Genomic DNA, 72,089 nt, shown 5'->3' on the forward strand with positions numbered 1-72,089 from the left:
CTTGTCTCTTGCTGCTTTAAGGATCTTCTCTTTATCTTTGGAATTTGCAAGCTTCACTATTAGATGTCGAGGTGTTGAACGGTTTTTATTGATTTTAGGGGGGGATCTCTCTATTTCCTGGATCTGAATGCCTGTTTCCCTTCCCAGATTGGGAAAGTTTTCAGCTAGGATTTGTTCAAATACATATTCTGGCCCTCTGTCCCTTTCGGCGCCCTCGGGAACCCCAATTAAACGTAGATTTTTCTTCCTTAGAGTGTCATTTATTTCCCTTAATCTGTCTTCATGGTTCTTTAATTGTTTATCTCTTTTTTCCTCAGTTTCCCTCTTTGCCATTAACTTGTCTTCTATGTCACTCACTCGTTCTTCCACCTCGTTAACCCTCGTCGTTAGGACTTCTAGTTTGGATTGCATCTCATTCAGTTGATTTTTAATTTCTGCCTGATTGGATCTAAATTCTGCAGTCATGAAGTCTCGTGAGTCCTTAATGCTTTTTTCTAGAGCCACCAGTAGCTGTATAATAGTGCTTCTGAATTGGCTTTCTGACATTGAATTGTAATCCAGATTTTGTAGCTCTGTGGGAGAGAGGGCTGTTTCTGATTCTTTCTTTTGAGGTGAGGTTTTCCTTCTAGTCATTTTGCTCAGTGCGGAGTGGCCAAAAACAAGTTGTATTGGGAAAATGAGAGAAAGAGAGAGAAGGAAAGAAAAGAGAAAAAGAAAAAAGAAAAAGAAAAGAAAAAGGAAAGAAGAGAAGAAAAAGGGAAAGAAAAAGAAAGAAAGGTGAAAAAAAAAAGGGGGTGGGGGAAGCAATCAGAAATCAAAAAGAAAAGAAAAAAGAAAAGAAAAAAAAAAAACACGGGGGAGTATTTCTGTAGAGTTTAAGTCCCTTGACTTCCCCTGGAACTGGTCCGTCCAGCTGGTCTTCTGGGGGAGGGGCCTGTTGCGCTGATTTTCAGGTGTTAGCACTTGGGGGAGCTGCTCTGCCCCTGCCTGCTGCAGGGCTCAGCGGGGGTTGTTTACCCCGTGAGGTCTCAGGAGGATCAGTGGCAGTTGCTATGGCAACTCTGGAAGCCTGGATTCAGCCTCCGCAGGAACTACGGGGCTCGGGGCTCTCGGCTCTCCGTCCGCAGGGCCTGGAGGCTCCGGGGCGGGGCCGCTGATCTGCTCAGCTCGGGGCAGGAGCGTCCTTGCTGTCCTGGGCCCTCCCGGCCTCTGCCTGTCCCGGGGGGAGGCCGGATCCTGGGCTGTGTCCCGGCGCCCTGTGCTCCCGGGCCTGTGTTGTTGGATTTGCGCTCCCGCCCCGCAGCTCCCTCCCTGGAGCCGCTCCCGAGCCCCTCCGAGCTGCTCCGGTGCGTGCTGCAGCCCTTAGGGAGCTCGGTGCACTCTCCTGCGCTTGCAGGTGCCTGTTAGTGTCCCCGGGAGCCCGAGGGCATCCCCGCCCTCCTGGGTCCTGCTCCAACTCCCTGCGAGCCCCTTTCCGCCCGCCCGGGAAGGTTGGTGCAGCTCCTGCTCCTCCGGGACGGGGCTCTCCTGTCCTGGGGACACTCGCCCCGGCCTCAGCCCGGCTCCTCGCGGGGCCCCTCCCCCTCGGAGGCCTTTTGTTCCTTTATTTCTTTTTCCCCGTCTTCCTACCTTGATAGAAGCGTGAACTCCTCTCACTGTAGCATTCCAGCTGGTCTCTCTTTAAATCTCAGGCCGAATTCGTAGATTTTCAGGATGGTTTGAAGGTTATCTAGGTAATTTGGTGGGGACAGGTGATTTGGGGACCCTACTCCTCCGCCATCTTGCCCCTCCTCCGACTCAACTCCAGACTTAATCAGAGATAGGAGGATACAAAGCCAGGCTCTCTTTTGGAATCAAGATAGGTCATTATTAATTTGTTTAAATATTTTTTAAATATTACAACAACTATTGGGATCTCACCTTGTCCATCATTTTGCTGTTTGAAGTCAGTAGAAAGAAAAGAAACAATCCCTTTTCCTGAAGAATATCTTCAGGAAATATAAAACATATGAGTAAATCAAAGTGTAGTAAGGGTGCAAAATGCCAGCAGAGGGGGGCAAGGCAAGAATGAACTGTACTTGTATTACAGGCACTTAAAGGCAGAGAAGAGTATATCACTCAAATCTCGTTTGTTAAGAAGTATCAATAATCATATAAGGGCTTGACATTAAACAAAGTTAGAGAAAATCCAGTGAAGGCAGAAAATGTTACACTTGCTTCTAAAATCAGAAAGACTTTGAGTGATATTGTAATTGACTTTCCTGTTGCTCCTTTTGCTCTTTCTGATGCCCCAACTAATTTATTTAAAAGGCATCTGCTGTTGCCCTTATTCTTTTAATAGGAACAAAATAATGCTAGTACACGGACTTTAGTTCAATTGACAACCTCAGATCACCATGACGGTTTGTTCACTATGGAAAATTCTGAGGGCAAGAGGCTCAGAACAGGCCAGCATCAGGGATATGTCTCTCTTGTTCTCCATGTCCAGTGTTAGTGGAATGATAGGTTTGGGAGGGGATCTACACAAGGTTGTCAGGCTGTGGCCTGAGGCTAGTGAATTACACATCATTACCACATTTTTAAAAAGATTTTGTATTTATTTTGAGAAAGCATAAGAGAGAGACTGAGAGAGAGAGAGAGAGAGAGAGAGAGAGAGAGAGAGAACAAGCAGGGGAGGGACCAAGACAGAAAAACAGGTTCTCCGCTGATCAGGGACCCCGATGCAGGGCTCCATCCCAGGACCCTGGGATCATGACCTGAGCTGAAGGCAGTTGCTTAACCAACTGAGCCACCCAGGAGTTCTTGGTGATCACATTTTAAGTGTATTTTGATCAAGCAGGTCTTTTTCTTGCTCTGAATTATCCAGGAATACCAAGAAGCCATAGCTACCAAGAAAATGAGTAGTGGGTATAATTCTAATCTATGCTAATTGTTCACTCATGAATCCACCTTATTTCCAGTGTGAGAAAATTAATAGACATTCATATAACTGTATTAAAGATGTACGGCTAAGTAAAACACCCAGTTCATTTGATTTGAGATAAAGTGTTCTCAATTCATTGTGGTAATAGTCACAATGAGAAGAAACCTGATTGACTATATGGAATATCTTACTCTCCATCCCCTTAAAATAACATTCCCATTCCTTTGTAAAAGTTTCCCCCGTGATTCTGACTCTGGTTTATGCGAGGCTGGGCTGGTGGGTGGCTATGGGGAGTAAGGTCGCCAGGCTGGCATTTCTCAGGTAACTGGAGTTGGAAGAACTACCTGGGAACATACAGGATACCTCTTTCCATTTAGGTCTATTGTCTGAATCCACTGAAAGATTTTCTTTATTCTTTCTTTCTTTCTTTTTACAATTCTGTATAATCTGAACTGATCTGGAGTGAAGTGCCAGTGAAGTGCCCTGGGATCAAGACATATTTTTATGGTGAAATATCCTGTGCCAGTTATCCATGGCAGAAAGAAATGTGCACTGGTAAAACTTTGACATGAACATACAAATGTCTGCACACGCACACACACACACGCACACGCACAGACACACCTACATGCACACACACCCCTTCCAGGGAACATTCCTTACAAATGTACATTCACTTGTTGGCCCTTATTGATCACATGCACAATGTTTACTCAACACTATCAGTGACAGACAAGGTATTGATGGTGTCACCAAGGAACAGAGGTAAGTTCACATCACTTAATAATTCCTTCCAGAGAATCAGGCCACAGTAACCGTGAAGCAGTTTATTAACACAGCAAATTTGAGAATACATTTTAAATTCCAATCGTAGTGATATTTTTCCTAGAGGACATTGATTTTGTTTCGCCATGCTGCTTCTGTAAATGGAAAGAAAACAAAATTATGATTCAAATTACTAACATTAATGAAAAATCATTTCATTTCTTTTTATTACTTGTGCTGGCACCTGGTGAGGAGCTCTGCAGAGAGAGGAAGGCAAATCCGCATTAGCCATCTGTCAAATGCTTAAAATTACCAAGTCATGGGGGGTAAAATTTAATATCACTCACCATGCAGGACCTACTTAGGCAAGATAAACAACAGATTTTTAAACATGGAGAAGGACTGTGAGTGTCTTATTGAAAGGGCTTTTGAAAGGGTTATAGTTACAGGTAGTTCAAAATTGTTGACAAGTGAGGTTGGCACATCTGAACATTTGAGACTTGTCAGAGTTAACAGATTCAGAGCATGACATACCAGGTTGAAGAGAGGTGAAGTGTATTCCATGATGCACTGTCTTTTTTCTCCATATCGGTTGGCTGGGCTTTGCACAGGATGAAAATAAGTATTCTGTGTGCTGTCACAGTCTGGTGCCCTCACATTGGATATGATCTGGGTATTACATTTCAAACTTTCCCACCGACTCCTTTTGTTTTCTATCACAAGTGTGCTGGATATAGATATAAGACCTTAGAGATCTAACGTGAGTTTCTCAGTCCAAATTTGCCACTCCAGGGAAGACCTGTTGGATTTATCAATCAGAATTCTGACAAGAGGTCTAGGACCCATGGACATCAGATTCTGAAGATAATGTCATGAGGGTACGATTTACAAAGGTATGTTCAGGGTTTAGGAAATCCATAGGGGGATGCTGAGGCATTCAGTGTCTAGTGACTGGGGAAACTAAGACTTCTCCATCCATTAAGAGGTAAAAGCTGGGACCATGGAGAAGAGCTCTCTAGGAAGTCCTTTAGTCCCACAGATGCAGCCACCTCCAGAACCAGATTCCAGAATAGGGAGAGAGCTGGGAACCAGACACCCTGACCTTGGTCTCCTGCCACCACTTAGTCTCCTTCTGGTGCATCCCATTGGCAGAACTTAATAGGAAGTAAGACAGCAAGGTAGCATGGGGGATGAAGTCATAACTGTGTCCCCAAGAACACAATGCAGAGAATGCAAAGGGGTGAGGTACAAAATGAGGCTAACAAGTGCCTGTGTGGCTCAGTTGGTTAAGTGTCTGACTCTTGATTTCTGCTCAGGTCTTGATCTCAGGGTTTTAAGATTGAGCCCTGAGTCAGGCTCCAACCTCTGTTGGGAGCCTGCTTGAGATTCTCTCTCTCTTTCAAATAAATAAATGAATCTTAGGGGAAAAAAGAGCATCATGAATAATTCAGCCCCCTTTTGAACATTGTTCTGAAGAGATAAGCTTACCTGGTTAGGACACAATACATGTCAGTTGAAGCCATTCTCTTTGGCTTTACATGAAGGTATTATTTTCATTTTGAAGTTTATGGAGTCATAAACAGAAGGGTCCATTGAGAAAAATGAAATTACCATGACTGAAAGGAATATACAAACTAGTGAGAGCAGTCTGTATACCTTTCCATCCACCTATTTCTTTTCAATCACAAGCAAAAAAAGTTTAATCTAGGAAATTGGGGCAAGTATCCAGTCATCGTGGGCCACAGAAATGCTTTTAAGGAAACTGAGTGGTTGGCAGGGATAGGGGAATGTGGGGTCCCTTGACTGTGCATGGACTCCCAGGGCTCATCCTTAGTGATTCAAGTACAAGGCTGATGGCAGATTAATTCAGACTCTTCCACATGGTGAACTAATGTTGCTTGAACAGCCTCTCGCTCTGGTCAGGATTGATTTAGCACCAGGACAAGATTAAGTCTGGATGCAAAAGTTGCCAGTTATCACAGCTGGAAGTGGTGGAGGTGCACAACCATCAACACTCTTTATAGAAGCTTAAGCAGCTATGATGGTTCTTCTTATGCAAGGTAAGTGTTGCTGCTGGCTTTAGAGTAAATTAGTCCTGTGACATTCTCAACTCAATACATTCCAATTTCTTAGACATATTGAGTAAATTTACTGTAACCTCTGAAGATAAAATAAAACATAATTTTTAAAACACCTCAATGACAATGGCATATAATTGTTGATCTAGACATTACATTTCTAGGGTTTTAATTTATTTTTGGAGAGCTGAGATACCATTGTTTTAATTTTTAAATTATATTCCATATTAGAATGTTTTAAAGTCAGAAGGTGCACATTAAAAAAAAAGTCCATGATAATATCATTTAATTAAAACATCCTGGTTCCTTATTTAACAAAGTATGACAGATGTAGCAAAAATTAATTCTGCCAACAATGAGATACTACTGAATGGGAGTTTTGTCCTCCTGTGCTCTGAATTAGTTTGGAAGGAAAAAAAAAAAAGAAACACCTCATTTTGTAAAGAAAAAGCCGTAAATTGACCTAATTGAAAAAAAATGTATGGAATGTTTAACACTGTACATTTTTTAGTTTGTTAAAACTAGTTCCAGATATATTATAAAAATAAATAAAGTCTTATGGCTTTCAATAAGATCTTTCTCAAAATATACATCCAATAATCATATTTTGTCAATGTTTATTTGTTAAGAATCTTTTCATATGTTTACGATATTTTACATGTCATTCATACATTATATAGTTTACTAGATCTATAGTTTATCTAGATTTATATCTACTTTAGCCCCTTAAGATTCCTGTAGATAGGGATCCCTGGGTGGCGCAGAGGTTTGGCGCCTGCCTTTGGCCCAGGGCGCGATCCTGGAGACCCGGGATCGAAGCCCATGTCGGGCTCCCGGTGCATGGAGCCTGCTTCTCCCTCTGCCTGTGTCTCTGCCTCTCTCTCTCTCTCTCTCTCTGTGTGACTATCATAAATAAATAAAAATTAAAAAAAAGATTCCTGTAGATATCTCCATATTATTACCAGTACCCATGAACTATAAAAATTTTAACATTTTCAGAGGTGTATTTGCTACTTATCCTCTTTGAGAACAGGAAGTTAGAATAAATGACCTATTTCCCTGGTTCTAAGAAGGTCGTAAATTGCACAACAAAGCAAATGCTTTGGCTGTAGAATGAATGTACCAATTAGAAAAAATCTATTTTTGCTTTCATTTGTAAAATGATGTAGCAACTGTGGAAAACAGCTGGGCAATCCTCAAATAGTCAAACACAGAGCTACTATGTTGACCTGGTGATAAACTGTGAGTTATATACCCCCAAAACATTGAAAGCAGGGACTTGAACAAATACCTGTACGGCCATGTTCACTGCAGCAATATCCACAACAGACACAAGATGAAAAGATCCCCAATCTCCAGCAACTGTTGAATAGATAAACAGAATGTGGTATACACACAATATATAACACTATTGGGTCATGAAAAACAATGACATTTTGCTATGTGCTACAACATGGATGAACCTTGAAAACATTGTGGTAAGTGAACCAAACACAGAAAGATAAATGTTACATGATTTCATTTACTTGAGGTTTGTAGAATAGGAAAATTCATAGATGCAGAAAGCAGAATGAGGTTACTAAAAACTGTGAGGAAGAAAGAGTAGTGATCATTTAATGAGTACAGAGTTCATGATGTTGAGGATGATGGAGTTTTGGAAATAGTGATGATGGGAGCACAGCATTGAGAATGTAACTAATGCTACTGAACTGTGCACTTTTAAATGGTTGCAGTGATAAATATTATATGCATATTATATATAATATGTATATATATAACCACAATAAAATAAGTTTTAAACATTCCATTTAGCTTACTGTAACAAATATTTGTTCATGAAAACTATGCATGGCCCTGTCATTTCCCTTTAGGCATTTACATTCTAATATGATAGATGACAGATAGTTATGAGAAACTTAAAGAAGAATTGGTATTGGTTTGGGGAGAACAGGGTAATGGAGAAAAGGACCTGGTGGATGATTAGATGGGGTTTGAAGGATATCTTAAATGCTGAAGGCAGACATGGCCATGCTAGCAGAAGGAACATGATGAAAAGGAACACTGAAGCAGGAAATAGTTCATCTTTAAAGAAGCATGGGGTACTCAGAAAGATGTGAGAAAGAAGGCTGTAAGTGGAGAGGCATTTTGAGAAACTGAAAAATTATGGAGCTCACTGCTGATAGTCTAGAGCTTTTTGACATTGGACCAATTTCACTTATTATCTTCCACTTAATTTTTGGGAGATCAGGCATGGTATTGCTACTATTAAGAACAAAATTGAAATAGAAATTTCCTAGCTTAGTGCCATGAATATCCAGAGGCTTCTATTATATTCTGTGATTTGCTCCTTTTGAGCTTGGGTTTCTTACAAATTAGTAACTGCAGTCAGCAGCAGAATGACCCCACCCTCAAAGATGCCCATGCCACAATCTGCAGAATATGAATATGGATACGTTAAATTACTGGACAAGAGGGAATTAATTTAACATACAGAGTTGAAAATCAGCTGACTTTAAAATAAGATTATACTGGATTTTCTTAGTGGGCCTAGTGTAATCACAAGGGTGCTCAAAGGTGGAAGAGGGAGATGGAAGAGTCAGAACATCATGAGAACATTAGAGAACATCAGAGAACAACATGAGAACAATCTGACCAGTTGTTGCTGGCCTCAAAGATGAAAAGGGCCCTGGTCTAGGATTGTGGTCGGCTTCTAGAGTAAGGACATGGATTTTCCCCAGAAGTCTCCAGAAGGAATGCCACCCTTGAATGTAGCCCAATCATACTCATTTTGGACTTCTGATCTCCCAAACTGTAAGAAAATAAGCATGGGTTGTTTTAAACCACTAAATTGTGGGCATTTGCTATGGTAGCAATAGGAAACTAATACAGTAACTCATACAGAATAAAAGGACAGAGACCTTCATTCTCTCTCTTCCTTCACTCCTTAAGGCTCTTTTCTTAGTAGAGATTTAGAAGTGGCCCAAAGATGAATTATACCAGAATTTTTCAACCTCCACATTATCAATGCTTTTGGCATTTTGGCTCATTCTTTGCTGTGGGGAGGCTGTCCTGTGCATTGTGTGTTGTTTAGCAGCATTCTTGGCTTCTACACACTAGATGCCAGTGGTTTCCTCCCCAAACTGTGACAACCAAAAAAGTCCCCAGATATTGTCAGAACAGCAAAGAGAAGAGTGTGTGTAAATCAGATCCTCTCCATCTTCATGTGCTACAAAGATCCTGGAGAGGCAGAAGAAAGATGGATCTCTGTGACAAAAGAGGAGATTCTCTTCAATCATGACAGGATTTGGCGAATTCAAGGAATGGATTTTGTGCAAGGATGTGGCATGAAATACTCCAGATAAGACTATTTCAGATGAGCACTGGGTGTTATTCTGTATGTTGGTAAATTGAACACCAATAAAAATTAATTTATAAAAAAAAAAAAAAAGACTATTTCAGTCAGGGGCCACATTTACTTCAGGGAAGTGATGTCATCAAGATGGTGCCATTGGTATTCCCAACTTCAGCCTCTCTCTAGAAGACAAACTTCTCTCTCTGTAGACGAGACACTGTTGTAAAAATCCTAGAACCTGAAGTGCATAGTTCCTCCTCAGGCCAGCATAGGCCCACACTAAGAGGGCCTCCCTAAGCCTATAGTTTTTCCAAAGGGAAAAAGAACACTCAAGGTCAACATAGAGCTTCCCCAGGATTGTGAGATGCTTTCTGGGAGGCTTACTCAAGTCTCACCTCCTGGGGATCATGGGGGGACACTTTGGAGCTGACCATTGGGCTTCTGATAGTGATGAAGAATATATCATTAGGAAAATATGACCTCTTCAATAAACGGTGTGGAAAAACTGGACAGCCACGTGCAAAAGAATGGAACGGACTTCTACATTACACCAGTTACAAAAATTAACCTGAATCAGATTAAAGGTTTACATGTAAAACCTGAAGCCATAATACCCCTAGAAGAAAACATAGGGGAAAAAAGTTCCTTCACATGAGTCTTGGCAATGATTTTCTGGCTCTGACACTAAAAGCATAACCAACAAAAGCAATAATCAGCAACTGGGATTACAGCAACTAAAATCTTCTTGCACAGCAAAAGAAATGATTGACAAAATGAAAAGACAATTTACAGAATAGGAAGATATGTTCACAAATCAAATATAAGGAGTCAATATCCACTATATAAGCAACTGATTTCACTCATATGTGGAATTTAAGAAAGAAAACAAAGGAGCAAAGGGGGAAGAAAAAGAGAGAGAGACAAACCAAGAAACAGACTCTTAATTACAGAGAACAAACAGATGGTTCCCAGAGGGATGAGAGGAAGAAGGGGGAAATAGTTTATAGGGATTAAGGAGTGCACCTGTTGTGCTAAGCACTGGGCATTATATGCAAGTGCTGAATCACTGAACTGTATACCAGAAACTAATATTACACTGTATGTTAACTAACTAGAATTTAGATACAAACTTTTGAAAAACACTGAGTATAAGAAATTCATACAACTCAGTAGCAAAAAAAAAAAACATGTATCATTAATCATGAGGGAAATCCACATCAAAACCACAATGGGATATCACTGCACACTTGTTAGAATGGTTATTGTCAAAAAGAGAAGAGATAACAAATGCCAGTGAGGATGTGGAGAAAAGGGAACATTTGTGTATTAGTAGTGAGAATGTGAGTTGATGCAGCCACTGTAGAAAGCAGTATGGAGGGTCCTCAAAATCGTTAAAGCAGAACTGTGATACAATCCAGCCATCTCACTTCTGGAGTGTCTGAAGGAATTGAAATCACTATCTCGAAGAGATACCCATATTCCCATTTTATTACATTATTTACAGTAGCCAAGATACAGAAATGACACAAGTGTCTGTCAACAGATGAACAGATTATATGTATCTGTATATGCACACACACACACACACACACACAATGGAATATTGGTTTGCCATAAAAAAGGAAGGAAATCCTGCCATTTATACAGCATGGATAGACTTTGAGGGAATTATGCTAAGTGAAATAACTCAGAAAAAGACAAATATTGAATGATCTCATTTTATGTAGAATCTAAAAAAGAAACCCAAACTCAACTGTTGATCTGTTTTGTTATCTACTGATTTCTCCAAAGCTTAGGACAGTTCCTGGAATGTTGCAGGTATTAAGTAGATTTTTGTTGAAAGACTAAAATGAAATTGTATTAAACACAGTATTGATATTTTATCCTTCAAGAAGTCATTATGTTGGAGGTGTTTTGTTGGAGTTTTGGGAAACAGTGTGATATAGATTGGCTGTTTAGTAGTTGGCATTAGTAATTAATATTAGTATTGTATTGTGGGTTGAATTGTGCCCTATGCCCAAATTCATTTATTGAAGTCCTACCTAGTACTTCTGAATGTGACCTTATTTGGAAATAGGGACATCACAGCTAGAGTTAGTTAAGATGAGGTCAAATGGATACAATACAACTGGTGTCTTTGTAAAGAGAAATTTAGATAACAGACATCACATACCAAGAAAGGCATGTGCAGATGAAGGAGAGGTCAGCTGATGCAGCCAAAACCAAAGAACACTGAAGATTGCCAGCAAACCAGCCAAAGAAGCACAGAATAGATACTTCCCTAGAAAATTCAGAAACAAATATTCCAGCCAACACCTTGATCTCAGGCTTGTGAGACAATACATTTCTGTTGTTATGTCACCCATTCTGTGGTATTTTTTTAGGGCAGCCCTAGCAAACTAATATAGATGGTCCCTTAGGGTTGTTTCAACTGAGGCAACAAGGTCAGGAACTTATACCCCATATTGACCATCGGATCCATGACTATTGGATGCAGTTTTTCAGTTGAAAGGGGTAATAAAACCTTGAGTCAGGCACCTTTCTGTGGCAGAGGGTAAGTGGTAGAGAAATTGTGAGTACCTGGCAAGCAGTACTCCCAACAGCTGAGAAAGTACACCTCTCAGTCCTGATAGGGATTCTGGGTCACATACACAGATCTGCATGGTGCTGGGCCACGTGAATCTATTTGCTCTATATAATAAGTTGGTAGGTCTTGCAGATGGCTGGCTGGTTTCTTTGGGGGGAACTTATCAAAGAGAAAAATACGCTGTAGCCTTCATGACTACAGCTGCTCTTGAGAACACTGCTCTTCGTCTTCTACTACCCACTTGAGATTCTCCTGCCTGTCAACACTGCTGCCCCAGGGCCTACGGAGAAAGTTCCCAGGGCATCCCTCAGGTACCATACTAACTCTTTCCCATTCCTACAGCAGCCCTATCTCCTTCTGCAGTTCAGTGTCAGTACTCAGCCAGTTGGGTTCCACCTTCCATTGCCTGAGGAACCTGGAGTGATCACAGAAAAGCCACACCATAAAGTCCAATGGGATTCTTACTGTATTCCCTGGTAAAATCATTCCTTCTGTAGAAACCACTGGAACTTGGGTGGTCATGGAAATGTGCTTTAAGTCTACACTGTCCATATGTTACCAAGCACTTAAATGTGGCTAGTGTACCCAAACAACTGAACTTTTAATTGATTTTATTTTAATCATTTACATAGATGGGTAGTGTGCTGTTCTGGCCATGCAATGGCCTGTCACTGTTCTCACTGTGTCCAGGGCTTGATCAGCTTTTCCTGCTCTCCAGCTACAGGAGATGAGATTCTCTACATATGGTGCCAAAAAGGTTTGCAGGTCTCACTTCACCACGTTTTGCAGATCAATTACCCTCAGGCTTTCATGGTCTTTTCCCAACAACTTGACCTTCGTAGCGCTGATCTGGTTCTCCTGTCCTCACGATGACTTTCAAATGTCCGAGATAAGGTACCTGCTGATGTTGCCCCCTCCACCGGTCTTCCACCTCAGTTCCTACTGTGAGAGTGGCAACCCCGCACAGCTACAGCATGCACAGAGCTTCCGTGCCTCTGCTCATTGCAGACCTCAGGGCCAGGGGGCTTGCGGGAGGTGCTCAGCCAACCTGCTTTGGAACTGGGCTCCTGGGACCGCTCTTGCACTGACTTTCTGTTAGGTTGATTTCTCTAGGAAACAGATCCCAAAGGAAGTTTTGCATGCTGAAGGCTCACTGGGGAGCATTATCAGGAACAACACCTGTAAGGAAATGAGGCAAAAGGAGCCAGGGAACTGTGATCTAGCTCTATGTAAGGCCTCAGGGGATCCCATGGAGGTAGGATGACCATTCAGAGTTGTAAACTGAGGTGCTGGAGTCTTTGGAGCCCCATATTGACCACATTAAATGAAAGACAGCTCCTTTTGTCTGAGCACACTTCTGAGACAGCCATTAGCTGTCTGTCTGCAGTCCATACTGCCAGCTGGGGAATCCTGACTCAGTCCTGGAAAGAATGATTTGGATGGCTCATCTCAATGCGCCCTACATGTTTATTATAACCAAGCTACTTTAAAATGGAGGAGATATGGTATATAAAGAAAGATTCTGGAACTGTAGCAATCAACCCCTGCCCATGATGCCAGTGTTCATGAAGAGCTGATGGGGCCTCTCAGTTGTGAACTGTGTCACCTGTATCAGGAAGTAATGGTTCAGAAGACCCCCTCCAGACCAGCCTTCCTGCATTCGCATCTGGGTTTGGCACCTTGCATAGAGGTGACCTGGTGCAAGTTGTGCCTCTTAATAATTCTTGGGGTTGTTGTGGGCATTAAACAAGTTAATATGCAAAAAGGGCTGAAGAAAGTGCCCTTTGTATAGTCAATACAAATTAGTGTATAAACTAGTGCTTTCACTATTGATATTTTCCTCAATAGACTGATTTTTTTTAGTCCCATGAATTCTGTGTAGGTTTGTGGTTGTTGTTGTTTTAGTTTTCTCACATATCCAGTGTAAGAAATAGCACACTATTTGCTTTATTTTTATTTAAATTCATTTATTGTACTGTGAAATATTGTAAACCTACAGACCTATCTAACTATCAGGTCATGTTTTTTTTTCTTATCTTTGCTTTTAGAAGAAAATACCACAAACTCAAATGAGACCTTTGGGATACCCTTCTCTGTTTCCATTTCATTTCCCCTTCTCATGTCCAGAGAAAACTAATTTCACGAAATCAATGTCACTATTTCCTTGTAGAATATATACCATATTTAACAATTTATATAAAGGGTATCAAATGCTATGCACTCATTTGTGATTTACTTTTGGAAATTCAGCATTATGTTTTGAGATAGTTGTTTGAATAATATAATATTTCAATGCATTTCTCTGTTCCATATTTGATGAACAATTTATTTACAATATTTCAATGAACAGTCTTATCAATATCTCCTTGACTATATACACACCTATATATTGAATATATAGATTCCTCTAGTCTAGAGTATGAGATGAGAAATGGAATCACTTCTTCAATGCAAGATAAGCTTACAAGATTTGGCAGATTTATTGAACCTGATGGGCAGGCTCACAATCAAGTCAGCTGGGTGAGAAATAATGTTTCCAATCTTTATCTACAATTAATATTATCAGACTTCAATATTTTTTCTATTCCAACAGGTTAAATGCATCAATTATTTTGATTTATTCTTCTCTGATTTTTAGTGATGTTGAATGCTTTCCATTTGAATATTAGGCACATGTTAAATTGCCTATTCATATGCTTTGTGCATTTCCCTATTTTTGTCTTTATTAATTTAAGCAGTTATTTTTTATGTATGGAATACCAAACTTCTGTAATTTACATGGATAGTGAATATATTTTCCTATTCTCCAGTTGTTTATTCACTTTACTAATTGTGCCCTTTTTTTTACACCATTGTAAAATAGTCACATTTATCACTGCACCATTATTATTATTATTATCATGGGGTTTGTACTTTTGGTGTCCTGCTGAACAAATTATTTCTTTCTTCAGAGTCATAAAAATACCCACATATCATCTCTCTTGAGCATTTAAAGTGAAGGTTGTAAATTTTGTTAGTTCGTGGCTTAATTGCTTCATTTACTTTTATGTACACTTAAATAAAAAGGATTAGATCTATAACCTACCTGAAATTGTTTTTGTTGTCTAGAGAATGTAGTAGGGCTCAGATTTCCCTGTGGATAGTTATCCAAACATCATCTATTTCATTGCTTTCTTTTTCCACACAACTGCAATTCTCTCCCTACCATAGATTTCATTTCTATGGAAGCATGGATCTGGACTCTGTGCTATTCCAATATGTATTTTTTTCTAAACTTGTAGCAAAATCACATATCAAGTACTGTAGTTTTCAGATGTCTTGAATTCTTAATAGGCATGTCCCACAACCTCATTGTCTCTTTCATGAAAATTATATTTACTTTTCTTGGGCATTTAGTTGGAGGGGGTATGGAGCAGAAAGGTTCTTCTCATTTCTTTAAACTAGGAAACATTAGGATGCACTCATATGTTGTCAATTTCATGTATAACTATTAAACCTTCCACTTAGGGTACATGTTGTGGTGCAAAAATTTGACTAGAAATAGAATGTTTGCAGAGAGCATAACAGCCTCTGAAGATTTCTCCTGCACTTACCCACCGATTTACCACATTTCCCTCTTTAAAACTATCTTCTCTTATCCCATTGCCCCTCAAATACAGTGCATTTATAAAAGATTTCAAGAGAGTGGATGATTTTCTTTTAGTGCAGCACAGGATAGGAAGAAATCTTATTTGTATAGAAATGGAATTTTTAAATATTATGTCTAAATTAATCAAGAATATGTAAATAATAATGAAAATCTACAATACAGACATCTATGAAATCTAAATATGTGTTTATCAAATAAATTCATATAATATAATAAATAGCCTGACATTAATACAGTCTTCAAATCTTGCTTAAAAATTTTTATTTGTTTTTTAAAGTATAGTTGACATACAATGTTAATGTTAATTTCAGCTGTGCAACATAGTGATTGATAATCTCTACATATCTGTCATAATACACTATTACAGCACCATCAGCTGTATTCCCTATGTTGTGTTTTTTTATTCCTGTGACTTATTCATTCCATAATTGGAAGACTGTATCTCCCAGTATGCTTCACCCATTTTGCCCATTCCCCTTACCCCCTTCTCTCTAGCAATCGTCAGTTTTTTCTCTGTATTTGTAGGTCTGATTCTGCTTTTTGTTTGCTTACTCATCTGTTTTGCTTTTTGGATTACATATAAGTTAAATCACATTTGTCTTTCTCTATCTGACTTATTTCACTTAGCATAACATTCTCTAGATCCAACTGTGTTGTTAACAAATGGCAAGATCTCGTTCTTCTTTATGGCTGCATATACATACCACATTTTCTTTATCCGTTCATCCATCGATGAACACTTGGGTTGCTTTCGTATTGGCTATTGTAAATATGCTGCAACAACCACTGGAATGCATATATATTTTCGAATTAGTGTTTTCATATTCTTTGAGTAAATACCCAGGAGTGGAATTGCTGGATCTTATGGGAGTTCTATTTCTTAAAAAATTTTTGAGAAACCTCCATACTGTTTTCCACAGTGTCTATACGAATTACATTCCCATGCACAGTACATGAGGATTCCTTTTTCTCGACATCCTTGCCAGCACTTGTTGTTTCTTTGTCTTTTTTATTATGGCTGTTCTGAACAGGTGTGAGATGGTATCTTATTGTGGTTTTGACTTGCAATTTCCTGATAATTAGTGATGTTGAGCAACTTTTCATGTGTTTATTGGCCATGTGTATGTCTTCTTTGGAAAAATGCCTATTCAGGTCCCCTACCCACTTTAATCAGATTATTTGGGGGTTTTTTTGGTGTTGAGTTGTTGAAGTTATTTATATATATTGGATATTAATACTTCATAGATACATCACTTAAAAATATCTTCTTCATTTAGTAAATTGCTTTTTTATTATATTGATTAAAATGTACCTTATGAGTAATCAAACAAAGTAGGGTAATTGATGGATGCAGTATAGTTCACTTAAAGTTCAACTATATTAAGGATTCAAAGCACTGTTAATTATTGGTTGTTTTATAAAAAAGTGACATAGCATCAGGAAAAACCAGTGTCTGTCTCAGTCCAAAATGTCGCTTCAGCATATCTAAATCAGTTTTCAAAATCATTCACATTTATTATTTTTATTTAATAGGTTCCCAACTATGTGATTTTAGGAAAAGATCCTAATATTATTTCCTATTTTACAAATGGAAAAATGGAGATGCCAAAATACTTACGATTTGGAGAAGACTACAAAGGTGTGGCTTAGTAGAAGTCAGCATTTAATTTTTTCCTTTTTCTCTTTCTTCTTTTAGAACTTATGTTTTGTCATTTTGCCTCTGGTATTAATCATATTTTCCTTACATATAAAAAGTGAATGAATATCTACTGCTTGACTGAACAATAAAATTATACCTTTTAATAGCTAAGAAAATAAGGTACTTTCACAGTAATTCTTCAATATTTCTACCAGAATAAATGTTCCATTTATCCATTTTCATTTAAAAAATCAAATAAACTAAAACAAATAAATGGCTAATTTCTCTCAAACTGACTTTGATGTGTTCATATACCCCTGACCTTTTGCTTATTTCTTCTATTTCTCCATTTGGTCAACATGTTGCCCTTTTGCACTTATAATAAGTGAGGAAGGAAATGTAGTAACTATTTGATTCTTGTTGCCAAGGCTAATAAAAGTCACTCTAGTAGAATGTTGATGCATTTATCTAAAACAGGCTTTTTTTTGGATTACCAGTGAATTTCATTTATCATAGTATCTCTATCCTCCATTACCACAAATAATAGAGTTGACATTCATTTAATTATCTCTTTCAAATATGCAGGTCATTCCAGAGCTAAACTCCTGTAAGAGAAATGGATATTGCTCTAATTGAATAGCTAAATTGGCAGAGAGCATAGTATACAAGATAAACTAGGAAGCAATTGACAGTAAGTACTATTTTTTTTTCCCCTGACACCAGAAACACAGCATGAAGAAAGACAATTAAGTCGAACATCTCATCAACCTATTAACAAGTATACAATTACACTTCAGGGTTTATTTTTCCAACAGCTGATTTAAAGCACAGTGTTAGGAAAGTGATATATATATATATATATATATATATATATATATATATATATCCATATTTTGACTTGATGCTGGTATCTAAGTAGCCTGTTACTACTTAGCCCGGGGATTTAAAACAAATTAAGTCAGTCTATAGAAATATATCTGATACATTAGGTAAGATGTGCACCTACGGCCCTTTAGATATAACGTGGTCTTCAGATCATTCCAGAGTTAAAACCAATTTGGAGGGTCACCTGAGTAGCTCAGTTAGTTAGGCCACTGAATCTTGACTTCCACTCAGGTCATGATTTCAGGGTTCTGGGATCAAGCCCTGCATTGGGTTCTGTGTTCAGCGAGGAGTCTGCTTAAGATTCTCTCTCTCTCTCTCTCTCTAACTAATAAATAAAATATTAAAGAAAAAATACTTTGGAATCAATGATTTTATGCTTGGATATGTGCTTTATGGAACTCCACAGCCCTAACTCTTCCATGGTGTGTTATACTCACACACTTCATTTATTGGCCTTCCTGTTCTGACTCTTGAAGTCCTAAGTATATTATTGACTGTTCTAGGTAATTCAGATATTCATTAAAGACTTTAAAGCCCCAACTGCTATTTCTTTGGGGTGAGTTGCTGCAATCATAGCTCATCACAGGATCTACCTCAGGTGTCATTTTCATAACCAGAAGACCAGAGCAAAGAATTACATATTAGAATGTGCCTTAAATATATAAAAGATCTGAGGAAGAGGAAAAAGTAAAAATAGAGAAAGTTGCTTTTCTCTCTTTCAATTCTTCCAAACTAAAAACATTTTTTTTCCAAAGAAAAAATTCTTCCAAACTAGACAAAACAAATCTACCTTTTCCACTGAAGAAAAAATAAATAGTAAAATTAAACACTTATCTGTCCCCCCTAAAAAGTCTGAGAGATGTTTCCTATTACTTTAGCCATGTCTCAGTTGTAGGTATCACCCTTAACCCTGAGGCTATGAGACAAGCAAGACACTCATTCAGTCAGTCATCATTCCATCGTGCAACACATTCTATTTGACATGAATAGGTTTGTGGGTATTCCATCATGAGTAAAACCTGAAGGGACCCTGCCTTCATGAAATGTACAGTCTATTTAGAAGACCATATATAAGTGAAATAATAACACACATACATACACACACAATGACAGCTGTGCCAAATGCTCAAGAAGTGCATGGCAGTTCTGAGGGCCTAGAGTAGGGACATTTAACTCAGTGAAGTTGGCAAAAAACTTCCTTAGAAGGTAGTACTTGAGCTGAGATTTTAAGGATGAATAGATATTAAGTAGCTAAAGTTAGATGTTTAGATGAATAGGCATTGATGGGCTAAGCTAAGAATTTGGATCTTTATCTTAAAGTAATAGGGAATAATGATGGGATTTTAACAGGGGAACAGTAGAGTTTATAATTTTATTTTCCAAAAGAACACTATGACCAAAAGATAGAGAATAAGCCAGAATATCTGTAACTTGGCTGACTAGGATGCTATCGCTTTAGTTCAGGTCAGAGAGGGCTGCTGCATGGATGCTGGTGAGTAAGATAGGAATGAGGATTTAGAGGATACAATTTACAAGATTTTGTGCTGGGGTGAAAAATGAAAGGAAGGGTGATAGGAAAGGGTCAAGAGTGATATCTGGTCTCTGACTTTTTCAACTGAAGCTTTTGCTTTCATTCTTTGAGATGGAGAGTGCTGGAATAGGACCAGGGTTTTCCTGGAGGGAGGTTGAGCTCATAAATACATTCTTTGGAACATGTTTCAACATATTCTGAAAGATCTCAGCCTGATGAGAAACACAAATATACGTTTACAATAATGACATAGATGCTACAATGGATGTGTGCCACTGTTGTGGATAACAGATCAAGGATGACAATTTTATCCTTAAGGCTTGGAGATGTCCTCATAGTGAAGGTAGCACCTGACCCAGAATTCGAAAGGTAAGTTGCAGTTTGCTGAATGGTTAAATAAAAAGGCAGTTAAGTGTGGGAAAGAAGTATTGGGACACTAGAAACAATGGAATAGAGGCATGGAAGTATCTAGTGTGTGGAGAAATTACTAAGTACTCCATGTGTCTGAAGGGCTTTTGAAGGAATAGCAGAATAAGAGGCTGTAAAGGTAGGTTGGGTAAAGTGTCAAAATCTTTAAATATGTGGAGACCTTGTGTTTTATTTTCTAAACTGCATACTTTTCCGAGCGAGGGGGAAACTATCAGTAATTATGACAAGTCGGTATAAATGGGACTGGGGCTATAAATCGCTCTGTACTCTCTCAGGAAGCTAACTCTTATATACCACAGGCAGTTGTCAGAGGTCTTTTAAAGGGAGCAGGGAAAAAATCAGATGAAGATTTTTGGAAATGTTGGTATGGCATCTCTGTGGAGGTGGATTTAGAATCTGCCCAGCCTTTTTGAGATCTATAGTACTATTTTGTATATGAATCTTATTTATCATTTGGCTATTAAAAGGTTTTCTAGGTTCCATTTATTTTGAACAAAATTTATTTTCATTTAAAGTGGCAGGATTATTTATTAAAGTTTTAACTATATAAAAAAATATGTGCATGGAAATTTGCATGAATCTTCAGATATCTGGAGAAGACATTATTTTAAACCTGCTTTGAGTTTTTATATTCTTTTTTATTAAGACTTGTTGATTTATTGTAGAGAGAAAAAGAGAGGGAGGGAGAGTCTGTGACTGGGGTGGGGGCCTAGAGGCAGAGGGAGAGAAAGAATCTCAAGAAGATTCCCCACTGAGCTTGGAGCCCAACTCAGGGCTCAATCCCATGACCCTGAGATCATGACCTGAGCGGAAATCAAGAGTTGGAACCTTAACCAGCAGAGCCACCCAAGTTCCCCAAGGTTTCTATATTCTTTTACTGTTCCCCATGTAGGTCTACACTAATCTATTTCTCCTTCTTCTTCTTCTTCTTTTCTTCTTCTTCTTCTTCTTCTTCTTCTTCTTCTTCTTCTTCTTCTTCTTCTTTTTCTTCTTCTTCTTCTTCTTTCTTCTTCTTCTTCTTCTTCTTCTTCTTCTTCTTCTTCTTCTTCTTCTTCTTCTTCCTTTCTTCTTCTTCTTCTTCTTCTTCTTCTTTTCTTCTTCTTCTTCCACACCCAATAAGGAGCTTGAACTCATGCCGTGAGATCAAGAGTTGCATGGTCTACTTACAGAGCCCAGCATGGTGCATCTCCACTCACTCTTTATAACCACTGTTTTGGCCATTTTAGACCAAGGCTCCATATTTCCTTGAATACCCATGTTCTGTGTGCACTGTTTGCCTCTATAATCTATCCTCAGTCCTCACTCCAGGATATTGTAGTATCACACAGATGCTCTTTTGCTCTGTGTGTCAGGCAGAGGCTGGAAGGGATAGAGAGGACCACTGAGCAGAGGGAGAAACCAGAATCAGGACCAGATAATCCAGGGTGAGTGAGTAGATGCGTTGCATTTTGAACATACAGAAGTGTGGATAAACAGCAAATGAAGTTAAGATGTATTAACGAATAAACTTTTGAAGAAAGTATATACCTTGAGTCCACAGAAGGAGCTGAGATCAGAAGCTGGGGACCTCATGTGGTTTTGAAGGCACATGAGTTGTATTGGCATGTGCACTTTAGCTAGAATATTTGTGGAAAATTGATAGTTCCTCAAATTCTTCAATTTCAGTAACTTTCATCTTTATTGCCTCAGTGTCCTTCACTCATGGGGAGTGAAGTCCCCACAAGGGACCTCATCCTTCCGCATGAAAGCTTCCTTCCTCTTACCTTTCTTTCCTTTTATTCCCCTACCAACTCTGCTCTGTGTGCCTGTCTCTCCCCTTATTCCTCCCTGTTCCTCCAGTCTATCAGCTACCATGTGTGTACCTAACCTCTGGTAGACACCTCTCCTTATAGTCATTTTGTAAATCATTCTGCAGCACGTCTATGCAATGCCTGAGTCATGGCTACGTGATTTGTTTTTCATTTTCCTCAAAGGTCAGATCCTGCTTTCCAAGATAGCCTCCCTTCCTACTCCCAGGAGAAGAGAAAGAAGCAATTTGATTTCAATATTTAAAAAATTTTCCCCTTCCACCTCAAAATCCCCCAGTGTCATTACTCTACCTTCCTAGTTAAAACTGTCTACTTTCTTACAATATGATTTCTCTCTTTACCTCTTATACTTTTCAGCACATCAAACAATATTTCCACCTTTTAGCATTTTACTGCTTTGAGCTGCACTTTGTTATTATTTCAGCAAATAAGGCTGTTCACATCTTTGCCATACTTCCAGAGAAGCTTTGGCTTCTCTCCTGACCGAAGTGAGAATTGTCATGATAAAATATATGGCAACAGGTTCTGTTCAAGTTCAAGAGAAGGGAAACATATGGGTGGTTGACAACATGCATATTTTATATACACCAGGACCACCCTGGAGGATCCAATTCTCCTAACTACGGACATTGGTTTTATAAAAGATAAATTCAATCTTTTCCAAGTCAGTTTAGGAAAGTGTATAATTTGAGCAAATATATTTCTTCTCTGCGCAAAGGTATTTTCAACAGACAATTTTGTTCCCCGAATAATTTTTAATTACTCTTTAGACAAAGCAGCATCTCTAAGAGGTGTGTTAAAATCTGATCTGCCCAGGGAACAAACATATAACTGGAGCACAGTTTGATAGTTTGCCAAATGAGACAAAGGTCCAGGCAAGTGTCCATGGCAGAATCTGAACCTATGGGAGATCTGGACAGAGTAAAGGAAGCAGAGTAGAGCAGAAACAACACGAAAGTGGTTGGGATGAGTCCCAGGTCCCCTGACTTATTCCCTGAGATTCTTAGTCTTATACTCTTTACTCTAGCTGTCTGTCTCTTCTCTTTACTGCCTTTCCCACTAAGGAAGACCTCCTATTATTTGCGATAAAGGATTTTGAGGCTATCATAGAGAAAATTCATTGTTGCCTCAAAAGGTTTATGATATCAAGATAGTGAGACTTCTAGAGATATGTTGATTTCTAACTCTATTCACTAAAGGTAGTTACCCTAAGAGTTGGAAATATTTCCTTGGTGAAAAAAATATAGTTCATTTCTCTCATGCAGGTAATGGTCTTAGCATTCTATTAAAGTTTTACAGAGTTCATTTAATACATTTCAAATGCTTTTGTTTTATTATGGAAGGATATAATAACACTCGCCTTTGTGTTTAGTATGGGAAACCCCTTCAACGATCCCCTCTGTGTCCTGGTTTTATGGAGAGTAGACTTCAGTAAACAATTTCCTGTGGACAGGCACGCTTTCTGCTCCTTCTTCTACCGTCTCACACTTGGAGAACTCACTCACTCTTCTAGGTTCATATTCCATGACTGCACACAGAGAGATCCCAGCCTTCACATCGCAGGAAAAGTCCACTCATGCTGATGGTACACGTTGGACCTTTACACTTTTATGTAATCCTTTCTTCATAAATCAGGATACATAAAATTAGTCTCTATGCTCTATTAGTGTATACTACAAAATGACATTCTGTGATGAATTGTATTTCATGATGAAAATGCTGACACACAGGTATTTATTTAAAAACAGTTACTCAGGTAATAAATGGTAGCATTTGTTTAATCTGGACAGTTGGAAGATCCGAGGCAAGTTACTGCTGACGATTGGCTGTGTAGCTCCCCACAGCCTCCCAGAACCTGAAGCCAAATTTGTTCTACATCCTGCTGAGAGCAGTCTGTATGAAGTGAGTTTGTCAGGTGTGAGGGGTAGCCTTATGTTACCAAGCCAACTTTTGTGATCAAATGCTCTTGATAGAGAGGCTACTTAGAAGCTTAGTGCTTCTTCCTTCCAAAGTTACTTCTCTATTAACTTAAAAAAGAGAGAGAGAGAGAGAGAGAGAGAGAGAGAAAGCCTCTTGCACATTTGCACCAGATTGAAAGTTAATGGAAAGTTCTTCCTCCAGATATCTCTGCCTTATATGCTCTGAATCAGATTCTCTCCTCAATTTCCTTGTCTTTTCTGAGAACATTACCATTTTTCCAATTACTTTCACTCAAAACCTTGGAGTTCTCTCTTGACAGATCTTTCCTCAGGATGTCAAAAATTTAGAGAATTCTTGCTGTTCCCCATGACACCTTCTGAATCGAGGCCTATGGTGATTCATTTTCATTCTGGTTAGCAAACCATTTGACTGGATTTCAAGAATATTGTCCTCACACCAAAACTTATCTCTAATTATGACAACAAAAACTATTTTCTCAAGCAACATGTCACTCCTCTGCTGAAAAATCTAAATTGTGCTTCCGTAACATATAAAATCAAGACTCTCCTTGCAAAGTTCTCTATGCTTTATTTGCCCTATTTTTCCATCTTGTTTTCCAGCCTTATCCAGTGTGAAGCCTCCACTCATAGGGTCAGTATCTTTATTCTCCTTGAATCTAGTCTTTTTCTTTTATTTAATTTTTTTTAATTTTGCAGTGTATTGGTTCTATCCTATCTCAAATTTGAAGCTGGATGAAAAGCCTGGTTTTCAACAGGCTCTCAACATCTCTCATTTCCTACATTAACCCCAGCCTTACTCTGAGTAGACACTAATTACATCCTAAATATATTGTGTTATTGTTACATAGTGAAAAGTTGCCTGAGCACATCAAGTTTACCCTGGAGTCTGCTGGGTTCTGGAGGCCTCAGGCCCTGATACTGTACTGCCTGGTCACCTGCCTCTCCAGCCTTATCCTTGGTTTCTGAGCCACAGGTTCTTCTCTCCTTTTACAAAATCTGACCACATATAAAAATGAAATTCCTTATGGTTCTTCCTTTTGGTCTCTGTTTCTGATTCTAATCTAGAAACATAGACCTACCCTAAAACTGCACCTAATGTGGATTCTCTTGGGCATAACAACTCAGTAGAAATGTATGAATGTTTTCTTGTGACAAAAATGGGCTGAAATATCTAGAACAAACACAGATTCATTGAAACAGCCAAACAAACCAACAAATCCTAATAAGTTAGTTAATATCTGAAGCAACGTACCAAAATGAGATGAAGCCAGATTAAGTCTGTTTCTTAATTCAATCTGGGTATTGAGAATCTCAGACTACAATTATAAGCTTAAATTTTGGTAGAATTCCTTTAACATGAATATTGTACATTGGTAAAAAAAAATTTTTTAATCTACAATAGTCACACAGAGAGAGAGAGAGAGAGAGGCAGAGACACAGGCAGAGGGAGAAGCAGGCTCCATGTACGGGGAGCCCGATGTGGGATTCGATCCTGGGTCTCCAGGATCGCACCCTGGGCCAAAGGCAGGCGTCAAATCACTGCGCCACCCAGGGACCCCTACATTGGTAAAATTTTTGAAGGCAAGTACCAGTCTTCTTCTTTTTTTTTTTTTTCCAGTGTCTTCATAAGCCCTGGTACAAAGCACAATGCCCTTTTATTATTTTATATTTTTATCTTAATTATATGAGACAGGGTTTGGTGATGATATGCAGCCAATACACAAAATCTGAATTGCTACCTATTTTGTAAATAAAGTTTTATTGGCACACAGCCTGACCAATAACTTCTATACTATTGTTTGCATATTGTCTGTGACTGCCTTTTCCCAAGAATTGCAGAGTTGAGTAGCTGTGACAGAGACCATGTGACTGCAAAGTCTGAATTGTTGACTATCTGCCTTTTTAGAGAAAAGTTTGCCTCGCCCAGTTATAAGAAGACACTGACAAAAATGCCTGCATACTGATAGCCTTCTAATATTGAAATGATATATATCACAAGACAAAATTTTGAGTTGGCAAGTGCCAAATGAATAACAGTGCAAAAAATCACTCAGGAATCAAAGCAAATTTATCCTCTTCTGTAAGACCTTCCCTACTCTTTCAGCAGAGTTAATTGTTCCCATACTTTATGCTAGAAAATATCATTGTAACAAGGAACATTCATGATTGTTTCAGTGTTCAGCTTCCTAATTATGCTCTTTACCAGGAGAATGAGTATATTTAATCATCTCTACTCATTCTGATACTTACAAATGGAACTAAGTAAATGCTAGGTGCTTAATGATTGTTGGTTTGGGGAAAGGATGACTGGATAAGTAAGAAACTGCATCTAGTGAAGGATTGTCTTCAACATTTCTCTTTCATTTTATACTTTCAGAATTTTGGGAAATATTCTCAGCAAATGGGCTAACCTGGCAAAGTTAGAAATGATGACACAATCGGATTTGTAAACATTACCTGAAGATATGACAAAGGTTGAAATTACAAATGTTTCATTATAAAATAGATACCAAAAGGTAAATAGATAAACACAATTAATCAAATATATCAGTGGGATAATTCCTATACTATTTAAAAAATATCAGTGTTGTCTTTGTCAAGCAGGTAGGCATGGATTAGGATAAAATATTATTTTGTCTTGTTATAAGAAGCCTAATGTTCCTATTAAGAGGGTCATTTGGCAAGTTTCAGTGACTTTTATTCAGTTGTTGATCTCTGTATTTATTAAACTATCAATATCTGACCACTGATCATATATCAGGGACTGGATTATGTGCCTTTACTTTTTGTTTTGTGCCTTTACTTTTAAAAAATTTATTGGGGTGCCTGGGTGGCTAAGTCAGTTAAGTGTCAGACTCTTAATTTTTGCTCTAGTTATGATCTCAGGGCCCTGCGATTGAACCTTGCATCTGGCTCCACACTCAGCAGGGAATCTGTTTGAAGTTCTCTCCCTCCCTTCCCCACTCCCCTTCCTCCCCAGCTCAAGCACGCACTTACTTGCTCTCACTCTCTCGCTCTCTCTCTCACCCTCAAGTAAATAAATCTTAAAGAAAACTTTATCCAATAACTTTGAAGTAAATATGTTTAGTTATCTTTTGTAGGTTAGGTAACCCTTACAACTATATAATTTGCCATTAAGTGGAGTAGCTAGGAGCTAAGAAGCCAGATCTTGTTATCAGCATTTGCTTTTTCTGGTAACTGACCACCAAGGTTAATTCAGTTAAATCATTTAATCTTCCTGGAAAGATATGTGTCCCTTTACTAGTCCATGCATATTACTATTCAAACTGTAAAACTGACGTTTTCACTTTCTATTGCTGTTATAACAAATTAATGCAAATTCAGTTATTAAAACACAGACACACACAAATTTATTATTTTGTAGATCTGTAGGTCAGAATGCTAGGTCCAATGTGGCTCAGCTAGGTTCTTTGCTTAGACTATAACAAGGTCAAAATCAGTTTTCTGTGATTCGTGCATTCTTTCTGGAGTCTCTGGGAATGAATTTGCTTCCAAACTCATTCATTCAGACTGTTGACCAAGTTCAGTTCCCTGTGGTTATGGAGCTGAAGACCCTATTTTCTTGCAAACTATCAGATGGGAGGGGCTCTCTCATTTTCTTACAGACACCTGTGCTCCTAGTAACATTGAACCTCCCCACCACACCCATCCAACTTCACATCAGCAGCAGCTCCGTGGAATCCTTCTCATGCTTGAATCATCTCCCTGACTTCACCTTTGCTGCACTTCTCTTACCACTAGCCAGAGAATTCTTCCTTTGTTCAAGGGCTCATGGGATTAGATTGGACCTACCTGGATAATCCAGAAAACCTTCCTATTTTAAGATCAGTAGCTTTAGTTACACACTTTGCCATGAAGCATAACGTATTCACAGGTTCCAGGGATTAGGGAATGTCTTTGGGAGAGACATCTTTGGGGGCCATTCTGCTTACCACACTTGGCAGGACACCTTTCTTAGAAAAAGAACTCTTTGAAGAAAGATACACATGTCAATTTTGGCTTAATTGTGCTTTAATAACAACCTCAAAATCTCAGTGGTTTATGAAAATGTAATTATGATTTTATCAAAGTTTGGTTGCTGTTCCATCTGCCCCACATCATCTTCTATTAGGACCCAAATTGACACTCTTTATCTGAAACATTGCCAATGATCCTGGCAGAGTAAAAGAGATACAATTAGCCACCTAACTGCTGCTGCCCAGAAATGATACACATCACTTTTCACATGCTAAGGCTGAAGCAAGTCACATGGTTTATGTAACCCCCAACCTTCACCCCCAGCCCAGAGAAAGTCAATGCAAAGAGGAAAATGGGATATTTGGTACAAAATAATATAATCTATGGTAATATATACAACTTCTTGTCATTGCTTGATCTTCTGTTTGACTAGTTCTCAAAGGACCCATCCCGATTACCACTGTAGGAGAGGATACATAGTATCATAAGGATGTTTTCATTTCCAGGACTGCAACTACATGTAGACAACTGAGGCAGTAAGACCATTAACAGAAGGAATGCATTTAGTAAGAACTCCAAAGAAGCCACCACAAAGTATGAACATGGTGAAAGGAAAGCAAAAAAAAAAAAAAGTTGTTGCTTATATTTTCCAAAGTTCTATACAGAAACAAAACTAGACAACTGCAAGAAATAATGGAGGAAATGCTGATCACTTTCCAAATTAAAAACATTTTAAATGTGAAGGATTAAAGTTGAATTGTGTTATATGTTACCTAAACAATCTTCCCATCTTAACTTTTGAAATCAGCACAACAGTGCTCTAATAAATAAATAAAAATAAATAAATACCAGTTTTTCTTTACAGAGAAAAAACAATTCAACAGAGTGTCTAATATTTATTTAGAATCTCCCTTAAACTTTATCCTATAAAATGAAAGCTATTGCTTTCTCTTTTTGCTTTGCAGCAAGCTCAGCTGGCATCATTCAAACATTGTAAAATAATTAAGACTGTGAATTATGGTCAATATGGGTAGGGTGTCAGGGGAATCTGGGAGCTAGAAGTCTATGAGTAGGGTTGCAGGTTGCCATGAGGGAAAGACATTGATGGGAGATTGTGTATGTTTCTGTTACCATTCATTGATAGATCAATCCATTCTATACAATCGCTTCTCGGCCTTTTGGCTAAGATCAAGTGCAATCCATTCTATACAATTAATGTCCCAGTAGTATGTGGAAGACTAACACAAGTTTTTTTTTTCTTTTTTACCGAGGATGCAGGTTTTTTTAATATAAATTTATTTTTTATTGGTGTTCAATTTGCCAACATATAGAATAACACCCCAGTGCTCATCCCGTCAAGTGCCCCCCTCAGTGCCCATCACCCAGTCACCCCCACCCCCTGCCCACCTCCCCTTCCACCACCACTAGTTCGTTTCCCAGAGTTAGGAGTCTCTCATGTTCTGTCTCCCTTTCTGATATTTCCCACTCATTTTTTCTCCTTTCCCCTTTATTCCCTTTCACTATTTTTTATATTCCCCAAATGAATGAGACCATATAACGTTTGTCCTTATCCAATTGACTTATTTCTCTCAGCATAATACCTTCCAGTTCCATCCACATCGAAGCAAATGGTGGGTATTTTTCGTTTCTAATGGCTGAGGAATATTCCATTGTATACATAGACCACATCTTCTTTATCCATCATCTTTCGATGGACGCCGAGGCTCCTTCCACAGTTTGGCTACTGTGGACATTGCTGCTAGAAACATCGGGGTGCAGGTGTCTTGGCGTTTCATTGCATCTGTATCCTTGGGGTAAGTCCCCAGGAGTGCAATTGCTGGGTCATAGGGCAGGTCTATTTTTAATTCTTTGAGGAACCTCCACACGGTTTTTCAGAGTGGCTGCACCAGTTCACATTCCCACCAACAGTGCAAGAGGGTTCCCTTTTCTCCGCATCCTCTCCAACATTTGTGGTTTCCTGCCTTGTTAATTTTCCCCATTCTCACTGGTGTGAGGTGGTATCTCATTGTGGTTTGGATTTGTATTTCTCTGATGGCAAGTGATGCAGAGCATTTTCTCATGTGCGTGTTGGCCATGTCTATGTTCTATATACTGTAAATCCCTCGATCTCCCCTGGAGATTTCCAGCGCTGCTCTGTCAAGCACTTGCGCTTCTCCTGTCCTTCCAGCTGGTCTTCTGGGTGAGGGACCTGCTGTGGTGATTCTCATGTGTATGCACCTGGGGGAGCTGCCCCGCCCCTTTTTGGGTACATGGCTCAGTGGGAGCTGTTTATCCTCTGAGGCTCCTGTTCCCTGGTGGTCCTGCTAAGTCCCAGGCACAGGGTGACACCAGGAGGAACAACCACACTGGCAGTGGCCAGCTCTCCAGCTCTGGAATCAGCTCCCCCAGCAGTTCCCAGTCTGCACTGGCCTGGATGCTTGGGGGGGGGGGGTGCTGATCTGCACAGCTTGGGGGCGCCTGGCGGCAGGAGCCTCCTCGCTGTCTGTGCCCTCCCCACTTCCACCTGTCCCAGGAGGAGTGCAGACTCTTGAGCTGTGTCCCCCAGCACCCTGCTTTCTGGGGCCTGTCCTGCTGAAATTGCACTCCCTGGGCCCCAGCTCCAGAAGGCAGGAGGGCATAGCCCCCTCTGCCCGGAGCCCCTGCCTAAGCTTCCAAGGCCCTGCCGGGTGCTCTCCAGCCCTTTACTGTGCTTGGCCCGCAGTGTGTGGTTCACTCTCCCCCAGCACACATCCTCTGTTAGTGACCCTAGGAGAGTGGAAGCTCCATTGCCCCTCCTGCGGTTCTGCCTGGTTTCCCTGCTAAGCATGTTTCCATCTGGGAAGAATCTGGTGTGGATTTTTAAAGTTCCTCCTTCTCTGGGACTGGGCTTTTCTTGTGCTGGAGGCTTTCACTGTCTGGCTTTAGCCTGTCTCCTCACAGGGCCCCTCCTCCACTTGATTCTTTTTTATATATTTTGTTTCCACCCTTCTACCTTGTTAGAAGTGCAAACTCTTCTCCCTGCCGCATTCCAGCTATTCTCTCTTTAAATCTCAGGTCAAATTCGTAGGTTTTCCAGATGATTTGAAAGTTACCTAGCTAATTTGGTCAGGACAGGTGAGTTGGGGACCCTATTCCTCAGCCATCTCGCCCCGCCTCCCCCCCCAAAGAAACATTTTCTCACTGCTGCTTTGGACTCCTTGAGAGTTTGTGTCAATGTCAGCAATTCAGCTGACTTTTACATTATGTGGATCATCGTTAAATATTTATTAACTATGACTTTCTTGTGCACACTTCTAGTTTAATGGTGCCCCCTCTTTGAAATTGATTTCTCTAGTTACACTGAATGATGAAGCCCCACCTCTTCTCTGCACCTTTAGGCCCCCTTTTCAGGCACCTGTTACAACATATCTGCATGACTTGTGGAGTTATATATACTATCCTCCTGCCCTGTAGTGAAATCTCAATGTTGCAATCCACATCTGGTGCTGGCAAAGAATCTTGTGCTTAGAAATAACAATAGCACCAACAGGGCAGCAGCAGGGATGTCAAATTGAACTGCATTTATGTGGAATAAAATTCTATAGGTATGCAGGATTTTAGAGGTATAGGCTATGTCTAAAAGTACTATCAAATCAAAAGAAATATTAAGTATAGATCATAGTCAGATTCTTAGAATTAAGCTATATAGAATAGTGCTAAATGTCAATGAGAATGGGGTGCAAAATTACTATCTGCTTCTTTTGAATTAATGATATAGAGTAAATTTAGATGTTGGAATGCCAAGTTAAAGAAGAAATTATCTTTTTTTAAAGATTTATGCCAAGACTTAGAATTTTATCAACCCCAAGATTAACCCAAAGAATACACACATGCAAAGACATGACATTTCCTAGACAAGTTTTCTTAGCCTGGGGTTCCCACAATGTACATCCTGTGGTGGAAGGTTTATGTGCCATTACTTTTTTGGAAAGTCTAACCCAGAAAGCAGAAGTGGGGAGTAAGTGGGCTGAGACAGAGAAGGAGGGAGAACCAATACAAAGATGAATTACAGAACTGGCCACTTCTGTGACTGACTACTCATTATGATGGTGCCACACAGCTTAGGACCATCTCTCAGAGGGCAAAGGGGAATTTATCTACTAAGCCCTTTATCTATTTTATCTACCAATCCCCTTTACCAAATTGATTAGATGTTCATCCTGCAGGACACTAATCTCTGAACTTCCAGGTTGTCCCTGTGTGAGCTAGCATGAGCACCAAGCAGGATCCTGAAACAACATTGAGAGGGAAGCTTTGATGGTGGGCTAGACATGTGCTAGGAAGTTAAGATGTGAGGTCCTGTTACACTGCATCTGTGTGGACAGAGAGCCTAGTGAGAGCCAGAACAAGAGAGAGGGAAGATCAGTAGCCTAAGAGGCATCTAAAATCTGCTTTAGGACTTCAATGGAAGTATGTACTTAGGATTCATTGTCCATCGTTTACAAACTCATGTAGTCCATGAACATGAATCCCTTCCCTTAATCCTCCAGATTTTAAAAGGAGAAAATTCAACAAGACTTTCAGAGCATATTTCTAAATGAAAAAGTTATAAGTTTAGTATTTAAGGTAAATAAAGCTCAGTGCAATTTTAAGTAGATGTTTTATGAGCTCTTTAATTAATAAAAACAAGCTAACACTTTTCACTTGGGATAAATTTCAACAGTAACTTTCTTAAAGACCAAATAGTGAGAAAATAACCCATGTAAGGAAAATAAAAACTCTTGCTATTTTAATTTGGGATCTATAAGAAAATCTTGATTGTTGCAGATAATTGCAACCACAAGTATGTGATAAAACTGCCACTGTAAATCATTTGATAATGCAACTTACAATGGTGACAAGCAGGTTTTCTCAGTGTGCTCTAGGTTTTTAAAAAATTCTTTCTTTCATTAATTGTTGAATGTGTACTGACAGGTACAGTTCTGGGCACCTGTCTTAAAAGAAATAATAAATATGTCATTATCTTAGAAGATTTTTCAGTACAGAGGAGAGCAGATAACCAAAGCAGGCAGTTAAAAAACACTATGCAAAGTGATATGGTAAGAGTGAGTAAAGGATATGGGCACCAGTAGATGGGGTGCCAATTCCTGACTCTTAGGTTTCAAGAGAGGACTCTAGAGGAGCTGATAGCCAAGCAGGACTTTAAAGAAAACTGGAATCTGACAGTCATTGACATTGAGGAGGGAACACTGGGAGGTCTTTTTGGAGAGAAGGAGCAGGCACAGAGCCATTTTAGGAAAGTGTGACCTTCAGAGAACCACAAATAATCATTAGAGCTGGAAGTATAAATAAGGGTTATAACAGGAAAGGCAGTCCATAGGAGCTTTCTTACATAGATTCAAGACTTACAGGAAGGTCTCAAGGAAGAGAGTGGAAATTCGTATTTGTATCTTTGAAAGATCACTTTGACAGTTGAGTGAAGTGAGTGAGATAGGAAGATAAGTTATAAGGTGGTTGCTGTAACTCAGTAAGGAAACAATCTTAAACTGAGGTGTTAGCAAGGATGGAAATATGTGATTAATTTTATGAGAATCCACATAACTTGGGAACATAGTGAATGAACTGAATGAGGAGAGAAATGAGTCAAATTTCTAGCTTGAGTAACTCAGTGGTATTATTGGTCATCAAATAAGAAATGCATGAAGAGGCATAGGGTCAGGGAAAGGGAACTCAGAGAATGGAAGTAGGATCACTTAAAATAATTTCACTTGTTTAATAATATTCAATAATTACTTTTTGTCAATGGAATGAACCAGACTTTCTCAGTGTATTTGAAATAAAGTATTAAATTTTTATATGACTCTACTAATAAAATCAAAGTTAACACAAAATATTGGTGGATTTAGCCAATCACTTAATCCATGCAAATTTTAAGCATTAAGCCCAGTATTTATCATATATGCAAAATAATTCTGAATTTTCCACTTTTCTTCTATAGCTAATTTCTAAATAGATGTTGAAATGTACTTTCATGGAATTATTTGAATTTATTGTTTTATGCAACAACACAATGATTTTATTGTCCTACAACACTGCATTAGAATTGATGTAGCTCAAAATCATATCTGATTTAATATTTGTTAGTGGATTTTACCTGGGGTCATTATTCTGGTGATTTTTGTTTCTTTCTGTGTCTCTGTCTCTATCTTCTATCTGTCTGTCTATCTACCTATCTGTATATCACCTTTAACCATCTCTTCTTTATTTTTTGGCCCTTCTTTACTTTCCAGCACCCACAGCACTCTAGGACCCTCTTGCATTTTTCCTGCTGCAGTCCTGGAATCAGCCACTTCTCCAATGAACCCATGAGCCCTGGGTCCTTTACATGGTATTTAGAAAAAAGATATGTTCATTGCTATAGCACCAGCTCTTCAAACACCTTACAATGAAGAGTACTATATACATGTATTTATAATAACTTATGCATACACATACAACATTACTTATTGGCATAAGTATCTTAAATTATGAGTCCATATTAACACCTCTAACCCTAATCCAGTACCATAGAGTTCATTCTAGCCTTCCCATTTTTCTTATTTTTAACTTCCTTCTTCAACATTGAGAAACCTGGCTTTCATTATTTATCACATATTTATTAATCTGTTTAACCCTGGTATACAACTAAAGTAATCTTAAGATTCATAATTCATACCCCTGTGAGAAACTGATTTACTAACTACAATACCATGTTTGTGTAGAGTTCCTTTTTTTTCTTTAGCCTTACGATATCTAGTCAAAACAACATTTTTTCAGTTACCTAAGTCGTTTCTTCCCCATGTCTTTAAGTATGATTATGTGATTCATTTGTAATATAGTTGTTTCACAATCTGGTAGATCTTTAAAAATGAACACATAGTAAAATTCACTTTTTGTGATATACAGTTGAATCAGTTTAGACTAATGCATGGAATTGTATATCCATTACTGTTTCACCTATAATAATACCAATACCCCTAAATTCTCCTGTGCTACCCCTTCACAGACAGCTCCTTCCCTCTGCTCCTGACCTTAGCAATCATTGATTACCTTAGAATGCATTTTTTATTTTTTTTACAGTGTCAGACAAAAAATGAAATCATAGGGTATGTAACTTTTACAGTCTTGCCACTTTCACTTAGCAAAATGCATTTAAGATTCATCCATGTTGTATGATTAATACTTTATCTTACTTCCTACTATATATGCATTGCCAAGTATGAACATACATTTTTATTTCTCTTGAGTATGCAGCTAGATTGAGGATTGCTTTTCTAAAGATCCTTTAGGGTTTTCTATATAAACAAGCATGTTGTCTGTGAATAGATACAATTTTATGTTTTTATTTTTTATTTGTTTGACTCTTTTTCTTGTCTTATTGCATTGGCAAGAACTTCCATTATAATGTAAAATAAGTGTGGTAAAAGAAGACATCCTTCTCTTTTTCCCAAACTTAATGGGAAATTTATAGTCTCTAAATTAATTATGATATTAACTCTGAAGTATTTTCTAGTTGCCTTTTATCAGGTTAGGAAATCCTCTTCTATTCCTAGGTTGCTACAAGTTTTTGTTTGTTTGTTTTATCAAGAAAGAATGGAGAATTTTGTCAAATGGTCTTTCTGTATTAAGAAGGTCATTTTTTTTCTTCATTAGTGTTTTATTGTGGTGAATTACATTGATTGATTTTTGAAAGTTGAAGCCAGGTACCTTAAACTTTTTTTTTTTATAGTTTTTACTTAAACTCCAGTTAGTTAACATACAGTGTAATATTAGTTTCAGAAGTACAATTTAGTGATTCAACACTCAAATACAACACCTGGTGCTCATCGTAGGTGAACCCCTTAATCCCTATCGCCTATTTAACCCATCCCCCACCTACCTCTCCTCTGGTAACCATTGGTTTACTCTCTATATTTAAGAGTCTGTTTGTTGGGGGGAGGGGCAAGATGGCAGAAGAGTAGGGTCCCCAAATCACCTGTCCCCAACAAATTACCTAGATAACCTTCAAATCAACCTGAAAATCTACGAATTCGGCCTGAGATTTAAAGAGAAAACAGCTGGAATGCTACAGTGAGAAGAGTTCGCGCTTCTATCAAGGTAGGAAGACGGGGGAAAAGAAATAAAGAAACAAAAGGCCTCCGAGGGGTGGGGCCCCGCGAGGAGCCGGGCTGAGGCCGGGGCGAGTGTCCCCAGGACAGGAGAGCCCCGTCCCGGAGAAGCAGGAGCTGCACCAACCTTCCTGGGCGGAAAGGGGCTCGCAGGGAGTTAGAGCAGGACCCAGGAGGGCGGGGATGCCCTCGGGCTCCCTGGGACACTAACAGGCACCTGCGCCCTGGGAGAGTGCGCCGAGCTCCCTAAGGGCTGCAGTGCACACGGCGGGACCCGGAGCAGCTCGGAGGGGCTCGGGCGGCGGCTCCGCGGAGGGGGCTGCGGGGCGGGAGCGCGAATCCAACAGCGCAGGCCCCGGAGCACAGGGCGCCGGGACACAGCCCAGGATCCGGCCTCCCCGGGGACAGGCAGAGGCCGGGAGGGCCCAGGACAGCGAGGACGCTCCTGCCCCGAGCTGAGCAGATCAGCGGCCCCGCCCCGGAGCCTCCAGGCCCTGCGGACAGAGAGCCCCGTAGTTCCTGCGGGGGCTGAATCCAGGCTTCCAGAGCTGGCCCCGCCACTGCGGCTGTTCCTCCTGGGGCCTCATGGGGTGAACAACCCCACTGAGCACTGCAGTAGGCAGGGGCAGAGCAGCTCCCCCAAGTGCTACCACCTGAGAATCAGCACAACAGGCCCCTTCCCCAGAAGACCAGCTGGACGGACCAGTTCCAGGGGAAGTCAAGGGACTTAAAGTCTACAGAATCAGAAGATACTCCCCCGTGTTTTTCTTTTCTTTTTTCTTTTCTTTTTGATTTCTGATTGCTTCCCCCACCCCCTTTTTGTTTTTCACCTTTCTTTCTTTTTCTTTCTCTTTTTCTTCTCTTTTTCCCCCTTTTTTTCTTTTTCTTTTTTCTTTTTCTCTTTTCTTTCCCTCTCTCTCTTTCTCTCCTTTTCCCAATACAACTTGTTTTTGGCCACTCTGCACTGAGCAAAATTACTACAAGGAAAACCTCACCTCAAAAGAAAGAATCAGAAACAGCCCTCGCTCCCACAGAGTTACAAAATCTAGATTACAATTCAATGTCAGAAAGCCAATTCAGAAGCACTATTATACAGCTACTGGTGGCTCTAGAAAAAAGCATTAAGGACTCACGAGACTTCATGACTGCAGAATTTAGATCCAATCAGGCAGAAATTAAAAATCAATTGAATGAGATGCAATCCAAACTAGAAGTCCTAACGAGGGTTAACGAGGTGGAAGAACGAGTGAGTGACATAGAAGACAAGTTAATGGCAAAGAGGGAAACTGAGGAAAAAAGAGACAGACAATCAAAAGACCATGAAGACAGATTAAGGGAAATAAATGACAGCCTAAGGAAGAAAAACCTACGTTTAATTGGGGTTCCCAAGGGCGCCGAAAGGGACAGAGGGCCAGAATATGTATTTGAACAAATCCTAGCTGAAAACTTTCCCAATCTGGGAAGGGAAACAGGCATTCAGATCCAGGAAATAGAGAGATCCCCCCCCTAAAATCAATAAAAACCGTTCAACACCTCGACATTTAACAGTGAAGCTTGCAAATTCCAAAGATAAAGAGAAGATCCTTAAAGCAGCAAGAGACAAGAAGTCCCTGACTTTCATGGGGAGGAATATTAGGGTAACAGCAGACCTCTCCACAGAGACGTGGCAGGCCAGAAAGGGCTGGCAGGATATATTCAGGGTCCTAAATGAGAAGAACATGCAACCAAGAATACTTTATCCAGCAAGGCTCTCATTCAAAATGGAAGGAGAGATAAAGAGCATCCAAGACAGGCAGGAACTGAAAGAATATGTGACCTCCAAACCAGCTCTGCAAGAAATTTTAAGGGGGACTCTTAAAATTCCCCTTTAAGAAGAAGTTCAGTGGAACAATCCACAAAAACAAGGACTAAATAGATATCATGGTGACACTAAACTCATATCTGTCAATAGTAACTCTGAATGTGAACGGGCTTAATGACCCCATCAAAAAGCGCAGGGTTTCAGACTGGATAAAAAAGCAGGACCCATCTATTTGCTGTCTACAAGAGACTCATTTTAGACAGAAGGACACCTACAGCCTGAAAATAAAAGGTTGGAGAACCATTTACCATTCAAATGGTTCTCAAAAGAAAGCAGGGGTAGCCATCCTTATATCAGATAAACTAAAATTTACCCCGAAGACTGTAGTGAGAGACGAAGAGGGACCCTATATCATACTTAAAGGATCTGTCCAACAAGAGGACTTAACAATCCTAAATATATATGACCCGAATGTGGGAGCTGCCAAATACTTAAACGAATTATTAACCAAAGTGAAGAAATACTTAGATAATAATACACTTATACTTGGTGACTTCAATCTAGCTCTTTCTACCCTCGATAGGTCTTCTAAGCACAACATCTCCAAAGAAACGAGAGCTTTAAATGATGCACTGGACCAGGTGGATTTCACAGATATCTACAGAACTTTATATCCAAACTCAACTGAATACACATTCTTCTCAAGTGCACTTGGAACTTTCTCCAGAATAGACCACATACTGGGTCACAAATCGGGTCTGAACCTATACCAAAGATTGGGATCGTCCCCTGCATATTCTCAGACCATAACGCCTTGAAATTAGAACTCAATCACAAGAAGAAGTTTGGAAGGACCTCAAACACGTGGAGGTTAAGGACCATCCTGCTAAAAGATAAAAGGGTCAACCAGGAAATTAAGGAAGAACTAAAAAGATTCATGGAAACTAATGAGAATGAAGATACAACCGTTCAAAATCTTTGGGATGCAGCAAAAGCAGTCCTGAGGGGGAAATACATAGCAATACAAGCATCCATTCAAAAACTGGAAAGAACTCAAATACAAAAGCTAACCTTACACATAAAGGAGCTAGAGAAGAAGCAGCAAATCGACCCGATGCCCAGCAGAAGAAGAGAGTTAATTAAAATTCGAGCAGAACTCAATGAAATTGAGACCAGAAGAACTGTGGAACAGATCAATAGAACCAGGAGTTAGTTCTTTGAAATAATTAATAAGATAGATAAACCATTAGCCAACCTTATTAAAAAGAAGAGAGAGAAGACTCATTAATAAAATCATGAATGAGAAAGGAGCGATCACTACCAACACCAAGGAAATACAAACGATTTTAAAAACATATTATGAACAGCTATACGCCAATAAATTAGGCAATCTAGAAGAAATGGACGCATTCCTGGAAAGCCACAAACTACCAAAACTGGAACAGGAAGAAATAGAAAACCTGAACAGGCCAATAACCAGGGAGGAAATTGAAGAAGTCATCAAAAACCTCCCAAGACACAAGAGTCCAGGGCCAGATGGCTCCCCAGGGGTATTCTATCAAACGTTTAGAGAAGAAATCATACCTATTCTACCAAAGCTGTTTGGAAAGATAGAAAGAGATGGAGTACTTCCAAATTCGTTCTATGAGGCCAGCATCACCTTAATTCCAAAACCAGACAAAGACCCCACCAAAAGGAGAATTACAGACCAATATCCCTGATGAACATGGATGCAAAAATTCTCAACAAGATACTAGCCAATAGGATCCAACAACACATTAAGAAAATTATTCACCATGACCAAGTAGGATTTATCCCCGGGACACAAGGCTGGTTCAACACTCGTAAAACAATCAATGTGATTCATCATATCAGCAAGAGAAAAACCAAGAACCATATGATCCTCCCATTAGATGCAGAGAAAGCATTTGACAAAATACAGCATCCATTCCTGATCAAAACTCTTCAGAGTGTAGGGATAGAGAGAACATTCCTCGACATCTTAAAAGCCATCTACAAAAAGCCCACAGCAAATATCATTCTCAATGGGGAAGCACTGGGAGCCTTTCCCCTAAGATCAGGAACAAGACAGGGATGTCCACTCTCACCACTGCTATTCAACATAGTACTGGAAGTCCTAGCCTCAGCAATCAGACAACAAAAAGACATTAAAGGCATTCAAATTGGCAAAGAAGAAGTCAAACTCTCCCTCTTCGTCGATGACATGATACTCTACATAGAAAACCCAAAAGCCTCCACCCCAAGATTGCTAGAACTCATACAGCAATTTGGTAGCGTGGCAGGATACAAAATCAATGCCCAGAAACCAATGGCATTTCTATACACTAACAATGAGACTGAAGAAAGAGAAATTAAGGAGTCAATCCCATTTACAATTGCACCCAAAAGCATAAGATACCTAGGAATAAACCTAACCAAAGAGGTAAAGGATCTATACCCTAAAAACTATAGAACACTTCTGAAAGAAATTGAAAAAGACACAAAGAGATGGAAAAATATTCCATGCTCATGGATTGGCAGAATTAATATTGTGAAAATGTCAATGTTACCCAGGGCAACTTACACGTTTAATGCAATCCCTATCAAAACACCATGGACTTTCTTCAGAGTGTTAGAACAAATTATTGGAAGATTTGTGTGGAATCAGAAAAGACCCCGAATAGCCAGGGGAATTTTAAAAAAGAAAACCATAGCTGGGGGCATCACAATGCCAGATTTCAGGTTGTACTACAAAGCTGTGGTCATCAAGACAGTGTGGTACTGGCACAAAAACAGACACATAGATCAATGGAACAGAATAGAGAACCCAGAAGTGGACCCTGAACTTTATGGTCAACTAATATTCGACAAAGGAGGAAAGACGATCCACTGGAAGAAAGACAGTCTCTTCAATAAATGGTGCTGGGAAAATTGGACATCCACATGCAGAAGAATGAAACCAGACCACTCTCTTGCACCAGACACAAAGATAAACTCAAAATGGATGAAAGATCTAAATGTGAGACAAGATTCCATCAAAATCCTAGAGGAGAACACAGGCAACACCCTTTTTGAACTCGGCCACAGCAACTTCTTGCAAGATACATCCACGATGGCAAAAGAAACAAAAGCAAAAATGAACTATTGGGACTTCATCAAGATAAGAAGCTTTTGCACAGCAAAGGATACAGTCAACAAAACTCAAAGACAACCTACAGAATGGGAGAAGATATTTGCAAATAACATATCAGATAAAGGGCTAGTTTCCAAAATCTATAAAGAACTTATTTAACTCAACAGCAAAGAAACAATCCAATCCTGAAATGGGCAAAAGACATGAAGAGAAATCTCACAGAGGAAGACATAGACATGGCCAACACACACATGAGAAAATGCTCTGCATCACTTGCCATCAGGGAAATACAAATCAAAATCACAATGAGATACCACCTCACACCAGTGAGAATGGGGAAAATTAACAAGGCAGGAAACAACAAATGTTGGAGAGGATACGGAGAAAAGGGAACCCTCTGACACTGTTGGTGGGAATGTGAACTGGTGCAGCCACTCTGGAAAACTGTGTGGAGGTTCCTCAAAGAGTTAAAAATAGACCTGCTGTACGACCCAGCAATTGCACTGTTGGGGATTTACCCCAAAGATGCAATGAAACGTCGGGACACCCGCACCCCGATGTTTCTAGCAGCCATGTCCACAATAGCCAAACTGTGGAAGGAGCCTCGGTGTCCATCGAAAGATAAATGGATAAAGAAGATGTGGTTTATGTATACAATGGAATATTCCTCAGCCATTAGAAACGACAAATACCCACCATTTGCTTCGACGTGGATGGAACTGGAGGGTATTATGCTGAGTGAAGTAAGTCAATTGGAGAAGGACAAACAGTGTATGTTCTCATTCATTTGGGGAATATGAATAATAGTGAAAGGGAATATAAGGGAAGGGAGAAGAAATGTGTGGAAAATATCAGAAAGGGACACAGAACATAAAGACTCCGAACTTTGGGAAACGAACTAGGGGTGGTGGAGGGGGCGGAGGGTGGGGGGTGGGGGTCAATGGGTGACGGGCACTGATGGGGACACTTGATGGGATGAGCACTGGGTGTTATTCTGTATGTTGGTAAATTGAACACCAATAAAAATTAATTTATTAAAAAAAAGAGTCTATTTCTTGTTTTCTTCTCTTCCTCCCCCTATGATCATTTGATTTGTTTCTTAAATTCCACATATGAATGAAATCATATGGTATTTGTGTTTCTCTGACTGACTTATTTCACTTACCATACTACTCTCTAGCTCCATCCATGTTATTGCAAATGGTGATATTTCATTCTTTTTTATGGCTGAGTAATAGTCCGTGGTGTGTGTGTGTGTGTGTGTGTGTGTGTTGTGTGTGTTACATCTTCTTTACCCATTCATCAATTGATGAACATTTGGGCTCTTTCCATAATTTGGCTATTGTAGATAATGCTGCTATAAATATCAGGATGTATGTATCCCTTTGAATCAGTATTTTTGTATTTTTTAGGTGAATACCCAGTAGTGCAATTACTAGATCATGAAGTAGTTCTATTTTTAACTTTTTGAGGAACTTGCATACTGTTTTCCAGAGTGACTGCACCAGTTTGCATTCCCACCAAGTGAGAGCATTCTTCCTTCTCTGTTATTTCTTGTGTTGTTGATTTTAACCATTCTGACAGGCGTAAGGTGATATCTCATTGCAGTTTTGATTTGTATTTCCTTGGTAATGCATTCTGTTGAGTATCTTTTCATGTGTCTGTTGGCCAACTGGATGTCTTCTTTGGAAAAATGTCTACTTGTGTCTTCTCATTTTTTAACTGGATTATTTGATTTTGGGGTATTGAGTTTTATAAATTCTTTATATATTTTGGATACTAACCCTTTATCAGGTATGTCATTTGCAAATATCTTCTCCCATTCCATAGGTTGCTTTTTAGTTTTGTTGATTGTGTCCTTCACTGTGCAGAAGCTTTTATTTCTGTTTATACTTTATTATCTTCCATTCACCTTTGAATAGATTGCTGTCTATTATTCACTCCTCTCACCTCATATAAATCTCTTATTAAAGTAATGGTCTTCATACTATACCATCTTTTTGCTCCTTATTTTACATGTTATCTGTTAATTATGACCACATTCTAGACACATTCTTTTCTGGTTTTCTATTTTTATTTTATGACCACAACTCACCAACTTCATTTGTCTGTTCTACAGGTGTATGTGTTCTTTAGAATTGCATTTCTTGCTCTGTGTACTTTTGTTTGTTTGTTTGTTTACTCTCTAAGTCTATGTTTTCAGAAATCATGAGTGTGGATAACTTGCAAATCTGAATCTCCAACCTCTAACTCTCTCTGATGAATTTTATATCTAACGCATGTATTTGGATATCATTCAGTAATCAACATAAAGCACTGAACTGACCATGTTACCCTGCCTCCATTTTTCAAAGTTCCCTATTACTTTTAGCCTGAAAGTTATTAGCTGTCAACTCTAAGCTCTTCTAAATTTATTTTTGTCTTTCCCTTACTTATACTTTTAGCTTAATCATGCAGATTATTTTCCATTCCTAGATCAAATTACATCAGGCTATTTCACACCCCTGAACTTTTGTACATATTGTTCCCTTCCTCTGTAAAGCTCTTTTCTCTTTAAATTTCTTCTCATTTTTAAAGCTCTGGCTTTCATTTCCTTTGACACCAATCTGCGCTGTCCCATGCCAGGATAGTAATAATTTACTTATTTATATTCTCGTTGTGAATATTCCCTGTTCATGGTAATATTAGCCTGCAATAATTGATTTACATATTTGCTGTACACACACACACACATCTTAACTATGCATTATGAGGCCAGGGATTAAAGTGGCCCCTTAGCACCTGAAAAAGCTCTGCTACATACTTGGCAATAAATATATATTTATTGAATGAATAATCTTAGCCATGGATCTAGAGTTTGGCGCTTATAAAATAAATCTTGAATTCTGAAAATTCAACCGTTTAGTTTTAATTCAGACCCTCCTAAGGTAAATTTTTGTGGAAATATGGCCAGCAAGCTAAGATGAGAGGCTCTAGCTGTGCTTTGAAAAAGAGAGGAAACTGGAGCAGTAAACTGGGATGTTGAGGGCTGAGTTAGAACCCAAGAACATTACATAAATCTAGGTTAGCTAAGGGCTTCATCAGCATGGAAATGTTTTTCAGATATAGAGGGCACTGGAAATGTGATAGGGTGTGATGTAGAGACTGCCAATAGCATATATGAATCATTTTAGAGTTACTGTCCCTCAGCTAATGGCTTCCTATATCATATGCCTCTATGAAAAATTTCTGAAAGCTATGGTTCTGAGATGACTCACATCCTAAAGATTAAGTACCATTTCTAATGAACTGATGACTGATAACATCATAAAATAAATGCTGCATCACAGCCCAATTTCCCTCTCACAGATGTTTTGAAGAGTCATTTCTTCAACTTTACCCATTATTTAAGGAAAACTAAACTTTTGATTTTATATTTTAAAATCTATATTAAAGATAATGTATAAATGCAAAGCAGCTTTGTGAGTCATTTACTTAATTATATTAGAGTATGGGCCAAAGACAAAATAAAGGTTAAATATCTCATACTGGAAAAAGAGCAAATTATGAATCAGCAACTTTATTTATACCAATACTATTAAAATAAAGGTCCTTTTTCCCCCTGGTACCATGAATGAAGCTCTGATACTAACTACAGTAGAAAATTCTTAATTGTTCTTCACTGAATCTACTCTCTGGGTTAATTGATGCTGTGTTCCCTCTCTAAAGTGTAATGACTGATACCTATGACACTAAAACTTGTAACCGAAAGACTATGCCCTAAAATAGGCATTGGCAAAAATGGCCCTAGAACAAAACTCAGCCTGTTTGTGCAAATAGTTTTATTGCAATACATCCACAACCATTTATTTGCTTATTATCTATGGCTACTCTCTCAGTAACATAGCAGAGTTGAATTGTTGGGACTGAGACCCTCTCAGCCACAAAGCCAAAAGTATTTATTATTTGACCATTAACATAAAGTTTGTCATTCCCTATACTAGAAGATTTCCACTTTATGTAATGTATGAAGCAGTTATGTTGTTCCCGATCCTTATTTCCAGTTGTATTTGTTATTGTAAATATGTAAAAAATCCAGGATTCTGAGATTCCTTTACATTTTTCTTCAATATCTTCTTCATGCCTGGAAACTGAAGCTTAAAAGTTGTGAACATAGTAGAGGTACAATTTATACAGACATACCACACACACACACATGCACACACACTCAAATGATGTGGAACTGTCATCAATAGAACCATAGTCAATGAACGAGATTGGCCTTCCAGTGAAGATTTTCAGACATTTTCCATTTTCACTCCAAAGTAAGGGTGATTTAGGCATTAAGAAAAAAAGCCATTTAGTGAGCACTAATGAGATAAACAAAAGTATCCACTGATTTACCTATGCTCAATAATAAGTTAAATATGATTAATCCCAATTGAAGAAGAACATCAAACTATAGATCAAATGTGTCTAAAGTTTACTTCCATCCTAAGTTATAGCACAAAAATCAGATCAGAATCAAACTAACTTTTAAAATGATAAATCACAAGAGCCACCTGTTGGTAAGGCAATCAAAACTTAGATTTTTTTTTATTGGTTATCAGCAAATCACTAAACTCAAGGCTTTTGAATTCTTTATGGTTTATCTTTCCTAATTTACTATTCTTACAAAACTCAGTATAGATTGGTTCTAGATCATTTGAAGGTTTTTATGAATTTATATGCTGTGGTAAATACTTAAAGAAAAATAGCTTACATGAAAGAGCATTTTTAGATAGCATTTCTTTCCAGTTTTGAACAACTAGTCATTTCCTTACCACCTCATGTTGTTACGGACTCAACTGGATCAAGAAACCCTGGAAACATTGAAAGAGATGATTGATTATATAAACAAAATTTGAGCTATATTTTTGGAAAATTTAGACGGAAATTCTTACAGAATTGTTAAAAGGTCATCAAGATACAACATGTTGTTCGTTTTTGCTATATAGATTAGTGAAGAATGAGATTCCCAATAAATTTGCTAAATCTTATAGAAAACTTGGCCTAAAATGGACAACTTTACAGAAAAATCCTGTACTACCAAGAGACAATAAAGAATGTATGTTATTTGTTAGTATCAGACCCTGTGAAAGTTCCAGTCATGTATAGGAAGATGACATACAATTGTGGACATAATTATTTTTAATTAAGAATAAAATTGAAACACTGTAGTATATAAAAGAGACAAGTCCAAGTATGAAGAAGGAGGGGGAAAAAGGAGAGGGAAGAGGATGAGGAGAGATAAAATTGAGATAAAATAATTTCTCAGTTGGGAGCCAGAGCTATTCCAAATACCATTTTACATTTAATTAAACAAAAACAGAAATCAAAGTGATGATGTTTGTTGGTTAGAAAAGAATAATTTAATTTATAAACATCCTTATTGAAATTTTAATTTGCAAAAATAATAACCAAAATCATTATTTTAAGATATGTAAGTATAAACTTTGCAATTAATTAATTACAAATATCATTTAAGAATTTGAAAACTGTTGATTAAAATGCAGGGAATAATAACAATAGAATAATGGAAACTTAGAGTAATTGGGGACTTTGTGAGTTACCTTAATCAATGTACCGTATAGTACTGGCAATATAACCCTCCCCCCTTTTTAAGATTTTATTTATTTTAGAGAAAGAGAGGGAGTGTGAGCAAGCAGGGGGAGGAGCAGAGGGGGAGGGAGATAGTCTCCAGCAGACTCCAAGTTGAGTACAGAGCCTGACTCAGGGTTCCATCCAAGGACCATGAGGTTATGACCCAAACAGAAACCAAGAGTCAGATGCTTAACCAACTGAGCCACCCAGGTGCCCCCATATAATCCCTTTTAATGTTAGCTCCTTGCCTACATCATATTTTAATAGGGAGTTTCCAAAGAGGAAAGACTAACTCCAATATAAAAAACTTGAGGAGAACAAGAAATCAGATTCTGAGAATCCAAGTATCAGTAACAAATACAAGAAACTAGGCATATTTGAAACAGAGAAGAGCAACCCCACCTCATTATCTTGAAGAAGTTCTGTGGCCATGGCTCATGTCAATCACTCAGTGGGCACATGGGTATCTCTGGACATTTGGCTACTTTAAGGAAACCTGGATCAGAGTACCTATGTCTTCTCTACATTACAGTTTTGAAAAATTACAGAGTTTCTGTTCTGACATTTCCAAAATTATTGGAAATTAATTTTTACTACTTTGTTAGGATGCTAGTCTTTGTGTTGACCCCAATTCTCACTTTGGCAATTCTAAACATGTGTCTATGTGAAGGAACTATGCAAAATAAGCTTGGTCTTTTCCCTGTAGGAACACTTTTAAGTATTGAATATTAACATTAAGTGTTGCCCAGATTTTTCACTTATTGGATTAAGTACCTCAGTTATTTTGCAGCAATCCCTAAAATGAAATCTACTCATATTTACATACATTTCTATTTCTCTGTGTTACCTAGAAATGAACATCATACAGTATGTATTTTTTTTTTTTTACCAGAAGAAGTGGGATTATTCCTTCCAAGTTGGAGACTGTGCTCTCTCCCCATAATGCTGATTAAGGTTTATGGCAGACATTTTCAGGAGCCTCAGATTGAGCAAATAGTCAATAATTAATTACTAACAGTAGGCCTTATTCATACACTGCCACTGATCAGTAAGCTAAGCTCTTTCTTCTTAAACATAGGTAGCTGACCATTTGAGCTTATTTTCTTGAGTCAATATATAAAATCACTTAAGTATTTGTTTGCCAACGACCTAATAAAATTCAGAATTGTGATGCAGGTATCAAAAAAGTTAATGTGATGAAAGTAATTGAGGTCATTTTGTCTGAAGAAGTTGAGGGGATAATTTGTATTCCGGTATTTAGGGATTAGTCATATGAAAAGAGATGATGAAAGGTCAAATTGCCTTCAAGCTTCAGAGGATCAATTTGGTAGAACATCTGGGTTTAAGTACTTGTTCTGTTCTCATACCATCCTTGTGCATTGGGACAGCTTGTATCCTCTCTCAATTATTTTTCCCTAGTTTGCAAAACAGCAATTAAAAAGATTTCTATCTCAAAGAGTTGTCAAAATCATGTATTTGAAATTGTTTAACCTAATATAAGTATATTCACTTGGGCAAGTAACTTAGCTTCTCAGCTAAATATGTGTTCATTTATGCATTCATTTCCCTGGTTATCTTCGCCTTCCTGAACAATGATCCTTGTCTTCTCAATTCATAGAGACCTCCACTTTTCTCTGGGATTTCTTTCTCTGCCCTGTAGCATGCAAGCTTCCAGGCAATGACCTGACACTTCGCAAGAGTCACATCTTTTGCTTCCATTCTAAATAGCTGTTTCATTTTTCTTTCTGGGTTATTAGTTTAAAAGAGTGGGAGAGAAATTCTGACAACTTTTAATCATTTCATGGATAAAAGTGGACATCTTGAGTATTCTTTAGTGATTTATTCAAGAAATGTGTACTTAATACCTCATCAAACATGGCAGTGCGCTAGTGTATATGATTTGTATATGAATAAAATATGATTTCTTTTTTCGAGAATCTTAAAATCCTTGGCAACACAAAAACAAGAACAGGTTTAAATAGCATAGGATGAACTATATGGTGACTGTAATATGTTATTTATAAATTTATTTGCAAAATGAGTACCCCAATTATATCAACTGATTCTCATGGAAGAAAGGGGAGAAGCCTTCCCAGGGTGCTGATATACTTGATACTTGATATACTTGATAGAAGAATGAAAAGCATTCACTATATGAAGAAGAGATGGCAAGTCTTAAGTCTCCCCCAGTCGTTTTAGTCAGAATTTGTTGCCTACTCTTCTTTTTTTGTGTGTGTTCAGATTTATGGTATCAATTATCCCTGATTGTTTTATGGTATGCTGTATGGGTGACTAACTGTATCACTTCCCAAACAGCAGCCTCCTTGAAAGCAGGAACTACATCTGAGATGATTCATCTTTGCATTGCTCTCCTTCAGATTTATGTTTAAAGTCTTCCTAATCTAGTAATGAATCTTCTGCTTTCTTGCCATATTCAGCAAAATATGAGATAATATTTATGAGGTGAAACAATAACTTAGTGTTAAATTCCATAGAGGATAAAGGGTCAGGGAAGGATTAATAGTATCAAATATCATTGAATTACAAGTCAAATCTCATTATAATATGCATGGAGTAGTTTGCCAAATTACCTGTGTGGTACTGTATTTGTCATATTAGGAACTTCTTGAAATAAGCAGGACAGCAATAGACTTTTGGTAATCTTTTCACTAATTGGAGCTGTTTAGTGTTGTACAGTATCTGTTTAATGAGGTTTGACCTTCATTAAACTTCATTTATGTGAATGTTTTATACAAAAACAGACAGATGCCTATCATGGTGTGAGAAGATCTGAAAATAAGGCAGGAGTATTTAGCATCTGTGAAAGATTTTGGAGAAGGAGAGATCAAGAAAAATATAGGACCAATTACAACCTTCCCATTTATCTGATCTACACATTTAAAGGAAAATGTAACAAATACATTAAAAATGAGAAATTACACATCGGTGTCTCAGTAGATTGGAAAAATTATGTATTAGGCTAAAAAAATTTGCTTACAAATCAATCAATAAAAATATAGAACTTAGCACATTTTATTTAATATAAATAACACATTTTTGATCAATGATGTAATTAATACAGAGGTATAATTACATACATTTTTTAAAGGGAAAGAAGGTGTAATAGATTAATAGTCACCCTAAAATATCAAGACATGATCCCTGGGATATAGAAACATTGCTTTACTTGAGAAAAGAGTCTTTGCAGATGTGATTACATAGGATTATGAGATGGAGAGATTGTCCTGGATTACCTAGGTGGGCTAGAAATGCAATTCCAGTCATCCTCTAAGAGAGAGAAAAAGAGAGTGAACATAGGCAGAAGAGGAATCAATGTGACCACAAACACAGAGATTGGGGTGATGTGCCACAAGTCAAGGATGCAGACAGCCACCAGGACCTGGAGGAGATGTATTCTTTCTTAGAGCCTTCGGGGGAAGTGTGGCCCTGCTGACACCTTGATTTTGAATTTAGAATGGCAAGAGAATAAACATCTGTAGTTTCTAGCCATCCACATTGTGGTAGAGTAGCTCCAGAGAAATAATATAGGAGCTTTCTGACTTTTATAGATTAAAAACAATATAAACAATTACAATAAAATATCAACATGAATTTTTAAAAGTGCTATATAATATAAACATGTAATATCATAAACATTAGGACCAAAGTAAGATGCAATTTATTGTATAAGAATATGGTTGCCAATATAAAGATGGGCAAACTGAATAGAAGAAACTGTATAGGCCTGTGATCTGAAATGAAATTCTGGGCAGGGAGGCCTACTTCGATTCTTTTTTTTTTTTTTTTTTTTTTTTTGCCTACTTCGATTCTAAAAGACATATTCTTGAAAAGTCATGGGTATGTTTAGCATTATCATTGAAATCACGTTGCAATTGTGTTGTGGTTAATTCTGGGGTAAAATGTCAAACATATTGATTATTAAATTTTCCCCAGGTGTACTGTACTGTCATTTGAAATTTTTTTTTTTTTTTTAAATTTTTTTATTTATTTATGATAGGCACACAGTGAGAGAGAGAGAGGCAGAGACACAGGCAGAGGGAGAAGCAGGCTCCATGCACCGGGAGCCCGACGTGGGATTCGATCCCGGGTCCCCAGGATCGCGCCCTGGGCCAAAGGCAGGCGCCAAACCGCTGCGCCACCCAGGGATCCCTGTCATTTGAAATTTATTTTACCACTTTTAGACATAATTAGAAATAGATATTTGCATTGTTTTGATCTACATTTATATTTGTCTTTCAGAATGGTACAGATTTAATTAGCAATTCAGTGAACAACCATAAGTTATGAAATGAATGTCAATGAATTTGTTTTCTGTGATCTTTCTTGTGAACAAGAAATAACTTGTTCCCATAGTCTAAGATGATTCCAAAATGCCCAGTTGTGTGTAACCTACAGGGTTGAGAAATGACCTGAAATGCTAGAGTTGATATTGCACATGTTCATCTGTAGACAGAAGCTGGACACCAAGAATAATGCTGCCTCTGTAGTGTCAACTTTGTGCTCTTTGTGTTTTAATCTTTCGCTGATACAGGTGTTTAATCTTTTTAGTGACTAATTAAAATTTAGTTGTGTATTAACTTTTATCTAGTCAAGTATCATTTTTATGTGGATAGTATACTAGTCCGCCGTGGCTACCTTAACAAATACTACAGATAGCACAGCTTAACAAAAAATCATTTCTCATAATTCTGGAGGCTAGAAATCAACGAGTTTGCTTTTATCTGAAGCGTTCCTCTTGCATGTAGATCCTGGCCTTCTCTCTGTCTTCACATGGTATTCCCTCTGTGTATGTCTATGTCATTATCTCCTCTCATAAAGACACCAGCCATATTGGATTAGGATCTACCTTCATGACTTAATTTAACTTTAATTATGTGTTTAAATACTCTCTCTCCAGATATAGTCATGCATGAGAGAAGTTAGGACCACAGCATATGAATTTTGGAAAGACACAATTCAGCCATACAGAGAGTTATATTTATATAAAGAATGTTTGTGGGAGCCCATGGGTGGCTCAGTGGTTGACTGTGTGCCTTTGGCTCAGGTCATGATCCCAGGCTCCCATGATCGAGTTCCGCGTCAGACTCCCCACAGGGAGCCTGCTTCTCCCTCTGTCTATGTCTCTGACTCTCTTTCTGTGTCTCTTATGAATAAATTAATAATATCTTAAAAAAGGAATGTGCTTGTGTATGGTAAAAATACACACATTCATTATATAAATATAATTAGTCATGCAAAAAAGATACTGGTTATCTATGGTTCTACCATATGAAAAAAACATTAAAATTCAGTATATATATTTTCTTCTTCTTCATTATACAAATTTTGGAAATACCCCGTTCCAAAAAGACAATGATATTCTTCAGTAATATATTGTATAAGAAATATTGCAAACTTCTTTCATTGGGAGGTACGAACCAATATTTCTTCCAAATAGGAGCAGAGAATTCAGATCAAATTATCCTCTGAATTTGTAGTCTACTTTATGAACAATGGGGTTCCAATTATGCCTCTCCTCGGCAGATGATATAACCAATGATATTTAAAATCTGTTGACTTTTGCAGATGTAAATCAAAGTTTTTAAAAAGAACAGGTCTTGACATTTCCTAAGCTATATAGTGCAGTATATTAATAAATGCTACAGATCAATGATTTCTGTTACCAAATGATTTTGGAAATTCTGGTTGAATAAAGCTAGTATTTCTCCATTGGAGCATTTCTTAGAGTTTTCTGTTTTCTGAAGTTAATGTTGAAGTATACAATATGGAACATTTATGAAACTAATTTGATCATAGAAAATTTTGTGGGAGGAGTATCTTATACAGTGTGAAGCAATAAGGATGGAGAGTCTTTCTATTACTACATATTATCCTTCTCTCTGTTAAACTTTAAGAGTATTCATTTTTTTCACTTATTATATGATGTCTTTTATTAGTATTAATATATATTGTCATGCATCCACTGACTTAAAGGTTCTGTACTATATTTCAAGTTTTCAGCTACTTAGAAGTTGTGAAACCAGGGTGTAAATGTCATCTCTGGAACAAGGGAAGAGTAGAGAGCCTCAGCCTGCACATGGCTGGTGGCTGGTGTGTGGAGAGGGCTTTAGCAGGACAGCCAGAAGCTATGATGTCAGCCACCTGTGCAGAGGAGTGATCCAAGGGGCTGGCAGAGAGTCAGAATAACAGAGCTTTATAAAACTCTCATCAGCTTGAAGAAATTTAAGATAACTATTATTACTTGGGTATTAGCAATATTTTTATGTGAGGAAACTGGATTTCAAAACAATTTTGTAATTGACCCAGAAGATAAACAGCTACTAAAACTCACAAGGAGAATTCGAATACAAGATTTGTTTGGTTTTTTCCTTCAACAACCTCACTGCTTCCAGTCTACTGCTAATCTAAGATTTTGAACATACTTATAGAATCACAGAGTCATAGAGGTTGATAATGGCTGAGTACCTTCCCATATCTTTAGAACATTTGAAAGAAATTTTGGCTTTTACCTTGCAGTGAATGGTAATGTTTGGCAAGGGGTTTGCCCAAGGTCATGTAGCTGGTTAGTGGCTAGGTTAACACATAAGCTTTTCCTATGAAAAGCACATTTCCAACAGTCTACAAAGTTCCACACTTTTACACAAAGAAATATTATCTAGTTATAAAGTGTTATATTTGCTGGAGAGCACTGCAGTTCAAATTCGCTATTTCTTTGAATTTTTGTAAGTTTAAAGTTGCGGAAAGATCTTCAGATTGTGCTGGTCCCAATGAGTCATCATAGATAAATTACATAAAACCTATAAAAATTTAAGGATACAATGTGGAAATATTTTTGATAGATGAAGGAGTTTTATGATATGAAGACTGTAAAATATGAATTTTGTCTTCAAAGAAAGCTACACAGCAACTTACCAGAGATCTGAATATATACTTCAGCTTTCATTTTCTAGCATAATTATGACATATTCCTATTTGTGAACAGAATAGATATATCACTTCTGTAAATGTCAGCTCCACCAATGACATTATTGTTGCTTCAATGAGACAGATATTACTGCTAGAGAAAAGATCCAGTAGTATTCATTAATCAATCTTAAAATTTAATTATACTATTTCATAATTATTACTTTGCCTAGATTTCAGCCATTGTGATTAAGAAAGCAATAGTATATATTATTTATTATAACATTATGATTTCCAGTAATTTGTAAGATTAGAGTAGACCACATAAAGTCTGTTAATAGCAGTATTTGTAAAAACACACTAGAATGTCTCATTTGAGATCTAATTAAGGCAATCCATGAAATAATTAATATAAACTCACACTTTGTGGGGGAAAGAGAAAAGAAAACCTTTCTCCATATGACATCTCAAAGCTGAAGCAATTTCAATCCTTTTCATTGAAACAGCTTCTTTTGCTTAATAGACAATATTTAAAAAGATGAGGATTCACATTTATTCCCCTCTGTCTTCTAAAGTCTTTATCATTATGCGTTAAGCTTGCATGTCTAGAAACCACAGGATCATTATAGCAAAAATTAAATAACTAGAGCATCATTTTAGACACACACTGCAATTTGTAAGTTCAGTCAAAATAGTTTTTGTGATAGGTGGTTACTTGAAATTCAGGCTTAAATCACTAGTCATCTACTCTTTGAAGCAGAACAACTTAAATCCATAAAATTATAAACAATATCATTTCAATACTATCCATCATAAATCATTGGATATTTAAAAGGGCTCTCGTAAACAGTAATTTAACAAATATTTCCACGTCATATGCTGTGCAGCTCTGAATACATATTAGTGTACCAATCCATGTACAACTATATTTAATAAATGAATCCTGGAGGTAAACCAAAAAAATTACCTTCTATATCAACCTGGTGGTAATATGGGTAGCAGATTGAAAATAAGGCCTCCCTTCTTCCTTCCAAAAGTACGGTACAGAACAAAGACACCTGGAAGAAAAATCAGGAGAGTTGAGGTTTAATTCTCTTTTTTTTCTTTTTTTGAGGTTTAATTCTTGAAAAAGTTTCAATTCTTGCTATAAGGAAAGAAAAATCGCTTCAGTTCCTAAACGGAGTGCTCCCACTTGTCAGATAAGGAAGACAAACTACATTTCTCTGATGTGTAAATCCAAAGACTATGATTTTTAATGTTTCTAGTGCTATGAATATAGGATTATTTATTTAGCAAATATGCATAGCATTTAACTTTGTTTCAGGCACTCTTTTAAGCACTTTACAAATATTTATTGGGCACACTTGTTATGACACTGCATTTTTTTTCAAACAGGTTTGTTTACTGAGATATAATTCACACGTGTTCCAATTTAACCATTTAAAGTATACAATTCCATGGCTTTTAGTATAATCAGATATTGTGCATCCATTGCCACAATCAATTTTACAACATTTTCCCCCTCTTTAAGAAGCCCTATGCCTCTTGACCTGATATCACCCCCACCTCCTATCACTCCCAGACTTATAAAACCACAAAATGACTTCTGTTTTTGTAGATTTGACTGTTTTGAACATTTCCTGTAAATGGAATCATATGTATGTGGTCTTGGTGACTGGCTTTTGCACAGAATAATATTTTTAAGGTTCATCCATTCTGTAGAATGTTTCAGGACTTCTGACCTTTTTATGACTGCTTAATACTTCATTTAGCTGATATACCATTTCATACCTGTTCATCAGCTGGTTGATATCTAGGGTTTTTCCACTTTTTTGGTTGTAATGAATAATGTTACAATGAATATTCAGGTACAAACATTTTTAGTAATATTTGTTTTTGTTTCTTTTCAGTATTTAATAGTAGGGTTGTTGGGGCATATGGTCACTCTATATTTAGCCTTTTTAGGAAAAGCCAGGGGGTTTTCCAAAGTGTATCATTGCATATTTTGACCATCAGTATACTAAGTTTTCAGTGTTTGCCAACCCTTGTTATATCTGTCTACAGCTACCTAACTCGGTGTGAAGTGGTATCTCACTGTGGTTTTGATTGTGTTTCTCTGAGGGCATATCATGTTGAATATCTTTTAATGTGCTTATTGGTCAATTAAATATCTTCTTTAGAGCTATGTCTATTCAGATCCTCTGTCTATTTAAAAACTGTGTTGTCTTTTTTTATTGAGTTTTAAGAGTTCATTATATATTATAGCTCTAGGTCTCTTACCAAATACATGATTTGCAGATTTTCTCCCATCCTGTGGTTGTGTTTTCACTTTACTGATGGTGCCTTTTGAAGCACAAAGTTTTTAATTTTGATGAAGTCCAGTTAGTGTATTTTTTGTTGTCTTTACTTTTGCTATCACATACAAGAAAACTTTTCCCAAAGCAAGGCTCACCTGAATTTGTAATTTTCACCTTAACATGAACTTGGAATAAAAACCCTTCATACTTCACTGTGAGTTTCTTGGGATTCCCTTCTTTTTGATGATCTTGATATTTTTAGGGCATACTGGTCATATATTTTGTGGAATGACCCTCAATTAGCTTTTTGCTAATGGATTTTCTCATTAGACTGAAGTTCTGTATCTTTGGGAGAAAGACTGCAGGGATAAAGTACCATTTTCATCCATCATAATAAGTAAACATAATACTAACATAATGACATAATGTGTTGACTATTCTAGGTGTCTGGGCTTTCCATTTTACAATCATTTTGTCTCTATATACTAATAGTATACTGGGATTTTGATTGAGAGTGCATTGATTCTACAGATCAAGTTGGGCAGAAATGACATTCTAAGAGTACTGTGTTTCTCAATCCGTTTATTTGTATCTAATTTCATGTTTTTTTTAATTTCATGTTTTAAATCAACATTTTATGGTTTATTGGTTTCCAAGCATATATATTGTTATTATTATTCCTTTGGTGATATTGTATATTTATGTTTTTTTTAATTTAAAATTCTATTTATCCATTTATGCTATACAGGAAAATAATTGACTTTTGTATATTGATCTTGCTATTTTTCTTTATTAGAGTCAAGGACTTTTATTTGTTCATTTGCCTTTGTTATTGTTTTATCAGGAGGTGGGTATGTGGTAGATTCTTTGGTATTTCCTACATAGACAATCACATCAGTAGAATGTTGAGTAGAATAATAAGGGATCATAATAGCTTTATTCCCAGTCTTTTATTATTTATTTATTTATTTATTTATTTATTTATTTATTTATTTATTTATTTATGATAGTCACAGAGAGAGAGAGAGGCAGAGACACAGGCAGAGGGAGAAGCAGGCTCCATGCACCAGGAGCCCGACGTGGGACTCGATACCGGGTCCCCAGGACCGCGCCCTGGGCCAAAGGCAGGCGCCAAACCGCTGCGCCACCCAGGGATCCCCTATTCCCAGTCTTAAAGGGAAGGGTCTCTCACCACTAAGTATGATGCTTACTGAAAGATTTTTGTAGATGTTCTTTTTTTAAATAATAAATTTATTTTTTATTGGTGTTCAATTTGCCAACATACAGAATAACACCCAGTGCTCATCCCTTCAAGTGCCCCCCTCAGTGCCCATCACCCATTCACCCCCACCCCCCGCCCTCCTCCCCTTCCACCAACCCTAGTTCATTTCCCAGAGTTAGGAGTCTTCATGTTCTGTCTCCCTTTCTGATATTTCCCACCCATTTCTTTATCAAATTGGAGATTTCCTCCTATTCCTAGCATACTGAGAGTTTTATCATAAATAGGTGTTGGAGTTTTTCTAATGATTTCTCTATGTCAAGTTCTATCTGCATATGATTTTCCTTTTTTAGCTTGTGGAGTATATTTGCGATTTTGAAATGTTGAGCCAGTGTTGACTACCTGTAATAAACACTATTAAGTCACAGTGTGTAATTACTCTCAGACATTATTGGATTTGGTTTGATAATACATTGTGGAAGTTTTTCATGTCTATTCATGAGAGGTACTGGTTTGTAGTTATCTTTTCCTGTAATGTCTTTATCTGTTTTGGTATTAAGGTAATGCCGGTCTCACAAAATAAGAAAGCGTTAGTCCTATTTTTATTTTGTGGAAAATTGGTGTTATTTCTTTATTCAAAATATTCCATTTTATTTTGTGGAAAATTGGTGTTATCTGGTAAAATTCACCAGTAAAATCATCTGGAGCTGGCGGGGGTTTTTTATGCTTATTATTAATTTTTATGCTTATGCTTTTATGCTTATTAATTTCTTATGCTGTTCATATTACCTATTTCCTCTAGTGTGTGTTTTGGTTGTTTATATCTTTTAGGACATCAGTCCATTTATCTAAACGACCAAATATGTGGACACAGAATTGTAATATTCCTTTATTATTCTTTTAATGTTCATGGGCTCAGTAGTGACAACCTCTCTTTCATTTTTGATTTTAAAATTTGTGTCTTCACTTTCCCCTGGTCAGCCTGGCTGGAGGTTTGTCCATTTTATTGATCTGTTGAATAAGACTTTGGTTTCCCTGACTTTCTTTATTGTTTTCCTGTTTTTCAGTTCTTTCGTTTTTGCTCTTTTACCTTCTATTTTCTTCTGCTTCATTAAGCTTAATTTGATCTTATTGCTTTAGTTTCCTAAGATGAAGGCTAAGTTATATATTGTAGATTTAAATTATTGTTGACATATATATGTCATGGTATGAATTTCCATCTAAGCACTGTTTCTGCTGCATCTCACAATTGTTAGGTTGTATGTTCATTTTCATTTAGTTGAATATATTTTATATTTTCCTTGAGAGTTATTCTCTGATCCATGTGTTAGAAGTATGCAATTTAATCCCCAATTACTTTGGAATTTTGCAGCTATCTTTCACTTATTGATTTCTAGTTTCATTCCATTGTCGAGCAGGAGGGTATTTTTCCCGATTTCCATTTCATTAATTGGTTAAGTTGTGTTTATGGCCCAGAATATTATCTCATCTATATTGGAGAAGGTTGCCTACAAGTTTTTTTGCATATTTTTTATTGGATTTCGATTTAACAACATGTAGTATAACACCCAGTACTCATCCTGTCAAGTGCGCCCTTCAGTGCCCGTCACCCAGTCACCCCATCCCTCCACCCACCTCCCTTTCCACACCCCTTGTTCATTTCCCAGAGTTAGGAGTCTCTCATGTTCTGTCATCCTCTCTGATTTTTCTGACTCATTTTCTCTCCTTTCCCCTATAATTCCTTTCTTCTTTTTTTTTTTATATTCCCCATATGAGTGAAACCATATAATGTTTGTCCTTCTCCTATTGACTTACTTCACTCAGCATAATACCCTCCAGTTCCATCCACGTTGAAGCAAATGGTGGGTATTTGTCGTTTCTAATGGCTGAGGAATATTCCATTGTATACATAAACCACATCTTCTTTATCCATTCATCTTTCGATGGACACCGAGGCTCCTTCCACAGTTTGGCTATTATGGACATTGCTGCTAGAAACATCGGGATGCAGGTGTCCTGGCGTTTCATTGCATCTGTATCTTTGGGGTAAGTCCCCAGCAGTGCAATTGCTGGGTCGTAGGGCAGGTCTATTTTTAACTCTTTGAGGAACCTCCACACAGTTTTCCAGAGTGGCTGCACCAGTTCACATTCCCACCAACAGTGTAAGAGGGTTCCCTTTTCTCCGCATCCTCTCCAACATTTGTGGTTTCCTGCCTTGTTAATTTTCCCCATTCTCACCGGTGTGAGGTGGTATCTCATTGTAGTTTTGAATTGTATTTCCCTGATGGCAAGTGATGCGGAGCATTTCTCATGTGCTTGTTGGCCATGTCTATGTCTTCCTCTGTGAGATTTCTCTTCATGTCTTTTGTCCATTTCATGATTGGATTGTTTCTTTGATGTTGAGTTTAACAAGTTTTTTATAGATCTTGGCTACTAGCCCTTTATCTGATATGTCATTTGCAAATATCTTCTCCCATTCTGTAGGTTGTCTTTTAGTTTTGTTGACTGTTTCTTTTGCTGTGCAGAAGCTTTTTCTTTTGATGAAGTCCTGATAGTTCATTTTTGCCTTTGTTTCCCTTGCCTTCATAGATGTATCTTGCAAGAAGTAAAAGGAATTCAAATTGGCAAAGAAGATGTCAAACTCTCCCTCTTCGCCGATGACATGATACTCTGCATAGAAAACCTAAAAGCCTCCACCCCAAGATTGCTAGAACTCATACAGCAATTTGGCAGTGTGGCAGGATACAAAATCAATGCCCAGAAGTCAGTGGCATTTCTATACACTAACAATGAGACTGAAGAAAGAGAAATTAAGGAGTCAATCCCATTTACAATTGCACCCCAAAGCATAAGAAACCTAGGAATAAACCTAACAAAAGAGGTAAAGAGTCTGTACCCTAAAAACTACAGAACACTTCTTAAAAGACATTGAGGGAGACACAAAGAGATGGAAAAATATTCCATGCTCATGGATTGGAAGAATGAACATTGTGAAAATGTCAATGCTACCCAGGGCAATTTACACCTTCAATGCAATCCCTATCCAAATACCATGGACTTTCTTCAGAGAGTTGGAACAAATCATCTTAAGATTTGTGTGGAATCAGAAAAGACCCTGAATAGCCAGGGGAATATTGAAAAAGAAAACCATAGCTGGGGGCATCACAATGCCAGATTTCAAGTTGTACTACAAAGCTGTGGTCATCAAGACAGTGTGGTACTGGCACAAAAATAGACACATAGATCAATGGAACAGAATAGAGAACCCAGAAATGAGCCCTCAACTCTATGGTCAACTAATATTCGATAAAGGAGGAAAGACTATCCACTGGAAAAAGGCAGTCTCTTCAATAAATGGTGCTGGGAAAATTGGACAGCCATGTGCAGAAGAATGAAACTAGACAATTCTCTTACATCATACACAAAGATAAACTCAAAATGGATGAAAGATCTAAATGTGAGACAAGAATAGAATGCATCAAAATGCTAGAGAACACAGGCAACACCCTTTTTGAACTTGGCCTGCAAGCTTGAAGATAATGTGCTTATAGGATGGAATATTCTACAAATGTCAATTAGATTAAGTTCATTCATAGTACTTTCAAGATTTCTATATCGTCTTTGATTTTCTATCTGCTTGATCTATGAATTATCAATGGGGAGTATTGAAGGCTCCAACTATAGCAGTGGGATTATCTACTTTTCCTTTCAGTTTGTAGGATTTCCTCTCATGTATTTTGACGTTCATTTATTCTGTACATGCACACTTGGGATTGTTGCATCTTTTCATATCACTGACTGCTTTATTGTTATGGAATGGCCCTCCCTAATGCTAATAATGCTTATTAACCTTTATTGTTCTGATGTATGATTTGTCTAAGATTAGTATAGCCACCCCAGCTTTCTTTTGTTTAGTGATAGCATGGTATATCTTTCTTTATCCCTTTATTTTAACCTGAATCTTCATATTTAAAGTGTGTTTGGGTTTTGGGCTTTTTGTTTTGTTTTGTTTTGTTTTGTTTTGTTTTGTTGTTTTGTTTTTTTGGTAGAAAACATATATTTGGGTCTCATTTTCCTATCCACACTGATGACCTATTTTTTAATTGCTGTATTTATATCATTCATATTTAAAAATAACTTTGATATTGTTGGATTGATATCTACCATGATTGTAACTGTTCTCCATTCATGGAATACTTTTGTTTTGCTTTCTTCTCCCTTGTCCGGGCTTAACTGAGTATTTGTATAACTCAATTTTATCTCTTCCCTTAGTATATCAATTATACTTTAAAATAACCTACTGGTTGGCAAGATCATAGGTGGGCTAGCATACATATTCCTTCTAATAGCATTATACTGCTTTCTGTGTAGTGCTGATATATTATACAGACTATTCTCAGTTTCTCCTTCACATCCTTTATGATATGGATCTCATACATTTTACTTATCCCCATATGCTGTAATCACCCAATACATTGTTACTTTTACATTTTTAAACAAAAATATATCTTTTAGATATATTAAGGATAATAAAAATAAAATATTTTATATTACCTTCATTTATTTCTTACTTTCTTCAGGTAGATCCAACTATCTTACTTATATCATTTTCTTCCTACTTGAAGAACTTTTAAGATTTATTGAAAGAAGTTTCTTGGTGATGAATTCCCTTGGTTTCATACGGCTGAGAAGATCTTTATTTTTTCATCAGTTTTTTAAAAATTATTTCCCTGGATATAGAATTCTAAATTAGCATGAGTTTTTTTTCTTTCTCTCTTTCTTTTAACCTGTTATGTATCTCATCTCACTCTCTTCTTGTTTGCATGATTTGTGGCAAGAAGTCTGAATAACTTCTTATTCTTTTCCCTCTACAATTAAGATTCCTATCTTCCTCGACTTCTTTCCAAACTTTCTCTCCTCTGGTATTTCAGTACACCTATATTATACCTTTTGAAATCACCCTGCAGTCCTCAAATGTTCTGTTCTCTTTTTCCTCTCCCTGCATCTTTTTTTCTGTTTGCATTTCTGCTTGAAAAGTTTCAATGGACCTATCGTGCAGTTCTCTGATTCTTTCCTTGTCCCTGTCAGGACTACTGACTGATAAAACTGTGGAAGCCATCCTTCATTTCTGCCACTATGTTTGTTATTTCTACCATTTTCTTTTGATACTTTCTTAGAGTTTCCATCTCTCTGCCTCATTTTGCTGTGTATCATCTATTCTTCCATTTTGTAACCTTCATAAATGTTTCTCCAGTGTTTTTCCACCCCTCCTGATCTCTGTTCTATTTGCCTGAGTCCTTATTGTCCCATGGATTATGTTTTTGTTTTTGTTTTCCCTTCCTTAGTTGCAGCAGAGCAGCTAAAATGGGAGGAATTATGGAATAGTACTCTGTGAGTCTTTTACTCTGAAGAGTAGGCTTTTGTTAAGAGGTTCCCGTGTGTTTCACAATGATTACTTTTTCCCTCTCCTTGCCAGAACCATGATGAACTTTTTTTGGATCTTCACCATGAGAATCTGGGGTGGTTTCTGAAGGTAAAACCCACAATACCTTGGCTCAAGTCTGTGCCCACCAAGAGTCTCTTACTCTCATACTAGTTCACAGCCAGCTCCAGCAATTTATCAAAATCGCCTGTGCTCCTATCAGTTTATGGCTCCAATGGCTTCTGCTCCAGGTAATCTGATCTCAACTGAACCTCTCTAGCTACTCTGTCTCCCCAGATTTTGGGATGATTATTCATATTGCAACATCATTTATTTGATGAGTCCATGAAAAGTCATTTTCCGGGTCTTTCTTTTGCAAAGAGTGATGACTTCTGAGAATTTTACATGTTGGAGCTAAAACCAGAAATATCATTAATGATTTTATTTTAAAAACACAAGAACATAAGAACTTTAAAGTAATTTGTCTAATATATCTCTGTCTGAAAGGGAGAGAAAGAAAGTATAGAAAATGAGAGAACTTCCTTTAAAGACTAAGACAGTTTAGGTTTAATTATGATTATTTATAGCTATTATTAAGAGATGAGTATCTCATAGAGTTAATTTATAAAATAAATAGAAGTATAGCAACAGAAATCTACATAGTATAAGTCAAAGACAACTTGGGTAGGTGAGATATAATCATACAAAGAACCAGTTTCCATATTTTAGCTCTTGCTGGTTTGATGGACACAACATAAGGTGGTCCCTATAATCCCCACCTCCTGGTGTCCATGTATATTTGTAATCCCCCCTTAGTGAAGGGAGAATCTATAACTTGATTCTAACCAATATTATATGGCACAGGTGATGCAATATAGTTTCTTTGATTTTATTACATTATATAAGAAACTGTCTGAGTAGCCTGTGAGAGACTCTCTTAATGAAATTGAAGAAGCAATGTCATGTTCTGAACCACCTATGTCTAGGGACATATTGCAGGAAACTGTGGGTAGTCTGTAGAACTCAAGGCAACAGTCTATACAAATAGCGAGGGCCCTGAGTCATAGAGTACCAAGAAAATGAATTCTGCCAAATATCTCATTTGGTTTGAAAGAGGATTCTTCCCCAGTCAAGCCTCCAAATGAGAACACACACTGGCCATCACATTGACTGCAGTCTTGTGGAGCACTATATAGAGGACCCAGCTAAACTATGTTCAGACTCTTAACCCATAGCATCTGTGAGGTAATATGTATTTTGTAGACCACTAAATCTTGGCAGTTTCTTACGTGGCAGTAAAAGCCCAATGCAGATGTCTATGAGAAAATTTTTTAAAAAATAAAATTTAAGGGACATGAAAATAAGAGAGAAAAAATTGGTGATTTAATTAGATCATTATATTGAGAGATTATTGTTTAATTCAAAGGAGACTGGAAACTTGTTCAAATATATATTGAAATCTATAGACTTCAAATGGAAATTTTATTTTCATGCTGTAGAAGACCCAGATGCTTTATGGAATGATTGTTTTATTTGACACTGTATAGTGGAAAGAGCACTGCTACAGGTTCTGAATAGATATGATTTATGATAATTTTTACTGTTGCTCCCACATGTTTCCAGCTTTCTAACTGCACTTCTTGGTCTCCTTGTAAGTCAGAAATGGAATCATGTGATAAGCTCTGGGTTGACATGGTTCATTTTGTGCTGAAGCACTTACTTACTATTTCAAGATATTCTTTCCCTCTATTATAAGAAATGCAGAACTCCAGCTGCTCCATCAGCCTGGATTCTTAAAAAACGGTGATGAGCAGATCCCCACTATCAGATCATCATGGACATAGAGCATGAAAAAGAAATACACTTTCATCATGTAAAGTCACTGAAATTTTGGGGTTATTTTTTGTTGCAGCTTAACTTACCAATCCTGACTTATAAATTGTTTACACATCTGACTCACAATTTCCTAGCTATGTGAAATTTAGCTAACCACTCAATGTCTTTATTATATTTCTTTAGCTATGCAATAGGGGAAATAATAATATCTAGCTTTTAGGGTCATTAAGACTAAATGAGATAAAAAAAATTAAGTGGAATGGTGCAGTTCTTGGTATATGTAGTAGCTGTTCATTGCTGTTGTCACCATTTTAATCCACTGATACCACTCTTTATATGTCTTGGCTTGCCTCTGAGATCTTGCTGACCAAGACAAGAAGGAAAAGGATTCACAGAATACAGAATTCATCCGGTAGATCCAAAGTTGCCTACAAAGTAGTTCCTAAAGGTACTTTTAGCATACAGTCCCTTTGTATTCCAAGTGTCTGATTTTTGTCTGAATTCATGATTTGACTATTGAATTCCAAAGAAAGGAATGTATATTTGTGTGTATGTGTGTGTGTGTATTTTTATATCTTTTACTTAGTGGGGAAAATATTATATATCTATATTTACATATCTATATGTACAAATATATATACTTAAATCTATCTATCTCTATTTTTACTTTTTTGGAAAATAAGGACCCTATTGTGACAAGGAAGGCAAACTAAATAGTTGAGAAGGGGAAGGGAGCTTGAATATTGTGGCTACTATAAGGCAAAATCTTATTCTTTGAATGGTTCTGCCTGCTTGTATCTTCTAAATTGCATTATTTTCCTGATATTACAAATAGTATTGGCCAAGTGAAATTTGACATTTTACATACTCTCATGTAAGAATTTTCACCTGTGTTTACTTGCTAGAGAAGCAAAAACATTTTCAGGCAATTTCTTAGGTCCTTAGTATGAAAACAAGACAGAAGCACTCATGCAAAATAAGAATAGTTCTTAAATCACATAACTGATTGAGAAATATGCACATTAAATTTTTTGAAAGCCCATTTTAAGTTTGAAAAACAATGGGACCAGATATATCACATAGTATTTTCTCTGTTACCAGAAATTATGTGAAGCAAGGATCTGCTTACAGCTTTTCAGAATTTTTATATCCATTATTTTATTTTATATGGAAAACAGTCATGGGAGATAAGCAAGACAGTCATTCTTGCCATTTTATAGATGAAATTACTATTTGGAGTAATTAGGTGAGTAGCCCAAGGCCCCAATGAGAGCTAGCCCCTAAGGCCCTTATTCCTCTTTTAAAGCTTATATGTGGGTGGGGGCTGTCCTGGGGCAATGGTTGAGTGCCTCCCTTTGGCCCAGGGTGTGATCCTGGAGTCCCAGGATGGAGTCCCACATCAGGTTCCCTGCATGGAGCCTGTTTCTTCCTCTGCCTGTGTCTCTGCCTCTCCCTCACTGTGTCTCTCATGAATAAATAAAGAAAATCTTAAAAAAAAAAAAAAGCCTGGGGAGCTAGGGTGATGAAATAACTCAGGGCATGAAATAACCTTGGATTCCTTATTCAGTCTATTACCACCAACTGTTTTATGTCAGTTTTTATTCTGATGTTTTATATAGCCAATATTTTACCACTTAATCATGTTTTTCAAAAGATTTTATTTATTTATTTATTTGAGAGAGAGTAAGCAAGAGAAAGAGCCTGAGGAGGCAATCATGACCTAAGCCAATGGCAGATGCTTAACCAACTGAGCCACCCAGGTGCCCTACCACTTAATCATTTATCTCACATCTGATTTCTACAGAGAGGCAGTGAAGTGCTTGAGTTAGTGTGAGCTCTGACTAGGTTGACTGATTTTGAAGCAACTTGCAGAATGTTTAGGGCATATGCCTTGTCAGAAAGACCTAGTTGTGGTTACTAACTAGATGTAAAACTCAAGAGATGAACTAGTTATTTATCTTCCTCAGTCTCTGTTTCTTCAATTTTAAAGATTTTATTTATTTATTCATTTGAGAGAGAGAGAGAGAGTGCATGTGTGTACACACATGTGGAATGGCAGAGGGAGAGAGAGAGAATCTCAAGCAAATTCTGCACTGAGCCTGGAACCCGATGCTGAGATCATGACCTGAGTGAAATCAAGAATCAGATGCTCAACTGACTGAGCCCCACAGGGGTCCCATCAGTTGCTTCTATTCTAAAATGTGAGTATCACATAGTATCTGACCTCCTGCTCCTCTTCCTTCCAGGCTTGCCATTCTTTAGTGCTTCTAATCTATTCTGGACCTTTGCAAAAATAAAGACCAACCAATAAGAAAAGCAAAAGCTATTTATTCATAGCTCGCTATAGCAAGGCAGGTAGTAACCATCACAGATATTTTCACAGAGACTGAAGACAAGCAGAGAGTGGGAAAGCTTTAAAATTGAAAGTTGGGGAAGCTTTTGGTATGCGCTGGTTGTAGGCTTTTGGCATGGGGAAGTTGCAGGCAGGCTAACTATAAATAAGGCATCTTATGGTTAGGGGAGCATATTGGGTTTTGTCTGGTTCGTTGTAAGTTGGAAGTAGGGACATAAATTAGAAAAGCTACCAGTTATTAATCAAGTCCTGGCCACTTTGGGCCAATTTTACAAAAGCTATTGTTTGCGTTTTTGGATTGTTACTAGAGATAGCAGTCTGATCTCTGGTCATTGTCCATTTGTACAGTCTCACCTTCCTCTCATAGTGACACATCTAAGATACAGGTTGTAGAGGGTGACTTCTCTGCTTAAAGCCCTTCAATAACTTCCTGTGTCTTGAGGACAGATTCAAAGTCTCTGGGCAGGGCACACAAGGACCTCCATGGTCCTCCTCCTCCTTGTGTTTGTAGCTCCATCTAAGACCGCTTGTGCAAGGAAGTGGTGCTGTATCCTACAGCAAGAACAAAACCATTTGCACACCCATGGCACACACAGTGTTGCTTGTAATCTCTCCTCATGATGGTCTCTGCAGGGAACACCCTTCATCCCAGTGCTTTTGTCTTCTCTCAGTTTTTCACTCTGTTCAGCCATCTTTTCCTACAGCCTTCACCCAAAGTCATCAGGCTCCTCATCTGTGCTCCTAGAACACTGTGTGCAAACTTCTGCCAGATTGCTTACTACATCATATTACAATTCCATGTTCATATTTAGCTCTCTGCCCTTCTAGACAGAGAGCTTCTTGAAGATAAAAACCACCTTATGTCTCCTCTTTCCCAGACTGCTTGGTTCCCATGTGGTTCAGTTAGGATTCACATTAGGATCAGCATTTTCATTTTCTGACTTCTGCCTGAGAGGGTTTGTTTTTTTTTTTTTTTTCCAATATATCACATCTTATGAAAATGTGACATTAAGAATGAATGCTGGAAAATAAATTCAAGTGGTGGAGTGGAACCAAATATGATTAAGACATTTTCAATCTGTCCTTTGTGACATTTTAGAAAATGTCTCTATTTTGAGGTTAAGTATCACTTGAGCAGTCCACAAACTGCAATTGGAGGCAAAAGCTGCTCTTTGCCTGATGATCAAAAGCAGATAAAGGAGTTCTTTCTGAAACATTTGTTTGTGCCCTGGGATGTAAATACTTGCCATTTTTCTGATTAAGACTTCAGTAATGAGAGCCTTGACATAGTGATGAAAGAGCCAACTTCCAGACCAAGAGACAAAGCAAACCTTCTCAAAGGGAGAAGCAGCGAGAACCCTATATTAGATGGTGCATTCTGGAAGGGGCTTCTCTCTGTGGAGGCCAGCTCTGCAGAGATGCAAGGCCTCCTCTGGATGACCAGGAGCAGATTCACCAGGACTCTTGTAACTGGCTCCTGCTTTTCTTCTTCCCTTCTCCTGGCCACTAATCTCTCTCAGGTTATAGTTGTGCTAAAAAACCACGTTGTTTACATCTGTTTTCTTGCCACTCCCATCCAAACACCTACAGTTCCTAATGCATCCTCTGGTCATGGCATTTACCTGCTCAAAATGTCAGAGCTCCTCATGGCACCCACTATAAAACTTGCACCAGTGTCATTTGCCTTGTGTCTATTATTTACCTTTTCACTTCTAGCTCACTATATATGTTATGACTTACACTCCAGATAGATTCCTCTCTGTCCTTTTTCAGAGTACATTTTGCATTGTCTTCCTTGCACAAAATTTCTCAACTTAAAATTTTCTCCAAGTCTGTAATGATTTGCTGATCTCTTTATCTTAAGGTTCTCCAGATTCACCTGATGGGGCAGGAAGGAGCTTCTTAAAAATACAAATTTCTTGTCCTAGAGGCTTCAGTATTTCTATAAAAAGTACTTATGGAAGACATCCTCTTAGAAGATTTTTAGGAATTACGGTGCTGTCTTAATGTAGCATCAACATATTATAAACACTCCAACTTGGATTGGATGCTACAGATTAACAAAAATAGCAATGTTTCCCAATGGCATTTTTTCAGACATTATGTAAGAAAGAACAGTGTTCAAAATCAAATAATAATTATTGTATTTATTTAGATTTATTGGGTTTTGAGGGTATTGATGATAACATTGAAATATATAGTATTAGAATTCTGGGATCCCTGGGGGGCGCAGCGGTTTGGCGCCTGCCTTTGGCCCAGGGCGCGATCCTGGAGACCCAGGATCGAATCCCACGTCGGGCTCCCGGTGCATGGAGCCTGCTGCTTCTCCCTCTGCCTGTGTCTCTGCCTCTCTCTCTTTCTCTCTCTGTGACTATCATAAATAAATAAATAAATAAATAAATAAATAAATAAATAAATAAAATTAAAAAAAAAAGAATTCTGGGTGCATCTAGAAGCTGCATTTTCAAGAGACACTCAAGGTAATTACTCTTTAGGTGAAATTTTAGGAGGCGTTGTTGGAAATAATCCAACATTCTTCATAACTTTCTTTTGGCTGGCAGAACTTCATACCTGGTTAATTATATCCTTCAATGGATTTTCAATGACACAAGAGGCCATATTTTATATACCTTTAATCTCCACAAAACCTTGCAAGGATGCCTTTTTAAACCAGAAGGAAACTGCCAAATGGTAAATCCTTAAGCTCTGAAAATGTGACAAAACATATTGAATAACAGGATATTTTAATACAGTGTTATTTCATCTAGAAGAAATATTCTTGGTAAAAGTCAAGTCCGCTCATTATTTGTGGCCATAATAGAAAAGGAGAAAGCTTATTTGTTTTTTATCAAAGATAGTTATTTATTTATTTATTTATTTATTTATTTATTTATTTATTTATTAGATAGCACGTGCACAAGTAGGTGGAGCGGCAGGCAGAGGGAGAGGGAGAAGCAGGCTCCCGGCTGAGCAGAGAGTTCCACCCTGGTGGATTCCAGGACCCTGAGACAAAGGCAGATGCTTAACTGATCAAGCCATCCAGGTGCACTAAAAGGAGAAGTTTAATATTTGTTGACTCATTCAACATGCAGTCAGGCAGAATGTATATTGAAGATTTTGACTCTGAAGACTCTGTACTTTATGTCTGAAATTCAGTATGTGAGAACCAACAAAATGCAGGAGTGAAGAACAAAAGGAGAAATAAAGAGGTCAATGATAGGGTCAAGTAGCAAATGTTCCTGTATCAGGAATTTACTAACTTGGAGTTTAAGCCAGAATGAATTGTATTTGAGTTGTATGTTAATTGTAATTCAGAGCTCCTGCTCTCCTAATGGTCTGATTTTTTTAAATTTTTTTTTAAATTTATGATAGTCAGAGAGAGAAAGAGAGAGAGAGAGAGAGAGAGAGAGAGAGGCAGAGACACAGGCAGAGGGAGAAGCAGGCTCCATGCACCGGGAGCCTGATGTGGGATTCGATCCCGGGTCTCCAGGATCGCACCCTGGGCCAAAGCCATGCGCCACCCAGGGATCCCCTGATTTTTTTTTTAATGTAAGTACTATCATTTAAATAACATACAGATGACCCTAACTAATCACTGATCTTCTAGGGAAATCCCCATTGAGTTTGTAGAACACAAAAGTATCTCCAAGAATGAATACAATGTTCCACAATAATAAACACCCAAGAAACTGGATGGATTCCCTTGTTCTTAGGTGTTTTTTATTAGAAGCCTCATTACTTCTTCTTTATCATTAGGTAGCAAATGTACTTCATCCAAGTGGAATTAATCAGTTATCTAGTTAAAAGTTAGATAAGATTTTTAGCAATTGAGGGAAATGGGAGGAGGATGACTGGAATTGGTATGTGTAATTGGTAATACACCAATTAAATCAATTAGATTTGACACATTGGATAAAAAGCTAACAGATCCAGGGCAGTGTTTTATGCACACACCCCTCCCCCAATGATATAATGTAAGGAAAGAGAAATTCTTTCTGAAAACAAGCCCTACAATTAGTCATGACCATTTCATGCTGTACGGTATCATTGAGCAACCTCATTAGGATGTTACACTTCATGAATTTGGAGCAAAAGAACATCATTTGTTTTACCAAGGCAAAGTCTCTCATGTTTTTTTTTTTTTTAAGATTTTATTTATTCATGAGAGACACAGAGAGAGAGGCAGAGACATAGGGAAGCAGGCTCCATGCAAGGAGCCTGACATGGGACTCGATCCTGGGACTCTAGGATCAGGCCCTGGGTCAAAGGCAGGCATTAAACCACTGAGCCATCCAGGGATCCCAGTCTCTCATGTTTTTGACTGTGGCTTCAACATGATACTTCACTGCATGCATATATTATCATGTGCCAACAACATGGCCTATTAGGAATGTTTAGGATTACCAAATATGGTCAATCTTTATATAAAAGGTGACCTAAATTGGGAAAAAAAAAAAAGACAATAAAAGAGAACCTAGGTTTTAAGTAGACAGATGGGGACAACAGGAATCTTAACTTTATTTTCACAAGTGTAGAGAATAAGTATTGCTGATTGTGACTCCAATCTTTCCACTATCCCCTCCCTCGCACATGGCAGGTGTGGCCACCTAGCAGCAGCACCCTCTTCCCCCACTAACATCATTTTGCAAATTTTATTCACACAGTTTTCTAGTAGCCACTATCCATAAAGTGGGCCAAACCTATTTTCCATTTTGAATTTACTGTAAGATTTATATCATATTAGACAAACCTATGAAAAACTATCCAATCCCTATGTTTCTGTATTTCCTATCAGTTTTTATCTTCAATAATGCATTAGGTTTTGAAGACAGTTACCAAATAATTGTAGATATGATGAATAAGTGAGAATGAACTTCATAGGATTTAGGAAGGGAGTGGGGAACAAACCATTAAGGGCTAATGTCACTCATTTCTTAAAGACAATCCTAGCTTCAAAATTTTCCCTGAATTACATGCACCACACTTTGAGGGGAGGGTGGACAAGAGTGCACAATAAGATTACATCCACTCAGAACTGTAGCAATTGAGTGACATTTACTAAATTAGATCAAGAAGATGGTTCTTTTCTTCCCTGTCCTCTCATCGGTGCCACTAGCCAGCGTGAGACTAAATCGTAAAACATTGTGATTTCCCTGATTCACATTCTGGTGTCTTCGTGTTTCCTGCTACTGCCCATTTTCACCTTGAGCATTTAAGTCAGCCAATATGAACCCTGGCCACCCAGCTGACAGAATCCAAACAGCAGTGAGATCTCAAGAGATAAAGTTCTGCTTTATCCATGGCTTATAATTCTCAACCATTTCCTGTTGTCAAATTTTGTTATATTTCTTTGGCTGCTCTGGTGGCCCTGTTTCCTGACCTCTTGTCTCCTGCACCAGAGATGCCAGCACTCTGCCACTGACCACAGCTCCTCTGCTGGGTCAGAATTTCACGTTGCCTTTCCATCTATGCTTGCTTTTGAGTTGTGCATTGAATAAAACAACTACACTCTACTATGATCCCTTAGCTAGCTGGCACTTCCTCTAAATTGACATTTGTCACACAATATTCTGAACCCAAAGAGTTTTTCTTTTCTTTCCTTTGTAAAACGAAACCAACCAACCAATCAACAAATGAAATCTCTTCTCAGGTCCCCATATTTCCTTTGGAGCACTCTCATTTGTCAAAGTAATGCTGGTTTTGGAAGATGGCATCCCTGTTGTCCAAGAATAATGCGGATGGGTTAACTTGGGAGATGCAGTCCCACTGTTCTGCTTAGAGCTCATGAGAGG

General features: G+C 37.9%; 1 pseudogene; it reads left to right on the forward strand.

Moving 5' to 3' along the window:
* The first annotated feature begins 28,726 nt into the window (after nucleotides 1-28,726).
* LOC129499271 (U2 spliceosomal RNA) lies at nucleotides 28,727-28,906 on the forward strand (annotated as a pseudogene).
* The last annotated feature ends 43,183 nt before the right edge of the window (nucleotides 28,907-72,089 follow it).

This window comes from Nyctereutes procyonoides, unplaced genomic scaffold (assembly GCF_905146905.1).
Source record: "Nyctereutes procyonoides isolate TBG_1078 unplaced genomic scaffold, NYPRO_anot_genome, whole genome shotgun sequence".
Taxonomy (NCBI): Eukaryota; Metazoa; Chordata; class Mammalia; order Carnivora; family Canidae; genus Nyctereutes; species Nyctereutes procyonoides.